Source organism: Primulina eburnea, chromosome 16 (assembly GCF_022965805.1).
Source record: "Primulina eburnea isolate SZY01 chromosome 16, ASM2296580v1, whole genome shotgun sequence".
Classification (NCBI taxonomy): Eukaryota; Viridiplantae; Streptophyta; class Magnoliopsida; order Lamiales; family Gesneriaceae; genus Primulina; species Primulina eburnea.
Genome location: NC_133116.1, coordinates 7405910 through 7477998, shown reverse-complemented (window position 1 = coordinate 7477998; position 72089 = coordinate 7405910). Strand labels below are relative to the sequence as shown.

The 72089-nt window shown below is 35.7% G+C and overlaps 3 protein-coding genes, 2 long non-coding RNA genes and 1 pseudogene across 12 annotated transcripts in view; 4 read left to right on the top strand and 2 right to left on the bottom strand.

Annotated features, from left to right (window-relative positions):
- The window catches only part of LOC140817507 (uncharacterized), a 2668-nt gene extending 2329 nt beyond the window's left edge, over positions 1-339 (top strand). The window contains exon 4 of one of the 2 annotated variants that reach the window (XM_073177227.1): positions 1-339. This exon is cut by the window's left edge and continues 360 nt beyond it. The gene's annotated coding sequence lies outside the window, so the exon portion shown is untranslated. The other variant, XM_073177226.1, reaches the window with a different exon arrangement.
- A 28489-nt stretch (positions 340-28828) lies between these two features.
- On the top strand, positions 28829-30173 carry LOC140817551 (uncharacterized). The gene is made up of 2 exons (XR_012114804.1): positions 28829-29061; positions 29155-30173. It is a non-coding gene; the product is annotated as an uncharacterized lncRNA (long non-coding RNA).
- Positions 30174-34067: 3894 nt separating this feature from the next.
- LOC140816302 (cytochrome P450 CYP749A22-like) lies at positions 34068-36863 on the top strand. The gene is made up of 5 exons (XM_073175484.1): positions 34068-34410; positions 34505-34728; positions 35253-35485; positions 35576-35954; positions 36228-36863. Exons 1-5 carry the CDS (start codon positions 34068-34070, stop codon positions 36654-36656), a joined length of 1608 nt encoding a protein of 535 aa, XP_073031585.1. The 3' UTR covers positions 36657-36863.
- On the bottom strand, positions 36427-40120 carry LOC140816303 (uncharacterized). Of its 7 annotated transcripts, none has more exons than XR_012114537.1 (7): positions 39931-40120; positions 39157-39379; positions 38158-38501; positions 37843-38059; positions 37135-37743; positions 36728-36785; positions 36427-36650 (listed from the first exon to the last, which is right to left on the bottom strand). It is a non-coding gene; the product is annotated as an uncharacterized lncRNA (long non-coding RNA). The 7 variants fall into 7 exon arrangements; XR_012114531.1 differs by having other exon boundaries at positions 38189-38501; positions 39931-40119; XR_012114530.1 differs by having other exon boundaries at positions 37843-38501.
- Positions 40121-55323: 15203 nt separating this feature from the next.
- LOC140815972 (uncharacterized) lies at positions 55324-57831 on the bottom strand. The gene is made up of 2 exons (XM_073175035.1): positions 56054-57831; positions 55324-55935 (listed from the first exon to the last, which is right to left on the bottom strand). The coding sequence occupies exons 1-2, from the start codon at positions 56654-56656 to the stop codon at positions 55324-55326; spliced, it is 1215 nt and encodes a 404-aa protein (XP_073031136.1). The 5' UTR covers positions 56657-57831.
- Positions 57832-66005: 8174 nt separating this feature from the next.
- Positions 66006-66816, top strand: LOC140815971 (cytosolic sulfotransferase 11-like; annotated as a pseudogene).
- Positions 66817-72089: the final 5273 nt, after the last annotated feature.

Here is a 72089-nt window from a genome sequence, read left to right as displayed (position 1 = left end):
AAGTCGTCTTGAATCATTATCCATTTGAGATACTTTTGCGCGATGTGAAGAGTAGCCCCTACACAAGACTTTTTTCCAGCGTAACACTTGACGACTTGTGTTTTCGATACAATTTTAGCATGCATGCTCTGGGTCTAAGGAACTAGTTTTCATTTGTTCTCGCCTTGCGAAATTTATAAGTTACCAGAAGAGCGTATTATACGAGCTAGTGAAACACTTACCCACAAACTGATGTGGAAACTGGGATGCGGTGTTATATGTTAGATTAAAGAATAATGCTAAAGGTTTAACCAAAATATCGTATAACGATATTTACAACAATTAAATCGTGAGATTTTGTTATTATATCGTGAGAAGCTGATAAATTGAATTTTTGTATAGAATTTTTTGTGTTGTAAGAATTGTTGTACAAATTTGGTTGTACATGTATCATTACTCTAGATTAATAGTCTTGAGAAAATAATTAACCGGATCGTTTATGTTGAACTATTGAGAACTCGCGCACGAGTGTCAGAACTCGGGGCTCGAGTCATCGTTCGCAGCATCTTCAGCATCATCGTCCATGGGTTACGGCGGTAGATCTGGTGGTGGGTAAAATTAACAACTAAGGGAGTAAAATAAAATAAAATAATAAAAACAAAACGAATGCTAAAAAATAATTGTGGGTTGCCTCCCACACAGCGCTTAGTTTAACGTCATCAGTCCGACTCTCACTAATCATGTTCATGGTGGGTCGTATGATTTCTTGGAAGCCTTGATTCTACGTTTTGACCATCAACCTCCATTGTCAGTTTTCCTTGTCTCAAATCAATGACGGCTCCAGTAGTAGCAAAAAATGGTCGTCCTAAAATAGCACGAACATTCTGACTGTTCCCATGTCAAGCACCACAAAATATGCTAGAACCCTTATTTTATCAATCTTAAGTTCAACATCTTCCACAATACTCAGCGGTGTCCTGACCGATTTATCTGTCATCTGCAAGCTTAGTCATGTAGGCTTTATCCTGCTCAATCCAAGTTTCTCGTAAAGAGAACTTGACATTATATTCACATTTGCTCCTGAATCACAGATAGCTTTTTCCACAAATTTACCTCCTATTTCACATGGTACTACAAATTCTCCGGGGTCTTGTAGCTTCTGAGGAAGATATCCTTGCTTCCCCTTATCATCTCCTCCAGTAAATGCCACATCTTCCTGCTCTGCAGACTGAATATTAGAGTGTAGGGTCTTGAGATCTTCAAGACCTTTTTTCTTGTGAAATTCAGCTTGTAATTGTAAAAATCTGTGGAGATAGGGAAGCAAAAAAGTATCAATACATTGATCAAAATCATAACTCATACCTTTCTTACCTTGGTTTCCTTTGCTTGGAGTCGGCTTATAGTCCCGGCTGGGTGTGCGATCAATTTTTTTCTCTTCTCCTTCTATCATCCCAATCTCCTCATGATGTATAAAGATAGCATTCACTTCCCTCATATCTGGATCTGCAGTCTTTTGTATTGCGCCTGATGGTTGAGACGTGAGTTGCTTCGTTATCTGCCCCTCTTGCGATTCAAGGATTTTCAAGGTAGCACCAATACTTGCCATGTGGGTCTCTAGATTGTCAAGCCTAGACTCAGGCCTAGCCATCCTATTACCAGATTCAGAAACGAATGTCCCAACCAAGTCCTCAAATGATGTCTTCCCTTCCCCATTTGATGTATTGAACTCCGGTGGAGGATTCGATACATTCTTATTATTTGCATATGAAAAATTCTCATGATTTCTCAATCCAGGGTGATAAGTATTAGGGGAAGGGTTACCTTGATATCCTCCATAGCCTCCAAAGTTTTTGGTGGCCCCTCAGTGTTTGATGTACTCACTTTATTCATGGTTGCTATCTGTGTAGTCAACGCTGAGACTTGCGCTGTGAGTGATGTGATAGGATCCACGGCATAAACTCCAGCTGTCCTCTTTACTCGTGACCTTTCAGACGGTCATTGGTAGCTATTAATAGTCATCTGCTCAAGCAAATCATAGGCTTGAGCAGGAGACTTAGCAAAGATTGTGCCACCTGCCGCTGCATCCACTGTTGTCTGTGTCTAACCATCAGCCCGTTATAGAATAGCTCAATCTGCACCCAGTCTTCAAAACCATAATTCGGGCACCTCCGCAACAACTCTTTATACCTTTCCCAAGCTTCATACAACTGCTCGAAGTCAGTCTATCTAAAAGTGCTGATATCAATCTTCAATAGTGCAGACTTCGCAGGGGGAAAATATTTATAAAGGAACTTCGTCGCCAGCTCCTGCCATGTCGTGATGCTCCCTAACGGTACTGGTTGGAGCCATCCTCTTGCTTGGTCCCTGAGAGAAAACGGAAACAAACGCAGTCTAATAATACCATCAGGAACATTATTAATTTTTATCGTATCTGTTATCTCCAGGAATGTCCTCAAATGAACGTGAGGATCAGAAGTGGCAGTTCCAGCAAACTGATTTTGTTGAACCATATTGATCAGTGCAGGCTTCAGCTCGAAATTGTTGGCATTCATGGTCCCCCGAGCAATGCCAGAATAATGTGCATTGATCACTGGTCTGAAGTGATCTCTAATCGGTATAGCCTCTGGCGGCATATGTCTGTCATTCTCTCTGTTCTCAGTCATGTCTAGGATTTCTTCCCTTCTAGCTTTTCTTAGCCTCCGTGCAGTTCTTTCGATTTCTGGATCAAAGATAAGCAACTCAGGGCTTTGCGATCTTCGCATGCACTGTCACAGAGAGAAAAATGAATGAATCACTAAATAAAACTAAATAAAAATAACTCTAAATTAAAATCTAGACTAATTGGTAACAATACTGATATAAATTCAAATTTGACACTCCCGGCAACGGCGCCAAAAACTTGTTGCGTGTTTTCTTGATTGCTCGCAAGCGCACAATGTCAAGTTATAGTACAATGAAGTTTTAAATACGAGTGTCGATCCCACGAGAAGTGCAAACTAAAATTATATCAATGCTTGTAATTAAAAAAGTCTCAACTATATTTTGAAAAATGAAAAGAGATTTGGTTTACTTAGACGAATTAACTGAAAACAAATAAATAATCTAATCACCGAATTGAGAATTAACAATGAGAGAAAATATCTATATAAATGATTTCACCAAGTTTCCACGACAATTATTCCCAGTTAAATTTATATTCCTGAATTCCAATTATTTAATGGCTAAGAATACTTAATTATTTTATTTCACCTTTCCCAAGTGACGAATAAACTGTACCAATCAAACTTCGATTCTAATATTCCTAATTAAAATCTAAGTTTCATTGATATATGCAAACAATGTTCTTACCTAAGCCTCGCTAAAGTTATACGCCTTCCGAACGCTATAAGCATTCAACGATGTGTTTATAATGATATATAATCCTTGTCCCTCTCCCTTGTTATAGAATTAATCAAACAACACACAATTTATGGCCAGTAAATTGCAGTGAAATAAATACAGAGAAACACAATTAAATATAAGAATGGAATTCAATCGTATAAAATAACCACGTTAAATTATCGTATCCACAAAGCTACATCATTCTCTAGACTGCAGAATTAGTTCATCTCGAAATCCAAGCGAAAACAAGACATATTCAACATTTTAGACAGCACAACACAATAAAATATAGAAAGCGAAAGAAGAGATGACAAATCAGAAGTGACGTCTCTGTCCCCAGATGACAAGGTTAATGGTCTTGTAGGCTTGTAACGTTAGGCCACGGCTACAATAAAAGGTATGAAAATCAAAATTTGAGAGAAATAATCAAATTTTCATCATTTTCACCTGCGCGCACGCATGCTACTGATTCTCTTACACGGTTCCGACTACTCGTTTGAAGTTCTTTCAACATTCGATGAAATCGTTTCGAGTTTAATTCATAACCACCAAACTTAATATTCGTTCATTAAGCTTCGTTCTTCGTTTCAAATTTTTCCAATCAAACACATTTATTTATTTGCTTAATTTTCATTCATTAAGCATCAAAATTCCAACACTTATTATGAATCTTCACTGCACGATCGAGTACCTATAATATATTGCAAATACAGTTTGATCTAATAAAATAAATTATTATTTGTTATCACCAAAACTAAGAGATATAACAATCGTATTCGTACATTTATTTTGGTCCACACATTACAATTGAAAGTACATAGATTGTGTAGGACATGAACGATGTGATTTTGTTTTGTATTTTGTAAAGGAATGTGCAGGTAGTTTATGGTTATTGTGTGTATCAAAATGGAAAGGAAATCTCTATATAAACAAAGTGTCAAATCTACTACATACCCGATACTATTTATTTATATTTATATAATAACATAGCTCGCTTCAAATTAATATCTTATGATCCAATTACATTATTATTAATTAGCATAATTCTTTGTTTAACAATTAATATAAATGAATTCGTTTATTACTTGTGTTTTGTCTGAAGTAGATAATAAGTAATCATTGGTATTTGACATTAGTTATTTGAAATAACTAACAATTTAATTATGACATTGACACGAACATGGTCCCATGGGGAACTACATATACTTTCAAGAAAATCAACATAAAAAGTAGTGCAACAAATCATCGACAAAAAAAAGTGGATGCTGTCGGCTGATCATGGTACTTCCGACACTCGATTTATATTTTTTTAAAGCAATTAATGAATTATCTTAGGGCAGTGTTTGGGATCTAAACTTGTTTCTGTTTCTATTTTTTTACCTTCGGAACTAAAATAACGAGCGTAGGAAGTCCTTCATAATTTTACTTTTGGATAAGTTCCACTTTGTTCCTTATATCTAATCTTGGTTAGATCTTATTGTTTCAAATATTTCAAAGTATTGAAATAAGTAGTGTAAATAATTAATCTTGAACTTGTGTTCGGATCGATCCACATTATTTGAGAAATGAAACTGCACTAAATAATTTGCATAGAAGAATATATGGAAGAGGAAAATTAGGGAAAGTAAATCAAGATTAAAAAACCAATAGTGAATAATTTGTGTATATTAAGTAAATGGCCCTCGATTAAAATAACTGACCAAACTCATGTAAACATTTGATCTAACCAGAGTCCATGTCATCCATTACATCCATTTGATATCAATTTTAAAAAAGAGACGTACACTAATTAATTAAAAAGGAGATTTTTCTCTCAATATTATGAATTTTTTCTCTCAAGATAATTATAAATTTAAAACACGATTTCTCACGAATATTGTGAAGACCTGAATTCAACCATGCATGGTTCAACCGTTTAATTTGAGCCTTGAAGCAGCCTATGCATTTCGAAATTGTGCAGAATGTGTAGCTAGCTAGTTAATTCTGGCCATTTCTCTCCAATTAAGCATCATTATTCTAAATAGAATACAAAGCTGTAACAACAATTAATAGCCATTGTCAGTCTTGAATTGAGTTGTAACCCTTCACCCTTTACTTCATCTCCAGATAAGTGCGAAGATCAATTGGAAGAAGGTGAACAACACATGTTTTGAGGTTGGTCATCAAGATCGAGACATGAAGTTTCAAACATTAATTTTAGTTTTATTTTCTATTATGTTATCACTTCTGTCACGCCCCGTGACCGGGGTTAGTCGACACCGGCGTTGTTTAACAATCACCAGGGGCGGATCTAGGATTTAGGGGCAGGGGGGGCCGCTAAGTTTATTTTGCGACGGTTTTCTCAAAACCCGTCGCCATATGGCGACGGTTATAAGAAACTGTCGCGAAAGTTGCGACGGTTTTTCAAAAACCGTCGCTATATGGCAACGGTTTTAAGAAACTGTCGCACATTTTGCGACGGTTTTCGTCACAACCGTCGCTAATCCAGAAAAAATAAGCGCTCCCAGGTTTCGAAATCGGGCGGATGAAACATTATAAGTGGCTTTAGCCACTGAGATACATGGACGTATCTTTCATTTTAGGGGGGCCATTTCTATATATATCCATTTATATATTTAGTTTAAAAAAATTTAATATATACTAAAATTTTTTTTAAAATTTTTTGGGGGGGCCGTGGCCCCCGTTCGCCCTACACTAAATCCGCCCCTGACAATCACACAATCGAAACAACATGCCTTTCGTAGCACAGTATAAACCGAACCAGTTTATATATCATAATTTCAATGAAATAACATTGTCTTTACAAAACCGAAATAATTTAAACGATAGAACTAAATGCGGAAACGTCTTACAATTTATTTAATCATAAATTTCGAAATATAATCTATTACTAATCTGGAAAATCACCAACCCCAAAATTGATACGTCTCTTCGTCCTCAACCTGCTCTTCGGACTTATCTGGGAGGGGAGAGTAAGGGGGGTGAGTATTTTGGGAATACTCAGTAAATGAGGGACTTTGAACACAACATAACCAATTTAATAACATTTTCAAAACATATCATAAACGTACATCATGCTTTTCATAATCGTAACGTAAATTCCATAACATAATAACACTGCGATTTTTCACCTTTAACGGTTTACTGACGTCAGTCCCTAAGTTTTAATCCTCTAAGGGGACGAGGCCATAAAACAGTTCTATCCCACTGTTAAGGGCCATATGTTGGAATTGGACCAGGATCCCCTACTGTGGGGATGCCACAGTAGGGGATGCTGTGCACAATTTTTTGTTTAAAAAAGCTTATATATCTAAGTTTTAATCCTCTAAGGGGACGAGGCCATAAAACAGTTCTATCCCACTGTTAAGGGCCATATGTTGGAATTGGACCAGGATCCCCTACTGTGGGGATGCCACAGTAGGGGATGCTGTGCACAATTTTTTGTTTAAAAAAGCTTTTATATATATATATATATATATATATATATATATATATATATATATATATATATATATATATATATTTTGCTCCTTTTAAATATATTATAATTCTTTTTTTTTTCTATTTTTGATTTTTTTACATTTAAATTTAGTTCTTTTTGCATGCTTGATTCGTCCATTTTCATCGATACTCGAACAAGATTAAAAATTTGTGATTTATTTTCGTCATCAATCAATTCTATCAAAAAACATCGAATTTTCATTAGTGTGGTAAACACTTGGTTCTACAAATAAAAATTGAGAAAAAAATTATAATATATTTAAAAAAGAGCAAAAAATATTAAAAAATAAAAATTTTGAGTGAGTAAAAAAAAGATTAAAACAAAAAATCTAAAAAAATGATAAAAAAAAATTAAAAAATATATATATATAAGTTTTTTTTTTTAAAAAATGTGCACAGTATCCCCTACTGTGGGGATGCCACAGTAGGGGATCCTCGTCCGTTAGAATTCCACCCATTTTCAGGGAATTTTCACAGTGTCAAACATAAATGTATCAAATTTCGTAAAAACGTATAGACCAAAACGACGGTACTCGACCACATTTTTAAACCAAAAACCGAAAGTTTTCGCATATGCATAAACCGAAATTATAAATTTTAAAACAGCCCACTTACAGTATATTTTATTGTTAAAAACGTGGATGATTGGCTTCGGGAGGTGGGTCGTATCCTTGCTCCTCACTCCGTGGGACTTCGGCTTAAATTCTTGGACGATTTTTTGCAGAGTTTCGGCTAGGACAAGGTTGCTGAATTTCGAAAATATGCAGCAAGGGGATTTTCGAAAATTAGTGTAGGAATGCTAGGCTTTGATGTGGTATTTATAGGTGAGGGAAAGAGGTTTAATTAAGGCACAAAATCATGCTCAAAATTGGCATAAATCTCAAAAATTTTGGCTCTTTTATCTTGCCAAATCTCGAAAATATGGTTGTCAAGTGAGGGGATTTACTTCCCAAATTTCTTGTAGCTTGTATCACACACCAAACTTGCAAATATTCTCCCCATATTTCGAAAATTGCATGCCCATACATAACATATCAATTAAATATTGTATCTCCAAGAGTATCCTCACATATCCCATATAAAATATTCTCCAACATGTAAATCTTATTTAATACAAAACAAGATCTTATACTAAATTTTCCTTACAATTAATTAATTATGTGGTGGGGAAAATCCTGGTTCTTACAACTTCCTCATTGATGTTATGCACAGAAAAAAAAGTCCTGATTTATGTAATAGACTAACTTTTGGCTATTTTATAAACTATGAGGCTTGTTGTTTCACGATTTTAAATGGTTAAACAAAGTCGATGACATGTCTCGATATCTGGACGTGACTAATATAAATTTGGTTATTAGTTTTTGTTTTTATCATAAATTTGGCCATTAGTTACATGCATGTATTCATTCAATATTAATATATATTATAATATATTAGTGACATACCACCTAAAAATGATGATGTGATACTGGATATTTCTAACATGTATAAATGTCACTTCAATCATCTGTTGAAAAACTACTACAATTGAAATTGTGAATTATCCAAAAACATGAAAAAAAATAAAAACATGCAAATTACAATACAAAAAGGAAAAAAAAATGTAATTTCAACTTATCAATGTAAAGTTAGAAAAAACTAACCGAAAATCACCCATAGGATATATATTTATGAGTGAGTCTTATGTGAAACCGTCTCACGGATCATAATCTGTGAGACGGGTCAACCCTACCCATATTCACAATAAAAAGTAATACTTTTAGCATAAAAAGTAATATTTTTTCATGGGTGACCCAAATAAGAGATCCGTCTCACAAATACGACCCGTGAGACCGTCTCACACAAGTTTTTGCCTATATTTATATATATATCCGAAGAACGAATTTGATTCCATTTGTTTTTTTTTCCTTGTAAATTCTTATTTCTTAGATTTTAATGTTATAAATTCACATGTATATATCAGACAAATTATATAATTGAAATGGGAAATTATTCAAATTTGTCTCTTAATTACTTTGCTATTTCAAATAGTCAACAAAAAAAAACGCTAAACGTGTAAATAAATTATTAATCTAAGATTCACTTCATTTTTTTCTTAAATGTCGAGATTAGAAAATAATATATTTCAATCTTGTGCGTGGCATGCATGGACAATTTGTTTGTTACAAAAAGTTAAAATCGGCCTTTTTCAACTAGTTGTCCTCTATGTTGCATGCATGCAAAGTGGGGGCCAGACATCATGATGATCCCATGGGACCAAATATATAATAATAATTATTATATATAAAAAAGCTTCTAAAATTCGAAATAGTAATTAAATTATCAAGAATCTTTAAAATTCAAACACGTGATTAGAAAAAGTAGCCCATATGGTACGTACGTACGTCAAAATGTAAAAATCCTTCGCCATTATATTGAATCATTCCAAATGTATTAACGAATCGTATAATAATAATAATAATCATCGCTAAAACATTGAACTTTCGATGGATATAATACATTGGATTTTTATAATAAATAAATCAATATAACTTGTTTAGACTATATATTAGACATGAATTAAATGGCATAGGTTGAAAAACCAAAATTAAAATCAAAGGAAAAAAATGAAAATAAAATTAACGCCAGCTGCACATTGATCGAGGACAGATTTTATGCACGCCTACTGAGAAAAAATTCTCAAGGAGGACTGTTTTTATCCCTAATGATACACATTTCGGATTGGAGATCAAAGTATTAAAGCTAGCTAGGTAGTAACATAAGAGGAAGTTTTGTGTTGGAAAAGAAAAATTGTTGGGTCAAGCAATCGTACTAAAATAAAAAAAAAAAATAAAAAAAAAAAACAAAACAGAAACAAATTTGTGGATTTGCATTGAGGTGTATGCCTTTGCGCAGGTGGTTAATTACTGGAGAGCAGAATTCTTACAAGCACCCAACAAAAAAATGAGTACTTCTTTGTTTTCTTCTCTTCTCTCTTTTCGAACTCCCAAACCAAGTATCCGCCCCCCGCATACGCCGCCATTCAAGCTGTTTGGAAAACAGTCCCTTGCAATGCCTTTGCTTTATGGCAATAAGAAAAACAAGATAACAAAAATATATGCAACTTCTGGGCGTGATAATATGGAGTTGTTTTGGGTACACGTCGTGAAAGACGACATCATGGCGGAGTTACTAGTAGCGTACCGCAGACTTGCGAGTGCATTAGCGGCAAACAAACTGAGGCACACCGCTGTAATGAAACTCGGGGAAGAGGTCGCGAAGAAGGATCCGATGTGGCCAGATCTCTGTGACGAAGCTGACAGTGCGGAGTTTATTGAACTGATGTTTGTTTCTTTGTTCGGGATCTATGTGAAGAAGAGGAAGCCATTGAACCAAAGTAAAGAACGCTTCATGGAGACTACGATGAAAACTTTCCAGGCCATGGACGACGCGAAAACTGGTCGCCTACGCAGCAAGGTGGTCATAAAATGGGCATCCAAGTACGGGAAGAACAAGGGTACGTATTTTTTCGCTTATTTATAATCTTGTTTATTGTTTTAGCTATGGACTTTTTTTTTTATTTGATTATTTTCTTACATTATCACAAATCTGGGATGGGGTGCTTTCTCGAGTCTCCACAGTATTAAGATACATATATTTTTAAACTTTTCTCTCCGAAAGAGTTTTTGTTGTGGTAGCTAGGAAAGAAGAACAAAAACAAATATTCTTTTTGTTTTGTTAGCCGGGAGGACAATGAGTACAAAACAATGTTTTTTTTTTTTTAAATTTTTTTAAATTTTAGTTTGTTTTACGATAGTGATATAGATTTTGAAACTAATTATATTCTTGAATGAAAGCAGAAAAACAGGAAGACTGGCACGAGATGATCAAGCTGTCGCTATGGAACGAGTGGTTGAGGGGTAAAATATGGGAAGATGGAGATGAAGGTATGCAAAAATAATTATTTTTGATATATCTTTGATAATATGTTATAAAAATATTTTTAACATGAGTTCAAAATCTTCATCTACAGGCCTGGAATCATCTAGTTGATCGAAATATATATTTCTGGCATTTTTCAGGAGATGGCAAGTGATTGTTGAACAAGTTTAAAATTAGCCAAAAAAAGAGTTGAAACTCTTATCTAGTGATGGTGGTTGTATTGGATCTTCCTTTTTTTTTTTTTAATTATAATCATTTTCTCTTATTCATTTGTTGTCTCCGGTCTAACCATCAAATATTTTAAATCACTAAATTTGTAATAATGTAGAAAACAGACTAGATATTTTTATTTTGTTAAAACTTTTGAATCAATTTTCAATTCAATGATAACTATTTGATTCGAAATTTTGTTAAATTCAATGAAATTTTCACTTAATTAATCAATTATAATTTTTATCTTAATTACTATTTAATTTGAATAATTTAAAATAAAAAAAACCGATAAATACACGAAACAATTTGGGTACGTATTTTTTATTTGTAAAATCAATTTTCATAAACAACGAGTTTTTGCTATAAAAAAAAAAACTTTAGATCAAATGACTTGATTACAAAAATAATTTTTACCATAATTAATATTTATTTGAATATTTTTGAAAAATACGTAATAAAATTTTTCAAAGTATGCGTAAATAAAAAGTTAACCAAATAAAATATCTAGCTTTGTGAATTTAATTTAGTTATTTATCAAAATATAACGCACACAAATGATGACACAATCTCTAGTCTTCCATTTGTCACCCTCATCAGGTCAGGCTAGAGTGCAAATATTTTTGTTACGTTGTCATCTTTTTCTGATTGTTATTCATGGGAAGTGGATTTTTTATTTTTTCATACTGAAAATCGTAGTGAAAACTCTGATCAAAAGAATTTTAAGAAGTAATTAGACTTCTTACTTTCAATTGCAAATAGTACTAAAAACTTTTAAGCACAAATGTGATCTATGAACTGATCTGATAATGTATTATCCGAGTGTGCTGATTTTCAATCGGACTTTAAAATCTTGACAAAAACTTGTGTGAGACGGTCTCACGGGTCATATTTGTGAGACAAATCTCTTATTTGGGTCATCCATGAAAAAATATAATTTTTTATGCTAAAAGTATTACTTTTTATTGTGAATATGAGTAGGATTGACCCGTCTAACAGATTAGGATCCGTGAGACGGTCTCACATGAGACCTACTCTAAAATCTTTAAAGAGAGATTTATCAGTTTTTCTTTGTAGGATTGAGAGTAGGAAGCCAATTGATTCAAGTCAACTGATCTATTTATACCTTCAATTGACAATGGTAACATGTTCCAAATGTATCAATTCACGACTTTTGATGTTCTTATTGCCAGGTCGTAGTCCTTTATGATATATGCAGGATTCTGATTGCATATCTGAATTTTAATCACAGATCAGTGAAAACAGAAAGCTTTATCAATTGATAATGATTCTTAATCACTGATCGAATTGATTTACCAGAAAGTGAAAAGAATTTATCCCGAATGATAGATTTTCGGTGGATCTAAATCAGTTGAGAATTTAGCTCATGTTATTCTTCAAACTGATTTATCAGTTAGGTTATTAACCAGTTAGACTACTGAGCTTAGTTTAACTCTACAATTCAGTTTGGTTCCAATAACCAAAACTAAAATGTTTCAATAATTTCTCCATTTTTTGGTGTTTGAAAAAATAATGCTAAAATAATGAATTCATTGATTTTCAACAATATGTACAACTGAACTAAATGACTAGCTGACTAATCTAATCAGTACTGATTATCTTCTAAACTGCTTAGTAGATTTCTTCTCTGGCTCAGTAGGTGATCTAAGCTGACTAGAACTAGTTGACTTCCTCTCTTCCCCCCTTTTTTGTCAACATCAATTGGTGGCTTCAGGTAGACGAGAATGGTGGCTAACTGAGAAAAAAAATCATCAATCTTTTAATTGAAATTAGCCTGAACGTCTTCTATCTTGGTGCAAAGCTGAAAGTTATTGGATTGAATTTGCCCACCAAAATGAGTAGCAGTGGCTGCCTGTGCTTTTTTTTGTTTTTTTACAGTAGAATAAATATATCAATCACACTTCTGGATAGTTCTGACACATCTTTGAGAATTTTGTCTTTGAACGATTCTAATGTTTATTCTGTATTTAGATTTCTTTTTTTAAGGATTGTGATCGAGGATGAGAGAGCAGTGCGGCCAGAGCTGATCTGATCCAAGGTTGGTCCATCAGTTAGATCAAGATCAGGAGAGGATGATTCTACTGGAGGCATCTCTTTGGAGGAGGACCAGCCAATTCGAGAGCTAGACTGGTAGAAGGTCCTGCTTGATCAATCAGTAAGGTTTCTTAATCAACCGGTTTTTGTACAGTCTGATCTATTTGTTCTACTAACACTGGATCAATGTGCTCAATCATTGTCACTTCAATTATCTCTAGGACAAGCTCTCGAATAAAAGCAGTTTCAGCTGATTCTAACATCAGGATATGCTCAGATGATGTGTGATGTCTCCAGTGGGGTAAACTGAAACAACTTTCTTATTTTGTGAAGGGGCAAGAAGTGTACTGGGCGGAAAATCATCCTCATCATCTTCAATTTGTTGTTGTGCAATGGATTGCACAACTTTGTCAACAGTAGATAGAGCAAAGGTCAACATAGATGGGAGGGAGGAATGACTGACTGGTCGAGCAGTTGTGTTCTTTTGGAATCATTTGAGTTGGCTTTTTTGATGCAGACTGAACTGAAGATCCACCCACTTCCTGCTTCTTGGTATCCACTGGTTCAAAGAGTTTGTGATCATTTTCCCAGAATTTGACCTTCATCTGCAGGGAGATTAGGTTCATATCTAGTTGATTGATCACTGCTACATCATCAAATGCAGTTGAGCAAGATGAGTAATAGTTAGATCTCTGTTCGGCACAAACTGTAGTCGGCTTTTTAATCTTTGGGGATTCACTGTAAAAATCGAATTATGGTAAGATTTTTTATGGTTTTAATGTCATTTTACATTTTAGTATAACTTTTGATAAATTTTAGATGGATATCGTACTTACTAATTGATTATTGGACAATTATTACTAATTAAACAACACCGCCTTCTTTAAAAGCTACATTTTTAACACGAAACCAAATTAGGAAAGGATATCAATCGAATTATGGTAAGATTTTTACCACCCCTATATAAATAAGAAAATATTTCACTCAAAATTTACACCTCAATTTTCGAGTTTTCTCTTTATATTTTCGAAATTTCTTTTCCAAAATTTTTCTGCAGTAATTAAAGTTCTGTCCAAGTTTAGAAAACTATTTCTCTCGCTCAAATGCTCAGATCTGATCTTCACCGTTTATAATATGCTTTCACATGTTTTGAATAACATATCCAAATATCAGTAAAATCCAACGGTTAGTTTTTTGTTTGTAGCATTCACAAAACAATTGCTCAGATTTTAGGTTGGAACAGCATACGTACGAATTTTGTATTCATAAGCAGGTTAAAATGACTTCCAAACTTGATCTCCACCGTTCATAATTTATTTGATGTTCTTATGAACGTATTGTAAAAGTTTAGTCCGATCCAACGGTTCAATAAGGCGCAAGGAATTTATAAGGCGACTGATTTTTGGTAGACGTACTGCTGCGTTTTCGAAGTGTCGGTTGCATGATTATTCAATGGTTTCCGAGTTCTTCACGTTTTCTTCCAGTCTAAGGTAAGTGAGCTTGTTTTAAAATATGTTGCGTATAAATTATTTCGTTTTTGAAAGTTTCGGCCGATCACCGTTATTCTGTTTCTACCATTTTTTGATATGATTATCGTATGTTTTATGTTTCGGCACTATGAGCATTCAACTGGATATTGGTGAGAATCCCAAGATGCATGATATGTTTATAGCCCTTACACGCTGGGATTGTAACCATTATATGGCATCGCCCTCTTAGAGGAGTTAAAATTAGGGACTGATATCAGTAAACAATGGAAAGTAGAGGAATCTCAGTACCTTAGGCAAAATGATGATTATGGTTATGATAATGACATGTCATGGGAATCATGTTATGCATGATATGATGTGTGCTTTTCGAAAATAATGTGTATTTGTAAGGTCCTGTAATTAATTATCCGATAATTTGGCATAATTATAATAATTATTGAGTTGTAAATTAAAATAATTATTTATGCCAAATAGATTCAAGAAGTGTGTTAAAAATATGTATTTTAGAATATCGGAGAATTTAACGATCTAAAATATATATAAAGTTTAAATAACACACGAGAGCAAAATAAATACAAACCGGGATTATTGGGCATGTGTTACTATATTTTAGTAACTAAATATACATATACATACACACAACTTATCTTATGAGAGAGAGAAGAGGAAGAAGCCAATTTCCCAAACCCATTCCCGTAACCCATCTCCATTTTCGTCACTTTCAGCATCTTCATATTGGAGAAGCCATAACTTTCCCTTCCGACGTCGAAATCTCGAATGGTTTGAGGGTTTTGCTTCCTTACTTCAGTAGCTTCATTTTGAACCATGAATCGTTAATTTTTGTTAGGATGGGGTTAAGGGAAAATCGATGAGCTACAATAGCTCGGTTTTTGAAATATTGAACACCGATGAATTAAATCAAGTTTGATATGAAATCAAGCGGAAAACATTCGAAATAATCCTTCGTAGAAACTGAATAAATATTTTGTAAACCATTTAAAATATATGCAAGTTGAATGAGTAAAAATATTTTAGTTGAAGCATTTTATCAAACACTTGGTATGCAATATTTTGGTATTTGAAGAACACATAAAATGCTTCAACAATGCATCCTTTAAAAAGTACGAAAATGATAAGTAAATTCAATAAACAAATAGACACGAATTTGTTTATGGATGCTCAGAGACTTCAAATGCTCCTACGTCACCCCTTCTTCCCCTTGGGAAGGATTCACTAGAAGACTTTGATTTATACAACACCTTGTACAAACCCATTCAGTTAGGACTTACACTAATGCCTAAACTGAACTCCTAGCACTCAAGATTGTAGGCAACACCTCACAATCAGCATATTGTTTAATGTCTCATATGCAAAGACTACATACACAAGTTTTACGTCTTTGTGCAAGACTCACTAAACTAATCTTTGAACTTCAACTCTCTTGTATATGTGTGAGTGATCGTGTGTGAGGAATCTATCAATTAAAGTGTACATCTCAAATGTATCCTCGCACAAGGGCTTGTGCTCTCAACTAGCTGATTTCTTCATGCTAACTGCTCATGCTTTGAATCCACTTCCAAAGCTGCTGTTTGATCTTCAATATGTTGTATTTATAAGCCCCAACAATGATATATACGTTAGACACAAGAATATGACCGTTTGAAAAGTTTCTGTACTGTTTCCGATATTGTAACGGTCAAATTCAGCTTGCTGGGCATTTTCTCGACTGGTCAACTCTGGTCAACTCAACTGGTTCTTCAGTTCAACTGGTCAGCAACTGGTTCAGTTCAGTTGGTCAACTGCTGGTTCAATTCAGTTGGTTGGTCAGCAGGTCAGCAGCTGGTTCAGCTGGTTCAGTTTCAGCTGGTGTGCTGAAATCAGCCTAGCTGATTTCAGTTTGTGCAGAACTTGTAGCTTCATCGTCATTTATCAGAATCGTAAGCTTCGATTCAGACTTTGACTTCTGAAGATGATTTGTAGATCTTCGTCTTATCTTTCCAACGCATACTGAATCGCTTCGTTTCGATAACCGAGCTGAGAGATATGACCAATATACCGCAGCTGCTCAAACCCAACTGATTGCTGTTTTCGTGTGATCAGTTTGGTAGTTGAGCTATCAGTTAGACCATGATAACGTCCGATTTTGCCCAACTTACGTGAAATAAGACTTGTTCCTAATTGAGTTTTCTGATCAGTTCAACTGGCGGAATGTCATTTGAATCATCAAGTTAAGAGATATCATCAAAAAGCCGAAGCTTGCCAGAAATTCAGTTTGTGCAGAATTCAGTTTCAGCTTGCTTCTTGTGTTTGCAACTTCACACTTGAGCAAATATGTTAGAAACACAATAACAAGTTTTGTTAACATCAAAATCAAGATTGCGAACATGATATTCCAACACTTTTGATGCTCGTTTCAGCCCCAATCTAACCCTGTTTCGTGGCTGCTCCTGTTCGAGTTTCTTGTTCGATTTTAGGTGAGCTATTGCTTGGTTTTTTCTTGGTTCTTTGGAGTATATTGAGCAAGGATTTAAAGATTAACTCTTACCTTGTTGTTCCTGCGTTTTCCAGCTGGTTTTTAGTTCGGTTTTTGGTCATGAATAGTCTTTTCCGGCGTCATCTCCAGCGAGCATCACCTTGAAAACCGATAGCGAGTAGTTAAACTCCGATCTTGGTAAATTTTTGCTAATTCCAGCCTTTATTCGTTATATATAGGCTGCCCGGGGTTGGGTTTTTAGTCATTTTTGTCACGCCCCGGGACGGGGGTTGGTTGACACCGGCGTTGCTCTCAAATTTACATTCGAAAACAACAAGCCTCAGAAGTACAGAATGTCAGAAAAACCAGTCTTTTATTCATAATACTGAATGTTCATTGTCTGATACAACTCAATAATAATGTTTTACAGCGGAAATGTAAAACCAATTACAACATCGTCTTAACAAAGGCAGCGAAATAAACATAAATAAGAACTGATAACAACGATCTTCATCACCAGCCCCAAACTGACGTTGCTCCTCTTCTTCTATCAACTCTTCCTCGTTTTTATCTGAGATGGGTTTGGTGGGTGAGTGATATGATTGTCACTCAGTAAGAGGGGGCGGGAATAACTCCCAGTTTCGAAATCGTTTTCAACAGAAACAGTAATATGATAATATACAGAGAACTCTTGTTTTCAGAACAGTAATCAGAATTCAGAAATTACAGAACAGAATTCAGAATTAGTAAGCACCGAGCACGTTAGTGAATTTCATGGCTAAACCGATATCAGTCCCCTATATGTTCTCTCCTCTAAGGGGTGAGGCCAGAATCAGAATCAGAATCAGAATTCAGAAATGTTCAGAATATATATTCCTACCATTAGTTCACTAGGGAGTTTCAGTGCTTCAAAATCAGAAATCAAACATACAGAAACTGAACTTTAAAACAGAATTATCAAACGGATTTCAAGATATTTACATATAAGCCCACTTACTGTAATTTGCTTAAAGTTTCGGTTGAAGTCTACTGGAATTTGGCTGTTCTCGCTACTGGATTTTGCTGCTTGACAAAGGCACTCTTTCTTAACTCGAAATTTAAGTGATAATCTCAAAGCTTGTGTAACCCATTTCAGAGACTTGAGGGTGTTATTTATAGGCCATAATCTGACTGTTACGCTTCCAATTAATGGCCATAATCTGACATTAACAGCCTTTATTCCATGTTAATGCTTCAGTTACAAGTCTGAGCTGAATCAGTAACTGACTGCTGCTTCTTTCTCGCTCTTCTGCTGCTGCTGATTTTTCGTTCTTCTACTGCTGCTGCTGGAAAATACATGTCTGCTGGAAAAATACCAGCTTCTGAATATTATCTTCTGCTGGAAATTTTGCATTGCTTACTGAAATGATTTTGCTGGAAATTCGGGTTCTCACATCCCTCCCTCCTTATGAAAAGTTTCGTCCTCGAAACTTGGCTATACTTGATCTTCAAAGAGATAGGGATATTATGTTCGCATCTTTTCTTCCAACTCCCAAGTAGCTTCTCTTTCGGTGTGGTTGGACCATTGTACCTTGACATATGGAATAGTTCGTCTCCTCAGTACTTGGTCCTTGTGATCCACAATTCGAATCGGAATCTCTTCATATTTCAGCTCTTCATTTAGATTACTCTCGACCAGAAGTGGTCCAGCTTCCAGAATGTGACTTGGGTGAGAAATATATCTCCTCAGCTGCGAGACGTGGAATACATTGTGAATTCTTGACATGTCGGGTGGAAGTGCTAATCTATAAGCAAGTGTTCCCACTTTCTCAAGAATTTCAAATGGTCCGACGTATCTGGGATTCAGTTTCCCAGCCTTATCGAATCGGATTACCCCCTTCATGGGTGACACTTTCACATATGCCTTTTCTCCGACTTCGAATTCCACGGGTCTTCTTTTAAGGTCAGCCCAGCTTTTCTGTCGATCTTGTGCAGCTTTTAACCTCTCCTTGATCACGGCAACTTTATCCACTGTTTCTTGGATCATTTCAGGTCCAACAATGGCTTTTTCCCCTACCTCATTCCAATACAGTGGTGATCGACACTTTCGTCCATACAGAGCTTCGTATGGTGCCATTCCAATGCTGCTGTGGTAACTATTATTGTACGCGAACTCGATTAAGGGCAGATGTTCGCTCCAATTACCACTGAAGTCTAGAGTACATGCTCTCAGCATATCTTCTAGAGTTTGAATTGTCCGCTCTGTTTGGCCATCGGTCTGAGGATGATAGGCCGTACTAAGAGTAACCTTAGTCCCCATAGCTTGTTGAAAGCTCTTCCAAAATCGAGATGTAAATCTAGGATCTCTGTCTGACAGTATGCTAGCAGGAACTCCATACAATCGTACGATCTCATTCATGTACAATGTGGCTAGCTTATCCAAACTATAGTTCATGCGGACAGGCAAGAAATGCGCAGATTTCGTGAGTCTATCTACGATTACCCATATTCCGTCATGACCTTGTCTTGTCTTTGGTGAACACACAACGAAATCCATAGAAATATACTCCCATTTCCATTCTGGAATTTCTAGAGGTTGCAGAAGTCCACCAGGTCTTTGGTGCTCTGCCTTGACTTGCTGACACACGTGACACTTGGAAACAAATATTGCCACGTCCTTCTTCATTCCACTCCACCAGAAATTTTTCTTCAAATCTTTGTACATCTTGGTACCGCCCGGATGGACTGAAAATTTCGACTTATGTGCCTCAGACATTACTTCTTGTCGAAGACTATCGATGTCTGGTACGCACAATCGTCCTTTCATCCACAAGGTTCCTTTGTTGTCTATCTCGAAATCTTGTGATTTCCCTTCTTTGGCTTGCTCTTTCAGTTTCACCAAAGCGGAATCTCTATCTTGGCTTATCTTGATTGTCTCTCGAAGACATGGTTGTGCTGAAAGTGATGTCAAGATTACCTTCCTCACATTCTTTCGACTTAAAGCATCTGCCACCTTATTGGCCTTGCCTGGATGGTAGTTTATCGTCAAGTCGTAATCCTTTATGAGTTCAATCCACCGCCTTTGTCTCATATTTAGTTCCTTTTGAGTGAACAAATACTTGAGACTTTGATGATCGGTGAACACCTCACACTTGGCTCCATAAAGATAATGTCTCCAAATCTTTAGTGCGAATATCATTGCAGCTAGTTCAAGGTCATGTGTGGGGTAATTTTGTTCATACGGCTTCAACTGCCTTGATGCGTATGCAATCACCCTTCCCTCCTGCATGAGTACACATCCTAAACCTTCTTTGGATGCATCACTGTAGACGGTGTAGTCCTTACCTTCCATAGGTAATACTAGCACTGGTGTGGATGTAAGCTTCTTCTTCAAAGTCTCGAAGCTTTGCTCACATTTTTCACTCCATTGAAACTTAGAGTTCTTCTGTGTGAGCTTGGTGAGAGGTATGGCTATTGAGGAAAATCCTTCAACAAATTTTCGGTAATAGCCTGCTAGTCCCAAGAAGCTTCGTACCTCTGTCACATTCTTTGGTGTAGGCCAATCCGAGATTGCCTCCACTTTCTTAGGGTCCACAGATACTTCTGCTGCTGATATTATGTGTCCCAAGAATGCGACGCTCTCTAGCCAGAATTCGCATTTCTTGAACTTGGCGTATAGTTCCTTTTCTCTCAACTTCTGTAGGGTGAGACGAAGATGTTCTTTGTGGTCTTCTTCACTTGACGAATATACTAGAATATCGTCGATGAATACCACAACAAACTTGTCAAGAAATGGTTTAAACACTCTGTTCATGAGATCCATGAATATTGCCGGAGCGTTTGTTAATCCGAACGGCATCACTGTGAACTCATAGTGTCCGTACCTTGTCCTGAAGCCTGTCTTTGGGATATCTTCTGATTTGACCTTCAATTGGTGGTAGCCTGACCTTAAGTCGAGCTTGGAAAAGATTGAAGCTCCTTTGAGTTGGTCAAACAAGTCATCTATCCTTGGAAGCGGATACTTGTTTTTGATTGTGATCTTGTTCAGCTCTCTATAATCGATGCACATCCTCATGCTTCCGTCTTTCTTCTTTACAAATAGGACATGAGCTCCCCACGGATATGCGCTTGGTCGGATTTGCTTCTTGTCCAACAACTCTTGAAGTTGCTCTTTGAGTTCTTTCAACTCTGCTGGAGCCATTCGGTATGATGCTTTTGAGATTGGTGCAGCATTGGGCACTAGGTTAATCTCAAATTCCACTTCGCGATCGGGAAGTTCGCCAGGGAGTTCTTCAGGAAATACATCCGGGAATTCTTGTACTACCGGAATCTCTTCTAGCGTAAGTGCGGTTTCTTTCTTTACCTCACTTAACATAGCTAGCTAAACTTCTTCTCCACTTTTCATGGCCTTCCAAGTTTGAGAAGCAGAAAGAAGAGTCTTTCGTTCTTTAGTCTTACCATGAAATAAGAGTTTCTCTTGGTGTGGAGCTTGGATGGTTACCATCTTTCTATGACAGTCTACTAAGGCATGATTCTTGGCTAACCAATCCATTCCAAGAATTACGTCGAATTCTACCATGTTTAGTTGAATAAGGTTTGCCTTGAAATTCCGATATGAGAACACTAATATCCCGATATAGAGTGCGAGTTTCTAAAATTCGATTAGCAGGAGTTGCTACTCTATATGGTTCTTCTAAGTTATCAGGCTTAGCTCCTAGCTTCTTGGCAAATCTCTTAGACATGAAAGAATGTGTAGCACCACAATCAAATAACACATAAGCAGGTATATTATTGATCAGAATGGTACCGGCTACGACATCATTTGAGTTGTCCGCCTCTTCTTGAGTGATAGCATAGACTCGAGCATTTGGCTTGTTCTCCCTAGACTTGTTTGAAGTTGTTCCTCCTGTTGGTCCGTTCCTTGGATCTGGAAGAGGACATTGAGCAATGCGATGGTCCATCTTTCCACAACGGAAACAAGCTCCAGAATTCCTACGACATTCACCAGTGTGTGTGAATCCGCAAGTTTGACACTTGACTCCTTCTTTGTTTGATTGAGAAGAAGTGGTTCCTTTGGATGAAGCACTGGTAAATTGGTTGTTTGCAAACCTAGGCCTCTTGAATTGCTGGCCCGATTGGTACTGGCTTGGCTGAGGACGTTTGAGTTTTTTCTCGCCTTCACGCCTCTTAATATCATTTTCAGCCCTGATGGCGGCTCCCATCAATTCCTCAAAACTATTGGGCTCGATAACGGCAAGGGCAGATTGAATACGACTGTTCAATCCCTTCTTGAAGCGATGCATCTTCAAGGCTTCGTCTCCCATGATGGTTGGGGAATAAGTTCCCAAAGAGTGGAACTTGGATGAATACTCCACCACTGTCATGTTTGGTTCTTGAACCAAGTTTTCAAATTCTGACAGCTTCTGCACTCGAACTGCTGTCGGAAAGTACTGCCTCAGGAATGCCTCTCGGAACCTTTGCCAAGTGATAGGTCCCGCCTCTAACATAGCTGGTGAGACTCCTTCCCACCATTTGGCAGCTTTATCCACAAGGAAAGGTGTAATCACCTCTACTCTGATCCTTTGGGGAACCTCAAGTAGTCGAAGATGATTTTCCACCTCTTTCATCCAATTCGGTCCCACCTCTGGATCGGTACTTCCATCAAAGTTTGGAACCCTTGCTCTTCTGAGAGCCTCATAGTGCTGCTTCGTTCCATTCTGAGCTGGAGGTGGTGGTGGTGGCTGATTAGCATTTGGGTTGACAAACCCTTGCAGCGTAGTTGCCACAATCGTGGCTATGGCCATCAAATCGGCCTGACTGAGTCCAACCGCTGGTGGTGGTTGTTGGGGTTGTTGCTGTGCATCCTCATCATTTTGGTTATTGTTGCGGTTGCCGTAGCGAGGATTGCGATTGTTTCTAACTGGTCGTCCGTCCATTTCCTACAATTAAGAAAGTTCTAAGGATGATGGCAGAATAGAGACTAAATAATTGAAGTACAATGATAGAGTAATTGCTCAAAGTTTAAATATGAAACCAATGGATTGAAATAAATTTTATTGATTCCTCAAGAAGTGCAATTACAACGAAACATCGAAATTGAGAACATGAATGCAATGGAACACATGGTAATACAAAGGAGTACTACTGAATATCTAATCTATCCCTTCTCCTAATCCTAACTCCATAGGATCCTCTTCCATTTCTTCTTCCTCTTCTGGTTCCTCTTCAGGTTCATCTTGGTTGGCTATTACTGCTTGTAGATGTTCAATATGGCCATGCAGAACTGCATTCTGGTCTCTAAGAACTTCAACAGTACTCTGCAACTCATGAATATGTGCATCAGTCTGTTCACTATACTGATTATGTTGGTGCACGATTTGGTGATTCTGATCCTTGAGTATTTGGATTTTGTCAAGTAGTGTATCACGTAGCTCGATGAATTCTACCACAGTCTCTTGGGAGGTCTCAAAGTCTTCTTGAGCCTTCCTACTCCTCTCTTCTGCCTCATGCAGATAATGAGCATAACGTTGAACATCACCCTCTAAGTGCTCTGCTCGACGCTCTAACTCATCTTTGTCCAACTTTAGGCAGTAGTTATTCTCCTTAAGTTTCTCTAGCTTCCTCTCTAAGCTCTTAATGTAGCTAGTTTGGTCCGCCATATCCTACATCCAAAAATATAAGGGTAAAGGTTCAGAAATGAGCTCAAGAATATAGGTTGAGTTATAGACAAATACTGGAATGAACAAAATCAGTACTGTCTATACAATAATCAGCAGAAATAGCTCAAAAATTTTCGGTCTCAGAATTCTGTGAAAATTTTACTAAAAATCCTTTACATCAAGAACATGAATGGTACCAAGTTTGGTGTAAAAATACTAAGCCATTTGGAAATTAAAATTCCTCAAAGTTTCAAAAAGTTGGAAACTTTTACGGAAATGATGATATCTCTATCTAAACGGAGGATTTTGGGGTTCGTCGGTGGTGCTAGAACGATGAATCGTTCTAGGTTAGGTTCTCCTCGTCGAGAGCTTTCCAACGCCTACTTTTAATAGTAAAAATTCCTCCTGATCAAAAGTTATGGCCGTTTGAAGTTTGCGCGAAAAACACCTCAACTTCCATGTCATTTTGCGAGGTCTACTGCATTTCCTTGCTGGAATACACTGTCTACTGCAACTCTGATGCTTCTGCAATCAGTCTGCTGCTTTTCCAGCATTATCTGCTGCATTCCGAGTCTACTGACTCAGTCTTCTGCATTCAGACCTACTGGTTTCCTTCTACTGGTTCTGGGTTCGGCTACTGGTTTCCATCTACTGGTTCTGGTTTCGTCTACTGGTTTTGGCCTACTGAATTTTTTTCTTTTTAAATCGTTTCAGTAGTTTATTACAGTAGCTTATTTTCAGTAGTCTATTTCAGTCACCTTCAGAACTTATTCTCAGAAGTCTATAAGAACTTATTATTTCTAGTTCCTCCTCCCCAGATTATGAAACCCGGTTTCGCTCTGATACCACTTCAATGTCACGCCCCGGGACGGGGGTTGGTTGACACCGGCGTTGCTCTCAAATTTACATTCGAAAACAACAAGCCTCAGAAGTACAGAATGTCAGAAAAACCAGTCTTTTATTCATAATACTAAATGTTCATTGTCTGATACAACTCAATAATAATGTTTTACAGCGGAAATGTAAAACCAATTACAACATCGTCTTAACAAATGCGGCGAAATAAACATAAATAAGAACTGATAACAACGATCTTCATCACCAGCCCCAAAACTGACGTTGCTCCTCTTCTTCTATCAACTCTTCCTCGTTTTTATCTGAGATGGGTTTGGTGGGTGAGTGATATGATTGTCACTCAGTAAGAGGGGGCGGGAATAACTCCCAGTTTCGAAATCGTTTTCAACAGAAACAGTAATATGATAATATACAGAGAACTCTTGTTTTCAGAACAGTAATCAGAATTCAGAAATTACAGAACATAATTCAGAATTAGTAAGCACTGAGCACGTTAGTGAATTTCATGGCTAAACCGATATCAGTCCCCTATATGTTCTCTCCTCTAAGGGGTGAGGCCAGAATCAGAATCAGAATCAGAATTCAGAAATGTTCAGAATATATATTCCTACCATTAGTTCACTAGGGAGTTTCAGTGCTTCAAAATCAGAAATCAAACATACAGAAACTGAACTTTAAAACAGAATTATCAAACGGATTTCAAGATATTTACATATAAGCCCACTTACTGTAATTTGCTTAAAGTTTCGGTTGAAGTCTACTGGAATTTGGCTGTTCTCGCTACTGGATTTTGCTGCTTGACAAAGACACTCTTTCTTAACTCGAAATTTAAGTGATAATCTCAAAGCTTGTGTAACCCATTTCAGAGACTTGAGGGTGTTATTTATAGGCCACAATCTGACTGTTACGCTTCCAATTAATGGCCATAATCTGACATTAACAGCCTTTATTCCATGTTAATGCTTCAGTTACAAGTCTGAGCTGAATCAGTAACTGACTGCTGCTTCTTTCTCGCTCTTCTGCTGCTGCTGATTTTTCGTTCTTCTACTGCTGCTGCTGGAAAATACATGTCTGCTGGAAAAATACCAGCTTCTGAATATTATCTTCCGCTGGAAATTTTGCATTGCTTACTGAAATGCTTTTGCTGGAAATTCGGATTCTCACAATTTTGATTTAAATTTCTTCCGTCGTTCGAATAGCGTTCTATTGACGTATTTATTGGATAATTGTTGTAGGTTCGGTCAATGAAAATCTTCGAAGTATAATTCGACGAGCATTAATTATGTCGAATCGTTTTGTATGATATTGAAAGATATTATAGTATGGTTGTTATCGTTGGAATTAATCTAAGGATTATCGAGTTGATAATGGTTGGAATGTAAATAATGATGAGTTGTGGAATTATTCGGCTTATTTTGTTATTCTAGGCTGAGGGAGTTTAGTTGATCATTCTTGAAGGTCGTTTTTGTGATATAGATATGTTGCAGCTCGGTAACATACGACGATAAAACATAAATTATGTTTAATTATCATTCTGTGTTATATGAATCGTGTTTATGACTTGTTGACTGTTGTAAATTGTTAAATGCCTTTGTTGTGATCTATGTTTATTATTATGACATATTATTGACATTTAGCATCGGACATACAGTTATGACATTCATGTTGAGCCCTATCGTTCTTGTTAGCCCATTGTTGATATTCGTTGTTATCTGGCACTGTTGTTTATCTCGGGATCATTGTATGGCTGATAGGCCTATACACATGAGATCGTAGATGTGATTGAACAATTCCGTGGTGAGTTTAGCCTTTTGTGGTGAGCGCTGAGATTGTGTCATCTAGTTCGTTCTGTTGTGCCATCCTGTTATAGCGTATCAGCTGTATGGAGGCTGAGTCAGGGGTGTTATTCAGCACAGTTTGGCATACCTCGCATACTTGGCAGGGCGGTTTAGCTGCATGACGATGTAGCTCCCCTGTGTTGTTGCTCGAGCATTATTCCAGTTGTTATCGTACCGTTTGTTGGCTCATGTTATCCCGGTTATTCGTCGAGCCTTTCATGCATTGCATATCACATTTCATTATATGATTATGCATGATTTATGTTATTGTTGGACTGTTTCATACCAGAATCCTAACCTCAGTTGTTTTCTGGGGGGCTGCTGTGGTTGCTATTGGGCACCATAGTAGATCTCCCGAGTCATTTTGCAGCATCAGGCCGAGGTGCTGCCAGTTGAGCTCGGGATTGAGGTTGGATTGCTTGGTTTTTAGTTCGTTGGAGTCTCCCAGCTAGTCTTTTTGTTGTCTTGGAGTTGTGTCAGTTCCGTGTCACATTTTATTTGCTGGGGAGATGCCCCGATTATATGTATGGGTGTTTCACATGTTATTATTTAGTTTGGATCAATTTTAGTATATTCTAAAGCCTTGCCGGCTTAGTTGAATTGATGTTTGAGAATTGTTGATGTATTCCTAGCCGGTACTTGCATGTGACTGTATATTTTTATCGCAGCGTCAGTTTTGAGTCATTTTATTATTTTCTGATGCTTGAGTTTTTCGGGATGTCCTATTTACGGGGAGGTCATGCCGAAATTTTTCTAGGCCCTGAGGTCCGTTTTAAATTATTTTAAATCATTTCCGCTGCAAATCTAAATCAAACTATTATTGTTTGATAATTAATTATCATTAGAGTAAATGAGCCTCACAATATTTGTTATGTATGTGCTCGAATGACCCTCGCTTACTGAGTGACGACTATATCACTCACCCCTTACTCTACCTTCACAGATAAATCAGAAGAGAAAATCGAGGAAGATGAACAAGACTAATTTTGATGTTGATAATAAGAAGAATCAATAAATTTATTTTAGTTTTCGTTTAGTAAGTCGTAAACATTACCATATAATTTTTGTCGTTCTAATAATTTACGTTGTAAAGACAATCTTATGATTGATTATGAGTAATAAACTGGTTTTTTGTTTATATTGTACTACGAGTCTTGTTATTTTCAATCGTGTGGTTGTAAAACAACGTCGGTGTCGACTAACCTCGGTCTCAGAGCGTGACAATTAATTTTTTTTCCCTTTAAAATATATATTGTAGCAAATTTTAAGAAATTATCCTTCTTTAAGATAATTATTTCCATTTTTTATAATATTTTTATTTAATGAAAAATATTTGATTCATTTTACGAATATATATCCGAATATTTTTTTTTATCTCAAAATTATCACTTTTTACTGAAGATATATATAAATTTCTGAGACGTCTCATAAGATACTTTCTCAAAATAATTTAGATAAATAATTTTTTTTTACGTTAAGTAATTTTTCTTAAATATATCGACCAAAGATATAATTAAATTATTGATTTCAAACATTTATTTTAAAATAATATTATTATTAGTATTTTTTTCTCTTAAAATACATGTTGTAACAAATTTTAAAATAGTTATTTTTCAAATAATTATTTTAATTTTTATTGATAATTTTTATTTATTTAATGAATTAATTTTTTTTTTGTAATTACTACTATAATTATTTATTATATAGTTAGTAATTATTTATTCAATATATATATATATATATATATTTTATATATTTCATAATTATTTGTTGATAATATTTATTACTTTAAAGTGAAATATAAAATAAATTTCTATAAAAAAAAATTAATATCAGGAAAACTAAATTTCTACTTCTTAACAAACAATAAATTTTGTATTCACTCTCTAATTGAAAATTTTGCACATTTGCATTTGTCATTAAACAACCGCGATTTTTTTTTGTAAATACTAATATAATTATTTATTATATAGTTCGTAATTATTTATTTAAAAATATATATATATATATTATTTTATATATTTCATAATTATTTTTTGATGATATTTCTTACTTTAAGGGGAAACTGAAAATAAATTTCTATCAGAAAAAAAAAAATTTAATGTCAAAAAAATTAAGTTTCCACTCCTTGACAGACAATAAATCTTTGTATTCACTTTCTAATTGAATTTTTGCACATTTGCTTTTGTCATTAAACAACCCCAATTTTTTTTTGTAAATACTAATATAATTATTTATTATATAGTCCGTAATTATGTTTTCAAATATATATGTATATATATATATATATATATATATATATATATATATATATATTATTTTATATATTTTATAATTATTTGTTGATGATATTTCTTAATTTAAGTTGAAATTGAAAATAAATTTCTATAAGGGGAAAAAAATTAATGTCAGGAAAAGTTTCCATTCGTTGACAGAATAAATCTTTTTATTCACTCTTTAATTGAGATTTTTGCTCATTTGCCTTTATTAAACAACCAGCTCTTCTTCTTCTTCTTCACTCGCTCTCCTATGATGTGCGCCACCCCATCGGAAAAATCAAAGAACGCCAAAAAAATCTCCTCACCCACGACACTGTCGCATGCTCATTTTCTCCTCAATTTAACCGTGATTGCCTTCTCCATCAGAAAAAATTGTACAACCCCAAAAAAATATGTTCTTTGCGCTGGTTCTCTTCGATTTGTTGCACGAGTTTGCTGCAAGTTTTTATTTGATAACCTTCTAGTTTTTGTTAGATTTTCGAAGGGTTTTGTTCGATTTACCTCTGAGTCTTGATTTATTTTTTTGGGCTGCAGGTTTTTTGTTCGTTTTCCCGCTACTTGCTCGAATTTTGAAGGTTTTTTTTTTCAATTTACCACTGGTACGTGCTGCGTTTTTTTTTTATTATTTGTCATTGGTTTTAAGTGAATGTGTTAGTTGATTTTCATACTCTTCTGAAACTATTTGTTGATCTCCATGTTTTTGTTGTTCTCTCTTTCTTACTGACTAATTGTCGAATGGTTTTTTCCTAATATCTGGGTTTTGCTTAGTTCCTGGATTGGTGTTGATTGTTAAATTGTTGGTTGGGATTATGCAGTATTCATTTGTTCATTGTTGTGTTTTTGTCATACACAGTTTGAGGCGGAAACAAAATAATCTTATTTCAAAATAGGTATATATGAAGTTGAAATTCTTGGTGTTTGTGGTAGGATTCAAGATTAGTACTTTCTTATTTGTTGCGCATTGAAATTGGGGGGTATGGTTCAAGATTTATACTCTTATTTGTCATGCACTGAAATTGGGTACTTGCTTCTCGAGAATCACTGTGTGAGGCTGAACTTCTGTGGTATTTTGTGTTTGAATATCTGAGAGTTTTTCTGGTACGGTTTAGGACTTTAAGATTAATGGTTTCATTCTTAAGAATCATGTCAAGCTAATTAACCTTTGTTTGACTTGGAAAAGAGAAGGATGATTTGGTTTTTCTATGTTTTGGTGACATTCGAATCGTGTAAGAAATCAAAGATATTGTGGGAATCATATGTTGAATTATGCATGAGATTGGAATCATTGGATTGATAAATGTCATCCTTTGTGTAGATTATTGTGTAGTGCGGGTATCTAAAGAGCTTGAAAAAGTATGATTGATGTTAATATGATGCCCATTTAGGGGTTCTTGTTATAAATTGTTTTTTAGTGATGAATGAACTCGTGAAGTATTTGGTTGGTTCTGACATGTAAATTGGCCCGAATATTTTACTTTTTGTTGCTACTCTAAATTTCTCGAATAAAAATTGTACTTTATCATCAAGATATGAATGCAACTGCTATTACTTTTTGATCATCCTAATTCTGTTTTATGTTTATTATTTATGTTGGGTGTTTGTATAAAATAGAAACAAGATCAACAAATTGGAGGTTAATTTATATATCAAGATGAGATGTAGAATCAAATTACATATTTTTGTGCTTAAATTTCAATCATTTTTATTTCATTTGAGGCGTACAATACCTGAATCTTGACCAATTATGCCGAAATTTTTATTTGTACTGTCAGCAATCCTATTTCTTATAACATTTGTCCGGTAAACATAAATATCGGTAATAACTCATTTCCCTAGTACGGAACTCCTTAAATATATGTGAAGTTGGTTCAGAATCACCTCGATACCCCATTATTTCAATGATTTGTATCCAATGTAAATCATTTAGTATCTAAGGAGTTAAAAACTAGGAATCTCTGGTGATGGAGAAACACGCCTTTGTTTTTATATCCAACATGCATCATCAATGGAAAATAAAGCATCAAAACTTTCATCAATACACACCAATTTGCAAAATATCAATAAATAATGAATACTATATTATTCGTATTCTAATTGCGAATATTCAAATCAACACTGTATTATTCAAACTCTACAATAAAGTGCAACATGGAATGAAGATTGCACTTTGATTTTTGTCCATTGCTCCTCGTTGAGTTTTTGTTCAAGTTTTTCTTCATGATTCTGAAATAGATAGAACAACATTGTGAAATCTTATCTCTGCCTGTACGACTAGCTCATTCGCATCAATAAATTTTTTTGTCTAACCATTTCAACATATAAAATGGTATCACCATAACTAATTTAAACACAAAAAATAAAATTTTAATATTCATCGATAAAATATATTATCAAAATAAGTAATATAAGAAAATCAATACAAAATACAAAACATAAAGCACAAAAAAGATGTAATTTGATTCTACATCTCTTCTTGATATATAAATTAACATCCAATTTGTTGATCTTGTTTCTATTTTATACAAACACCCAACATAAATAATAAAAATAAAACAAAATTAGGATGATCAAAACATAATAGCAGTTGCATTCATATCTTGATGAGAAAATACAATTTTTATTTGACAATATATATATATATATATATATATATATATATATAACAAATACATAAAAAAATGTCCAATCATTTGTAATTTACTGTGCCCATGGCTATTTATTTGGTGCAGTGTGGTATACAATCGTGTGTTAATATCAAATTTTTGTTTTACTTAATTGATTGAAGTTGAACATATAATCGATTAAAGCGTTTTGGAGAAGGCCTAGATTGAATTATGGGCTGATCCATCCATCATGAAGTCCAGCTCATAATATTTTTCGGCTAATTTGTTCCAATCGCTTAAACGAAAGTCAGAGCCCAAATCTTAGGTATAACAAACAATCTCACGGATCCTTATTCATGAGACGAGTCAATTTTGTTCATATTTATAATAAAAATAATATTTTTAGTACAAGTGATTCAAATAGAAAATTTGTCTCACAAAAACGACTCATGAGACCGTCGCAAGAGTTTTGTGATCCATGATTTATCGATTGACCAATAGAATATGAGTCGATCTCATGTGAGATCGTCTCACGGATCATAATTTGTGAGACGGGTCAACCCTACTCATATTCACAATAAAAGTAATACTTTTAGCATAAAAAATAATACTTTTTCATGGATAACCCAAATAAGATATCCGTCTCACAAATATGATCTGTGAGACCATCTCACACAAGTTTTTGCCATAAAATATACGTTCCTTACTAGGGGTGCAAACGAACCGAATCGAGCCGAATAATAGTAAAAAAATCAGGCTCGAATTCTGCTCGAAATAGGTATATTCGAGTTCGAGCTCGATTCGAAGTTCGATAATTTCAAATATTTGGGCTCGAGCTCGGCTCGAAATGAAGTTCGAGTTCGAGTTCGGCTCGAAATATTCGAATATATTCGTGAACTATTCGAATTATTGCTCGGATATTAAGGTTTGAAAGCTCGAAATGCTCGAAATATATATATATATATATATATATAATTATATTATATTAATAAAATATTAAGGCTCGCGAACTATTCGCGAGCTATCGAACAAAATAATTTGGGCTCGAGTTCGGCTCGAAAAAAAGTTCGAACATGTTCGAGTTCGGCTCAAATTCGATAAGTTCGAATACGAATCGAATATTTATCGAGCCGGCTCGAAAAACTCGCGAACATGTTCGGTTCGTTTGCAGCCCTATTCGTTACTATGGTGCGTGAATTAGCATTTTATTTAGGAAGAAAAAGAATAATAAAACCATATATATAGGTCATTAAAATAATTAATTAATGTGTAATTATAATTTATAGGATACAGATAATAAAGGCATAGGTGATAGATACCGCCCATCATATTGGAGGGGTCCTCGGATTATAGGCACCGTGAAATATGGATAGTTGACTATGGATAGCAATTTCGATTCAAAGGGAATATAGACAAATTGTTAATGAGTGATTTTCATTTTTATTTTTCTTTCAAATTTCGATTTCTATCTCAATATTAGGAATTTATTTGGCTGAGCTTATTAAAAATAGCTTGTAAGCTCTAGTAATAAATTGTTAAAAGTGATTATTTTAAGTAAATTAAAGATGTTGATATGTCTGATATTATAAGATATTTTTATTGTCAAAATCATCGAATATGGATACCAAATCCCCTTCACGTTCCAAGATTTTTTAAATTATTATAATTTTTTTATCCTTATCTATATATCTTTGGACATAGAAAAATATGGAGTAAGTCTTTCATAAGACGGTCTCATGGATCTTTATTCGTGAGACCGATCAATCATGTCCATATTTACAATAAAAATTAATATATTTGACATAAAAAGTAATATTTTTTTTAGATAACCTATATAGAATATTTGTTTCACAAAATTGACCCGTGAGACCGTTTCACAGGAGTTTTTGTGAAAAATATGCATCTATTTCCACAAAATTGAAAAGAAATTTAAATATATTTTTTTCTATCGCTCTATTTTTAATAAATAAAAAATATTAGAAATACTAATTTTTGTTTTAATAATCATTCAAAATTAGAAAATAATTAATTGAATTAAAAATATATGACGTACGTGCGTCAAATGTCAATTTAGAAAAAATTTCTTGATATACATTATTTATGGATATATTTTTCCCAACAACACAAACAAATATAAGTGGGTCTCATGTGAGACAGTCTCACGGATCCTAATATGTGAGACGGTCAACCTTACCTATATTCACAATAAAAAGTAATAATCTTAGCATAATAAATAATAGTTTTTCATGGATAACCCAAATAAAAGATCAGTCTCATAAATACAACCCCGTTTCACACAAGTTTTTGTCAACAAAATATAAAAACATAATTTTCAAATTATATTCAACACTCATTTTCCCGTCGCTATCAGATTCTCACAAATGTTGAAAATTCTATAATCAAACTTTTGACTAACTATCGACATCTACTACATTAGATGTAAATTAACCGAATGGAGTTAGAATATTAGTAAAAAATATAAAGCTCATGCTATTCGAACTAATACCCAGACGCTAAGGTTTTAAAATGAATATTCAAAAGCTCGAAAAATCCGAAAAGATCGGAATGTATATATATTTAATATATAATTATATTAGTAAAATATTAAGCTTCGCGAGCTGCTCTAAAATTATCGAACAAAATAATTTTGACTCGAATTCGATAAATTTAAATGCAAATCAAATATTTATCGAGACGGATTGAAAAACTCGAAAACCTCGATTCGTTTACGGTCCTAATCTACATTTTGAATATGATGAAACTTTAAATGTCATCATCAATAGCCTTGTCATGATGAATTATTATTAATTAAAAAATAGAAAATAGTCAAGGTCATACACGTACATGTATGTATATTTATCTTCTTCAAGAACAGCAGCAAGTGACTTCCATTCTTTCAAACAATTGTCCCGGATGGAAGTCATGGCTACCCTTTTGTCTATCCTTCTATCCACGCTTTTACTAGCAATCCCTTTAGTTGTCCTATACAAGTGGTGGTGGATTCCAATTCGTATTCAACGTGAACTTCAATCCCAGGGAATCAAAGGTCCCTCGTACAAGTTCTTCCATGGAAACACGAAAGAAATCATACAAATGAAGAAGCAAGCAAGCAGCACAACCATGGATTTGTCGCACGACATATTTCCAAGGTTGCAGCCTCACTTGTATTCCTGGGCCAAGATTTATGGTAAGAATGCATACTGCAATTCGTTTCGAGTATCTTCCAATATTTCATCTGGGTTCAGTGCATATTTCGTGATTTCATAATTTTATTGAATCAGGTGAAGTTTTCCTTTACTGGATCGGAGCTAAACCTTTTGTCGTGGTTACGGAACCACAAATGATTAAAGAAATACTTGGTAACAAAGAAGGCAAGTATTCGAAATCTAAAACTATAGTGTACATGAAGAAACTAGTGGGAGACGGGATTGTGGCGGCAGAAGGTGAAAAATGGTCAAAGCTTAGGAGATTGGCTAATCACGCTTTTCATGGAGAGTGCTTAAAGGTAAACATCTCTCTTTAAATTGTTTGATCCAATTACTGTTCAAGAAATCTATCGGATTTTTTGTCCTATGCTACTTGTTAAGAATGGAACTTGGACCTAACTCAACCCCAAAAGCTAGTTCTAGGGAGAAGATTGTCCAACCCATGTATACAACTCCCAGGTTATTTATCTAACCAATGTGGGACAATTAACACACCCTTCTCACGTCCAGGAATGAACATCTGGAGCGTGGAGTTTACAAAAGATGCAATTATGGGCAGAACGGGTGGCCTAATTATAGACAGTCCAACACATAACGGTAGAATCCGGGCTCTGATACCATGTTAAGAATAGAACTTGGACCTAACTCAACCCCAAAAGCTAGCTCTAGGGGTGAAGATTGTCCAAGCCTATATATACAACTCCAAGGTTATTTATCCAACCGATGTGAGACAATTAACACTAACGTGATAAAAATCACGAGACTCGTACTATTTGTGGTGCTCGAAATCATAAAAATGGATTCTGGGTTCGCCGCGGTTTAGGATATGGTTCCGGAGATGATCTCAAGTGCCAGAACAATGGTGGATAGGTGGAGGAATTTTGAAGGAAAAGAGATGGAAGTGTGCGAGCAATTCAGGCTTCTTACCTCGGAAGTGATCTCCAGGACGGCTTTCGGAAGCAGTTACTTGGAAGGGATAATGATATTCGAAACGCTCACGAAGTTGTATGGCTTGATCTCCAGAAACGCGTATAAGATAAGATTTTACGGCTCTATGTATGTGGTTATTCTTAATTTATAGATGGATTTTTACAATACGAGACACTCGGTTCAAGGTTTCTCAATGCTTGGAGATTATTTCTGCAGAAAGTTTAATCGGACTGAAGATGACATCGAAGCTGACCGAATCGAGAAAAAGCTCCGTGATTCTATCATGGAAATTGTAAAGAAACGAGAAGCAGAAGCTAGTGAAGGGCAAGTTAATGATTTTGGAAATGATTTTTTGGGATCTCTCCTGAAAGTTCACCATGACATGGATCCGAAAAATCGAGTATCCGTCGATGAAATCATCGATGAATGCAAGATCTTCTATTTTGCTGGACAAGAAACTACTTACAGCTTACTATGTTGGAGCATTCTCCTGCTTGGGATTCACACGGATTGGCAAGAAAAAGCAAGCAAAGAAGTGATTGAAATGTTTGGCCAAGAAAATCCCAACTCAGAAGGCATCGCAAGATTGAAGACTGTAAGTAATGTTTCGTAGAGATTCAAATTTTTAGATCTTATGTAGGGCTATAATCTAGCTGAACCTAGTCAAAAATGGAGCTTGACTACGAATTTAATTCTATTTGAGATCAAGGCACTTCAAAAATCCAATCAAAATTTGAAATCAGATCTCTTTTATGTATGAACTTGATATCAACTGAAAATTTTAAACCACAAGTTTGAATTTACTAAAAAACGGATTCCATTGTTATTCGCGATGCATAAAACGCATGATTGCTTTCTTGAAATGTAGGTAACCATGATCATCTATGAAACTTTGAGGCTATACAGTCCTGTGGCTACTATTACAAGAAGAATAGAGAGAAAAACTAAACTGGGGAAATATCAGTTACCAGCAAACGTCAATATGTTGATTCCTCCTCAAGCATTGCATCGAAATCCTGAAACATGGGGACAGGATGCCCACGTGTTTAAACCAGAGAGATTTTCCGAAGGATTGGCGAAACCAACAAATGGCAATTCCGTGGCATTCCTGCCTTTTGGTTTTGGACCTCGAAGGTGTGTTGGCATGAACTTTGCATTTAACGAAGCTAAGATAGCACTATCAATGATCCTTCAACGGTACAAGTTCACCATATCACCAAACTACATTCACTCGCCAAATCTAGTTCTCACTATGCAGCCTCAACATGGAGTAAAAATCTTGCTGCAGCCGCTGTAAGAATAAGCCTGCATCATCAGTTGTCATTAACATTGAAACAAGAATGCTATTGCAATTATCTGGAGTCATACCAATAGAAAGATCCACATTGCTTAGTCTTTCAGAGTGATTATTATGATGGGTGGTTCCCTGAAATAGCCCGAGACAAGCAGTTTCAGGAGTCAAAACTAGTATTAAAAAATATAAATAAAAATTCAATTTTCTTTTTTAATTTGATTGTTGGATTTATCCCTGTTCACAAAAAATTACAATTCTAGGAAACCGAAAGACATGAAGCAAATCGTTGTCCAATATATGTTGCAACGAATTCACATCTCCCAGCATATACCTATACGGTGAATGAAAGGTAAAAACCCCAGTAACAATTGCAGCAAACATAGGCATGAAGAGTGAAACTTCAAAAAAATGTGTGGCCTCTGTAGAGGATATTGGAAATTCTTAATATTCATTTGCATGCAGATTCAGATAAAGGATTGACAACAACCTGGATTTAGTCCCATGAATAGTAAATTCTGCAGCTCTTTTCTCGTGTCCTGATATTTAATTCAAGACTCCCATAACTTTCAGTAGAAAAGTGTACTCGAAAGCTGTCTCCAAACAATGAGCAATATGGCCATCGTCACGACAATGTCCCTCATTCATACTTCTCTACAGAATTACTGTAGATGACAGCTTGAGCATGCTGTATCTCGTATCTTTGCCACCCATTTTGCTGCTTCCCTAACAACCCTTAAGGACGGAATAATGGGAAGCATATATATAAAAAACAGCAGATTAGATTTTATAATATGGTGGAATTTACCTAAATTAAGAGATGGGCTATCTGAACAAACAAACAAGTGGACACATAGCTATATATTTGTTGAAATGATAATCTCAAAAAGTTTGATAACCAGGAATTATTGAATGAGGACAAAGACGAGCATTGAAGGACACCAAACACCTTGAGGAATATTATTGTAGGGAGAGTACTTAAGAATATAGTCAAAGCAACACTCTGTTGAGGATTTCCGAAATCTTCGTAATCCAAAGTAGTAAGAGGTAGATTGGGATCCAGTAGAGTGTTACGTACATCGAGAAAGGGAACCTATCATGGAAAATGCAAAAGCAAAATTTTGAGATCCAAGATAATGGAACAGTAAATTCAAATTACATTCAAAGGTAAAAAATTTGCATCTCTGCTTACCTTCAAAATGGCAGCATGAAACAATTTGGCATGCATATTTACAGCTGCTCCCACAAGAAGACATCCAGCACTGATACCCATTGCACCAAGCTGATTTCTATGGACTAAACCCTAGTCGATCATATATTTGCCACATGCAACAAAATCATAGATGGAGTTCAACTTGTTCAATACACAGCTAGATTGATGCCAAGAAGGATCTGCACCAGCAACACCCCTGCGCCAAGGAAAATGCGAAATGCAAAAAAATTAATGTTCGGTATTCTACCAACAGCATTTGATAATCTTCAAACTCGGTGGAACGAACGACTTAACAATAATTCAAGCCGAAGGAATAGATAAATACCACATCCGGGAATACAAACATCCAACCGTGATCAAGTAAAGCTTAAACGGTCTGGACACCAGCTTTTATCCAGACCCTCACCATATGTTCCATAACCATGTAGAAGTCCAGGCGACAGCCCTTTCCGAAATGTAATGCGTTAAAACAGGATGGTTAACGGGACTTTGACACCATCATGAGAAACAACCTCTTTCTCTTCACAAGTGTATTGCTGAGAGAAACCTTTCCATCTGTGACATCCATTATTTTTAGCACCTTTTTCTCTCTTGTACGAGGTCGCTACATTCATCAAAACATTTGTCTCATCTTCCTGCTGAACAATGACAAAAGTTTTGCTCACCATGTCAAAGTCAACGATAAGATCAGGCATATGGCATATCAGTGAAGAGCAAAGCCAGGTAAGTAAAACTTATAAACAAGAACTTTAAAATCAGGGGGTTCAAGGGACGTACCATTAAGTGTCATTCAGTCAATAAGTATTTTTTTTCGACCTTTGCCAATACATATTTCATAGATTAAAGAAGGGTTTTGGCTTCAATATAAAATGTTTATTGGTTCACATGAGGAACCCTTATCAAGAACTCAGTGTTGTGGATCGGCTAAATAGCTTTCAAGCCAAAAACAGTTTATTTCCTCCAACATATTAAGAAAAGAAAAGGTATTTATATAAATTAAAACATTGCCGTCTCACTACACCAAATAAACAACCAGTGATAATCCCGAAAACCAGAAATTAACATACAAATTAAACAACCAGTGGTAATCCTGATTTGATATCGATAAGTTCCTATGAAGTCCTTGAATTAGAATTCATGTTATAAACTTGCCATTTTTGGTGTTCGTAATATTCACACAACCGGGAATCATGTCCGATCCCAGTTGGTGCACATAACCCCGAAAATTATATGTCAGGAAAAGTAAAATACGGGATACATAAATGAGCTTCACATAAAACTTGTACAATTTACCTGTAAGGTCTTTGGTTCTGGTCATGTAGTGTATATAACAATGTACAGCCATCCTGGCCCCAAGCCAAACTCATAACACTCTCAACACTGAAATGTGGGAGGATAGCATTAGTTCTGAGATCTTTAATTTGAAGTTGAAATTGTTCTTTCCTTGTTGTATCAAGTGTGTAAGCAAGAAAACTGTGACATGGAGATACTCTGCAGGTATCCATATGGACACAACCTATAAAATAGATAATACGTGCATAACTGAATATGTTTGCTCACATTTTAACCAAAACTCGTGTTCTACATAGGATAAGTACATAATTCACATTAAAGACAACAGATTACACCTGATGTATCAAGCATAATACATTTCCTTCCTCATTTATTCATTTGCAGGTCTCAAACCATTTAAGCACTACGGATGGGAAAGATTTAACTTTTAACTCATACATTTAGAGATTGTATCACAAGACATGAACTGTTATAGCCTATAAACAAACATAAGTATAAGACACTGTCTAAATGAACCAGACTTTGTCATAGGGTAAATTGAAAATGACTAGTTTCAGATAAACTAAGTAAAATATATTGTATTTAATTTAAAGAAATATGGCCAAGTACATAAGATTCCTACTTCATACTCATGCCACGAACAACTTCAATGTAGAATGCATTCTCAAATTAACAATTTAGCAAAAAGAGCTAATAATTCCACCCGATATGGGTACTGTTATTCCTCAGAAAAATGAAATGATTTAGGATAAAAGAAAATGAGCGGAGAATTACTAGCAAAAGGAACTAGCCATGCTTTCTGCGATCTCATTCCAATCAAGCAAAACTCGCTCCCTCCCAAACCCTCCTTCAGAAGAACTGATTAAATTATTCAACCAACCTTTCTTTCACCAGCTAAAATCCTACAGTTTCACCGTGGACGGTGGACTCGAAAGGCACCTTCTTGACCAAAATTCGTGTAGAACATTTCACTTTAGATAAAAATATTCGTAAGAAGTTATTTCGTTCGAGCGACGAGGGACGGAGTTTTCTGATAATTTTGCTTTAGTTAACAATTACATCTATTTAATTATTTGATAAATATTTCATGAAAAAATTATTTTAGCATAAAAAAAGTTAGAGTGAGTCTTATGTGAGACCGTCTCACGGATTTTAATATGTGAGACGGGTCAACCCTACCCATATTCACAATAAAAAGTAATACTCTTAGCATAAAAAGTAATACTTTTTCATGGATAATCCAAATAAGAGATCCGTCTCACGAATACGACCCGTGAGACCGTCTCATACAAGTTTTTGCCAAAAAGTTATGACTTATTATTATCCAATGTTAGTTTCTTTTATGCACCAATTTTTATAATAGTTTGTGTTAGTAAAACAACAGCTGGACTTATAATATTTAATGATTAGTTAGAATATTTTTCAATATTATATGTTAGTTAATATTTATTATTTTAGTTTATGTTTTAAATATAATAAAATAAAATCCCACATTTTATTGTTTATTATAAAAGGCCCATTTTTAGAATTCTTCCAACTGCGAGTGAATATACAGATAAGTACCGTTTGGTTCGTGATATGATATAAATAATATGAAGATAAGTAATTTTTTTTAATAATATATACTCGAGTATTTCAATCTTATTTTTACTCTAAAGGGTGCCAAACATGTATGAGTGCTTTTTTAAATAAAAATGATAGTTAATATAATGCTTGATTTGAATGATTAATTTGATTAAATTTGAGATAACGTGATATTATCATTTTGTATTTTTGAAAATATTAATAAAATATTTATAATATTATTTATTAATGATAATATTGTAATTTCAATTCAATTATTTGATTGATGTAAGATAAATTATTGGTAGATGGATAAATAATACGGTGCGTCAAACATGATATTATATTGGATAAAAATGTGGATAAAAATATAGATAAATAATATATATAGCGAATCAAACGGTACCAAAGTATTGGCCACCTAGCTTAATTAACTTTGTTTTATAATAATTATTAATTATATCACAATAATTAAAGTTAAAACAATATTTGCATTATATATATATTTATTACATCCTTAGTTATATCTGATTTTTAGAATTTGAGCAAATATATATGTCTAACTATAATTTCTTAATTTTTTTTTGATTAAGAGAACAATTGATCTACATCGCAAAGAGATCACCCCCTCACTTTTTTAATCTCATTGATCAGAGGTCTAAAGTTAATTATATTTTTTTCACATTCCCTCTTAATATTTGTCTTTAACCCCTAAAAAAATTTTAAATTTACTTTGCTCCCAACCTCCAATTTTTGGCTACGTCCCTGGTGACAACGTACGATAAAATAACATTAATCAATATTGTTAATTGTCCCACATCGGTAGGATAAATAACCTTTGAGTGGTATATATGGGATTGGACAATCCTCCCCCCTAGAGCTAGCTTTTGGGGTTGAGTTAGGTTCAAGTTCCAATCTTAACATGGTATCAGAGCCCGGGTTTCACCGTTATGTGTTGGACTGCCTACAATTAGGACCACCCGTTCTGCCCATAATTGGGTCATTTGTAAACTCCATGCTCCAGATGTTCATTCCTGGGCGTGAGAGGGGTGTGTTAATTGTCCCACATCGGTTGGATAAATAACCTTTGAGTGGTATATATGGGATTGGACAATCCTCCCCCTTGAGCTAGCTTTTGGGGTTGAGTTAGGTCCAAGTTTCAATCTTAACATGGTATCAGAGCCGGGATTTTACCGTTATGTGTTGGACTGCCTATAATTAGGCCACCCGTTCTGCCATAATTGGGTCATTTGTAAACTCCACGCTCCAGATGTTCATTCCTGAGTGTGAGAGGGGTGTGTTAATTGTCCCACATCGGTAGGATAAATAACCTTTGAGTGGTATATATGGGATTGGACAATCCTCCCCCCTAGAGCTAGCTTTTGGGGTTGAGTTAGGTTCAAGTTCCAATCTTAACAAATATGGTCTCACAAGTAAAAAAGTCGTATAAAAACCATAATTTTAGCAAGAAAAACGACAAAATAAGTTTGGCCATGAAAACTTGCCTCATTTACATAAGTTAGGGTTTTGTCGGCCACATTAATTATATTGTATTGTACTTAAGCTTAAAAAAGGCAGACAAATTCCAAATATCGCTCCTTAAATGATCATACAATTGTTACTTTATATTAGTAATATTCTAACAAAACAAGAAAACCCTTGTTTCATGGGACAAATGGGATTTGCTGGTTATGTATGGGGCGTCGCCTTCTCACCCAATGATAATCCATCGTAAAATATTCAGGTTCTCTCCATGTAGTACCTTTTCTTGCATGCATTTTCTGCTTTTCATGTCCGTTTATTTGTTGACCTGCCACACAATATATAAAATTACGTACTAAAGTTCATGACAAAATATGAATATTAATAGATTATCATAAAGTAAGTAAGCACGTTATATTACAATATATATATATTTATATATATATATATGTATGTATATGTATGTATCAGACAAAATATTTATCATAAAGTAATTGAGAACATAAATTTATGGTGACAATGTCTAAATATGTCACCTCCATCAAATCATGGGATTTTTGTTACTATATGTAGTTGCAATCTTTTAACATGTTCATTCTATCTTACGTCTAGAATCAGATGAACATCTTAATTCAAAACAAATAATATAATATTCATCGGTATATTTTGTTTTGAATTCAGATATTCATGAGAAACTCTTGTATAAAATGTATCGGGAGTAAGATTTCTAGTTTAGCATTGATGTAATTCTATGAACCTATTAATCCTCCATTTCTTAATTTAAATAAATACTTTTATTTTTTTTCTTGTGACAAGGAAAAACGAGTGACCTTCTTCAGTTTTTCGATCTAGTTTAATTAATTATTATTTTTACTTAAAACAACTAATGAGTTAGATATAGCAGCAAAATATAGCAATCTTATACTTTGAAATCTTTCAAATAAGTGTACCTGAACAGTCACTTGATTTTTCATGGAATCATAATAAGTTAATTACTAGATTATAAGAATTGACGTAAGTCTCACTATAAATTCCATGTCCAACTGTGTAGACCAACTCAAACATTTTAAATAATCATGAATTAATTAATATTTCATTTAACCTAAACAAATGATCCTTTTAGAAATATAATTTTTTGAAAGTACAAATTACATTTTGGTTCTTATAATATGTATTTTTTTATGTTATTGTTTAATTTAAAGTCTTATTCTATTAACTTGTAATTTTTTTCGATTCTAATCCTTTTTTAAAGATGCTACACATTATATATATAAAATTTGGCAAAAACTTGTGTGAGACGGTCTCATAAGTCGTATTTGAGACAGATATCTTATTTGAGTCATCCATGAAAAAGTATTATTTTTAATGTTAATATTATTACTTTTTATTGTGAATATCAATAGGGTTGACCCGTCTCAAAGATAAAGATTTGTGAGGGCGTCTCACAAGAGACCTACTCATAAAAATTAATGTACAAACATAAGTAAATGAGAATATAAATTTAAGGTGGCAAGTCTGAAGTCTAAATATGTCAGCTCCATAAAATCGTGAGATTTTTTTTATCTTGTCTATTAATAGCGGAAAAATTAGTTACCTTTTCGATTTTTCGAGTGTTGGTTTTACGCCACATGATCTCTTATAAAAATCTTAAACTTGTCAAAGTTCCAAATATAGAACGAACTTTCAAGTTGGAAAGCCGATTATAACAATCCTTTTCCGATCGAACTCAAAAAAAAAATTCTTACAAACTTCTTGTGCCTCGTAAATAGTCGAACATACGTACCAACTCAAATATTTTAAATATTCTTGCCTAAACAAATGAACCCCTGTGTACAATCTTCAAATTCACGACATATCAACAACAAAATTAATTAAATTTGTGGCGTATCATTTACGATCTGTTAAAATCTAAATAGAAGCTGGGAAAAAAAACTGATGCATGTGTAATTAATTTTATATGTATAATTACCTGATGAGGCTTTTATCAAGTAGTTTTTGCGTGGCACAAATCCTTCGCCAACCAAACTCTTGATCGACTGTCAGAATTAAATGAACAGCAATATACATCAGGAAAAAATGAGAATGCATCTATATATATAATTTATAACGACTTATGCATGCATGCATACATTTATGCTTGATTGATTTAATGTTAAGTAAAATCAATTATGTTCCGACAAAATCATACAGTCATTGGTTGTTCATCCAGTTTGAGTTTTCTTGGTACTGAATTCCGAAACTTGAAGTGATGATCAACTGCATAGACAAACTTTATCTGTATCAAATAAAATATATATCTAGATACATATACTATATATATATATACACATATACATACACTGAAGTATTATATCGTACGAAATGAAGTTGATTACCTTGCTGAAGATGATCAGATATTCGCCGAGGTACCACATCAGAAGCACAGTGTGCGAGAATCAACGAGAGAGTTACACAAAATGCAGCTGCAAATATGGACACATCCATAGCAAGAATATCTGTGCTAAAATGAAAGCAAGCTTAGTTTACATGTTATGTTTGGCTTTAAAACTCCGATATATAGCAATGGAGAAGGAGGAAGCCGACGCTAGTTGGAGAAGAAAAATAGGGGGGGAAAGGTAGCAAATGGTCAGCAAGAAAAAACAGACACAAAGCACAAAATCCAGAGTCCCACAAGTACACAAAACCCTTCTTTTCTTTTATGTTTATATATACTTCGACTTTTTAGGAACCTTCACAAAATTTGTAGTGATTCCTGGTCACCTTTCCATGATATTGGGACCACGCCATAAGCTCGTGGATAAGTATAAATGGCATAAAACGTCGAGCGAAATGGATTTAATTTATATCGAGTAGAGATAAAACTTGCATATTTTCGAAAAATTTCATTCGCTTAAAAAGTTGAATTTTTTTTATTCGAAGGAATAGGAGAATGTCGTTGATCCCGGGCTCTCACTAGATACGTACGCCTAGCGTGGATGTCTAGTTATTGATAAATGCACGTTTTGAGTATTGACAAAGATATAATAAGCAATCTTTTATTAGTTTATATGTCATTGGTAGTTAGCACGACTTTAAATTTCCAACAAAATAATGTTGCATTAGGTAATTGGAGTTGCTTTACAAAACCCACAAGATGGCCCGATCGAATTATTATATGGCGACAAGTGCCCGATTTATTGAAATTATTTGTACGTAAAGACAAGCGTAGGAATAATTTTGAATGTTGTAACATTGGTGATTGTCTATGCAATATATAAATGATACATTTTGTCAGAGTCCGAGGCGTACAATACTGACATTGTTTAACAATCACATAATCGTATACAATATTAAGCTTCAGACGTACACAATTTCCAAACCAATCTATTTATTTCATAAAACGGAATATTGTCTTTAAAACTTCAAAACAACATCTCAAATCATAACATAATGTTTAAAAGAACGGAATCTAAAACATAATCTAACGTAAACGAAACTAAACAACGACATCTATCTTATTTTTCTTCACCATCCCCAAAACCGGGTCAATTCATTGTCCTCTAATTGTTCCTCATTCTTATCTGAGAGGAGGAGAGTGAGTCAATGATATGATCGTCACTCAGTAAGCGAGAGAATCATTCAGCCTTTAAAATCATTTTTCAATGAAAATTTCAAATATTTAGAAATAAACATGTATCAAACTTATGCACTGAACAAATTACGAATTTCATCGCTAACTGATATTAGTCCATTATATTTTAATTATCTAAGGGATGAGACGGGAATCAAGAATTGGGTATATTCATAATATATATTCCTACAATTTATTCATAAACTTCAATACAGATTTTCAAGGATCGTATAAAAATATACGCTGCTCAGTTTTGAAACAAATATTACAAGTTAAAACAGAAACTCTACTTATTGAAAACAAGTGTTCAAAACTTTTATCAAAATATATATAAGCCCACTTACTGTAAGATGCTCCAAAAACACGAAGAACTTGCTGAATTTTTCTTTAATTGATTGCTTAAATAGAAAGACTATGGTACTTGAATTGGACAAGACCTTGCCTCGATAATCTGACAGCACTCGGACAAAATTTTGTCTTGGTAAACTTTGAAGAATTTCGTTCCCCCTTGCAGCTAGTGATGCTCGAAAATCTGAAGGTTTTAGAGTGATTTGTTGTGGTGTTTTCTTAACACATTGTCTCTATTTGTAGGTTACCAAATATGAGTTCAAAGGGTGTCATAATGACCCTCATTTAATGGTCATTATACACTTTTTTATGAGAAATAAACAATTCTTAATTTTGTTTATTCAATTCAGAAATAATGGTGCTTAAATGACTTGGATACTACTATATTTCGTTATGAACTAAATTTTCAGTCTAAAGAAACAACATAGCTTGACCTGAAACTATGTTTTTGATCCTTCGATGTATATATTTGAATTTTTCATACGGTTTAATATAGAGTTTATTTTATGGAATTATTTCTCTTTGTCTTGTCGTTGATGCAAAAAACTCAAAGTATTGGTTCGTTGCTTTTTGATCTGGAGATTGAAAAGATTACTAAAGCACTAACAAAAACACAGAGAAGAACTGAAACAAATGGCTGAAAACATAGAGAACAACAATGGAGGAAGATTAACAACATTGCTGAATATACTATTATACTACGACTGTTCCCATTCTCTCTGAGGGATAGTGGATATAGTTGGTGGCAGTTGATACCCCCGTAAGAGCCCGGGTCATGGATGACCCGGAATATCAAATGGATTCCCAAATTCGAGTAAGTCTGCAGGTGGATTCTTCTGGAGCCGGGCAGGTGGAAGCCCATGCTCTACTCTCCGGGCAGTCATAGGCTCGAGCTCTTGTATAAATCTCTTGTATAAAGCATTCTACCCGGGCACCTCGATTACAGTGTCGCATTCAAGTGGTTCAGAAGATAAGATCTTGTCTCGAGAAGCGCACCCGACATAATCCAATTGATGTGATACGATGGGAAAATAGGACAGCTTGACAGGAAGTCAACATCAAATGCTATGAGTGGTAGGTGTACACGCAAATCGAGGTCATTATTACTTCTCCTACTATAAATACCAGGTTCTCTCTTTACATATAGAGATTCATTCATTTACACCAATCACACAGCCATTACTTGGCTACATTGGTTTCTTGCTTGAGTACCCTGCTGACTTAAGCATCGGAGTGGCCACGCCGGACACCCCTCCGGCGCCCATTCACGAGTTCATTTCATTGTGTGCAGGTGACAGCCGAAGCCATATACTTTGCTCATCTTCCTGAAATAAATTATTGATAGCAGATCCTGTGGAGCTCCCGACCCGGCTCGTCCATTTCACAAGGATCGCATCATTGGCGCCGTCTGTGGGAACTTGAGCTCAAGACGTAGATATGGTTTCCATTCGAAGCAAGTCCGACCTTGCTCAGCACCACAGTAAGCCCAACTCTGCTTGGCAAACATAGAAGTCCGACCAGCTCGGCATTCAGATCTTATATGTGAATTTTATATGAGCTCGAAGCTCAGCAGTTGTTCCGGATTGACGAGGAAGAGCAAATAATCCAAATTCTCATATTACACAAGCTTGATCGTGACATTTGGTTGCAAGGTTTCATATATCTCGAAACTGGGTCTTGCTTGCTTGATTCTACATCACGATTTCTCCCATCTTTGCTATTGGGCCTTTTGGCTATCAGGCCTCTACATCTCTGTAAAAGGGGCTAAATGAAAGGAGAGTTTTATGGGTACTCTTGTCAATCGGCAGGTTGGAGCTTCTATACTTCTCAACCTTGGGAATTTATCAAGTTTATCGGAAAAGACTCATTACTACCTTCATCTATGGATGTCGTAGCAGGGAAGATTTAAAACTTTGTTCTTTATATCTTAATATTACATTTGTTTTTCGCCTTATATTTAACTTATCAATATGCTTAAGGATGTTCAATGCTTGCAAACTTGCTATATTTTTTGAGTTGTTAACATCGGGCTCGGGATGCGCTACATATCTTCCTACATGCCTTGTCTACGGTTATAACTCATGTCCTTTTATTATTGGGCACTTTAGCTCGAGATGAAACTTCGACTTCCAGCTCCGTGCAGCGCCTCAGTGCATTTTGCTATGCTCGGTGATTATTCTATTTAATTGACAGTGGCTTACTCTACTGATCATTATCGATTATTGATAATCTATTAGCAACAACTGCTTGGTTTTCTCGATTTTGAATGCATCGGACCTCTAACTTCGCGGTCCATGATGGGGTCTGGTATGTCAACTGACTTGTGGTAGATTTTAATACAATCAACGGAGGAAATTTCAGCTAGCGCTTCTTTGGGATCCATTAATTGCATCAACAGCCACTCTACATGGCTTCCATAGCTCCCCCCATTGAGTTGCGACACACACAATTGGCATCACCTGAGAAACATGGTTATATCATCTTTATTTCTTGGATATCTCGATATTAGCTCAACATCTTAGGTGCTCCTTCGTTCCCAGTTCGTTACTGTTGAGTTTGGTGCAATTTCACGAAGATAAGTTGCATCCCTTTTATCTAATTAATAAAATCGAGTGTTATGCGTATTTATCAATTATGCTCAGTCATAATTTTTAACTGAAAGTGTTTAAGATATATCATAACTAGCCTTTCTTTATGCTTGGGATTTTATCGGTATGAGAGCTGGAATGTTTGGTGATGGATTTCTTATATCGGGCCATGTGATTACATTGGATTCCTACTCCTTGGTATGTTGGCTTGGATATTTCTACAGCTCGAACATACAATCTAGCAGTAAATCACACTCTGTTTGGAAAACCTACAAGTCTGACCAGCTCGGCACTCAGATATTATATGTGGATTTTATATGGGGTCAAAGCTCAGCAGCTATTCTGGATTGGCGTGGAAGAGCATTTGCAATGCACTCAGTAGCATACAGCTGTGAGAAGCAGATTATCTTAAGTCCGGGAGATACGAGGCCCCGGCACATTCTCTTAAGTCCGGGAGATACGAGGCCCCGGCATATTCTCTTAAGTCTCGGAGGTACGAAGGCCAGGGCTCCGCACTCTGGTTATCTATTAAGCCCAGGGCACTACACCCTGGCTCGGGGCTCCGCACCTCGACCATTCCAAGTCCCGGGACCTGCTCCCCGGCCCAAGGCTCCGCACCTTGGTTATTGATAAGCCCAGGGCACTACACCCTGGCTCGGGGCTCCGCACCTCGACCATTCCAAGTCCCGGGACCTGCTCCCCGGCCCAAGGCTCCGCACCTTGGTTATTGATAAGCCCAGGGCACTACACCCTGGCTCGGGGCTCCGCACCTCGACCATTCCAAGTCCCGGGACCTGCTCCCCGGCCCAAGGCTCCGCACCTTGGTTATTGATAAGCCCAGGGCACTACACCCTGGCTCGGGGCTCCGCACCTCGACCATTCCAAGTCCCGGGACCTGCTCCCCGGCCCAAGGCTCCGCACCTTGGTTATTGATAAGCCCAGGGCACTACACCCTGGCTCGGGGCTCCGCACCTCGACCATTCCAAGTCTCGGGACCTGCTCCCCGGCCCAAGGCTCCGCACCTTGGTTATTAATAAGCCCAGGGCACTACACCCTGGCTCGGGGCTCCGCACCTCGACCATTCCAAGTCCCGGGACCTGCTCCCCGGCCCAAGGCTCCGCACCTTGGTTATTGATAAGCCCAGGACACTACACCCTGGCTCGGGGCTCCGCACCTCGACCATTCCAAGTCCCGGGACCTGCTCCCCGGCCCAAGGCTCCGCACCTTGGTTATTGATAAGCCCAGGGCACTACACCCTGGCTCGGGGCTCCGCACCTCGACCATTCCAAGTCCCGGGACCTGCTCCCCGGCCCAAGGCTCCGCACCTTGGTTATTGATAAGCCCAGGGCACTACACCCTGGCTCGGGGCTCCGCACCTCGACCATTCCAAGTCCCGGGACCTGCTCCCCGGCCCAAGGCTCCGCACCTTGGTTATTGATAAGCCCAGGGCACTACACCCTGGCTCGGGGCTCCGCACCTCGACCATTCCAAGTCCCGGGACCTGCTCCCCGGCCCAAGGCTCCGCACCTTGGTAAGCCCAGGGCACTACACCCTGGCTCGGGGCTCCGCACCTCGACCATTCCAAGTCCCGGGACCTGCTCTGTAGTAGCCCGAATTCCAAATTGGGTAATTAACGGAGTAATGGTGATTAAGAAGGTTTAAGGTGTAATTTTGACCGAGTCATGATCGGACGGACCGAAGATGGTTCGGAAGCACCGAATGGTTCGGAAGGTCCGAAGTGAGTTCGGTGGATCCGATCATTAGGTGTCAAGAGTTGATCGACACGTGGGAGTTCGGACGTTCCGAAGTGTAGGTTCGGTGGATCCGATCATGAGGTGTCAAGAGCAGCTGGACACGTGCATGTTCGGACGGTCCGAAGTGTATGATCGGAGGATCCGATCATGAGCTGTCAAGAGCCAATGGACACGTAGCGTTCGGACGTTCCGAAGTGGTGTTCGGAGGATCCGAACATGGCCTATAAATAGTGCTCGAATTCTTCATTTTGGTATTGCCATTTCTTGAGATTGAGTCTTTAGTGAGAGATTTGGAAGGTTCCAGGGTTAAGTTGTTGGTCGAGCGATAGCTAGGAGCTGCCAGGAGTGGTAGCGTAGCGACGTCTGAGTTACGAGGCAATCGACATCAAAGGGCTGTCGACGGACGAAGGTAAACCCTAAACCTTTGGTAGTACTGGTGTAGTAGCCCGAATTCCAAATTGGGTAATTAACGGATTAATGGTGATTAAGAAGGTTTAATGTGTAATTTTGACCGAGTCATGATCGGACGGACCGAAGATGGTTCGGAAGCACCGAAGAGTTCGTAAGGTCCGAAGTGAGTTCGGTGGATCCGATCATTAGGTGTCAAGAGTTGATCGACACGTGGGAGTTCGGAAGGTCCGAAGTGGGTTCGGTGGATCCGATCATTAGGTGTCAAGAGCAGCTGGACACGTGCATGTTCGGACGGTCCGAAGTGTATGATCGGAGGATCCGATCATGAGCTGTCAAGAGCCAATGGACACGTAGCGTTCGGACGTTCCGAAGTGGTGTTCGGAGGATCCGAACATGGCCTATAAATAGTGGTCGGATTTCCTCATTTTGACTCGCCAATTCAGAGAATTCCATAGCATTTCAGTCGTTTCTGACAGGTTCTAGTCTTGTTCCGAGATTTGGGCACTAGCGGGGAGCTGCTGGTCTTGTAGCAGAGCTGTGCTCTAGTTGGGAGCTAGCGGCATCAGCGGGCTAGCGACGAACGAAGGTTTGGAATTTTATCAGTATTTATCTCAGGATTATCTAGTTAAGTCTGGTAGATAAGTTTTAGTGATGGTTTTCACTTGATGAATAGGCTTGGATTAGACCTGTTGTCTGGTTGTTCCAGTGGATTAGGATTGCTGTGATAGAGGTACGAAAGTACTATCCGAGATATCCTGGTTGAGTATACATTCATATATGTGTTGCATGAGTATGTGGTGCATTGTTATATGTCATATGATGCATGCTATTATGTCACGATTATTACTGCACGTTGCATTTCATGTTGAGCCGTATTCTCCTTCGAGATAGCCTTTACTGTTGAGCTGTATCTCTTTCGAGATAAGCTATATCTTGGGACCGCTCAGCCCTGTCTTGTGGATGCATGGACACCGAGAGTACACAGTGGCCGACGGGTCGGGAGGGCTTCGGTGGTCCGGGACATTTTAGGTCCACGTCTGTCTTGTAGTGGATGCAGTGACCCAGAGGTTGGACCGCGCGGCACTATCCACTTGGCGCCTCTAGACTGAGCATTGTTGAGATCCTTTTGTGACTCCTGTTTCTTGACTACCCTGGTATCATATCATAGCATGTGCATTTCATATAGGTTTGTATACTCATACTTTTGTACTGGGCGTTCTTATCGCTCACGTCCTCGGTTTTGTTTATCTTGGACACCCCATTTCCCACGGGGCAGGTCTCAGGTTGGATGGTTCCGGAGGAGCAGGAGGAGGACGTTGAGTAGCCGGTTGGTTTAGTTTCGGTATCATTTGATTCGATATGGTTGTACCAGATATTCTTTACCTTATTTTGAGTTGTTCTAGAGTTCGTTTGGGTTGTATAACTATCATTTGTTAGTTGTTTCCGCTGTTATCTCTGATTATTAGTAATTATTAAGTTAATTGCATGCTTAGTTTTCAATTAGTAGGTGATTCTGGAACGGGTCACTACAACTGGTTTTGCTGGTATAGCATGGTAGTATTGATTGAGTATGCTTTTGATGCGTAGGCTTGTGATAGACCTGATTAGCGGTGTTGCGTAAGGCTAGGCTTGCTGTGATAGAGGTACGAAAGTACTATCCGAGATATCCTGGTTGAGTATACATTCTTATATGTGTTGCATGATTATGTGGTGCATTGATATATGTCATATGATGCATGCTATTATGTCACGTTTATTACTGCACGTTGCATTTCATGTTGAGCCGTATTCTCCTTCGAGATAGCCTTTACTGTTGAGCTGTATCTCTTTCGAGATAAGCTATATCTTGGGGCCGCTCAGCCCTGTCTTGTGGACGCATGGACACCGAGAGTACACAGTGGCCGACGGGTCGGGAGGGCTTCGGTGGTCCGGGACATTTTAGGTCCACGTCTGTCTTGTAGTGGATGCAGTGACCCAGAGGTGTACCGCGCGGCACTATCCACTTGGCGCCTCTAGACTGAGCATTGTTGAGATCCTTTTGTGACTCCTGTTTCTTGACTACCCCGGTATCATGATCATAGCATGTGCATTTCATATAGGTCTGTATACTCATACTTTTGTACTGGGCGTTCTTATCGCTCACGTCCTCGGTTTTGTTTATTCTTGGACACCCCATTCCCACGGGGCAGGCCTCAGGTTGGACAGCTCAGGAGGAGCAGGAGGAGGACGTTGAGTAGCTGGTTGGTTTAGTTTATCGGTATTGTTTTGATTCGATATGGTTGTATTGGATATTTCATTTTGAGTTAGTCTAGACTTAGATTTCGATTGGGTTGTATAACTATTTTTGTTGACTATTTCCGCTGTTATCTCTGATTATTGTTAATTAGGTTAATTGCATGCTTAGTTCTTGATTAGTAGGTGATTCTGGAACGGGTCACTACATGCTCCCCGGCCCAAGGCTCCGCACCTTGGTTATTGATAAGCCCAGGGCACTACACCCTGGCTCGGGGCTCCGCACCTCGACCATTCCAAGTCCCGGGACCTGCTCCCCGGCCCAAGGCTCCGCACCTTGGTTATTGATAAGCCCAGGGCACTACACCCTGGCTCGGGGCTCCGCACCTCGACCATTCCAAGTCCCGGGACCTGCTCCCCGGCCCAAGGCTCCGCACCTTGGTTATTGATAAGCCCAGGGCACTACACCCTGGCTCGGAGCTCCGCACCTCGACCATTCCAAGTCCCGGGACCTGCTCCCCGGCCCAAGGCTCCGCACCTTGGTTATTGATAAGCCCAGGGCACTACACCCTGGCTCGGGGCTCCGCACCTCGACCATTCCAAGTCCCGGGACCTGCTCCCCGGCCCAAGGCTCCGCACCTTGGTTATTGATAAGCCCAGGGCACTACACCCTGGCTCGGGGCTCCGCACCTCGACCATTCCAAGTCCCGGGACCTGCTCCCCGGCCCAAGGCTCCGCACCTTGGTTATTGATAAGCCCAGGGCACTACACCCTGGCTCGGGGCTCCGCACCTCGACCATTCCAAGTCCCGGGACCTGCTCCCCGGCCCAAGGCTCCGCACCTTGGTTATTCAGTAAGTCCGAGAGACAAAAGGCCTCGGCATCTTATCTCAAGTCCATGAGGCACGATACTCCGGCATTTCTTCTCATTTCTAGGAGACATGAAGCCCCCGATGCTTTTATAGAACAAGATTGATTATCTCTTTGGGAATCCAAGCATGACTGATCGGGACAGCGAGTATGACTCTAACCCGACTATTTAAGGGATGTGTGATGATACCCCCGTAAGAGCCCGGGTCATGGATGACCCGGAATATCAAATGGATTCCCAAATTCGAGTAAGTCTGCAGGTGGATTCTTCTGGAGCCGGGCAGGTGGAAGCCCATGCTCTACTCTCCGGGCAGTCATAGGCTCGAGCTCTTGTATAAATCTCTTGTATAAAGCATTCTACCCGGGCACCTCGATTACAGTGTCGCATTCAAGTGGTTCAGAAGATAAGATCTTGTCTCGAGAAGCGCACCCGACATAATCCTATTGATGTGATACGATGGAAAAATAGGACAGCTTGACAGGAAGTCAACATCAAATGCTATGAGTGGTAGGTGTACATGCAAATCGAGGTCATTATTACTTCTCCTACTATAAATACCAGGTTCTCTCTTTACATATAGAGATTCATTCATTTACACCAATCACACAGCCATTACTTGGCTACATTGGTTTCTTGCTTGAGTACCCTGCTGACTTAAGCATCGGAGTGGCCACGCCGGACACCCCTCCGGCGCCCATTCACGAGTTCATTTCATTGTGTGCAGGTGACAGCCGAAGCCATCTACTTTGCTCATCTTCCTGAAATAAATTATTGATAGCAGATCCTGTGGAGCTCCCGACCCGGCTCGTCCATTTCACAAGGATCGCATCAGCAGTCTTTACCTTTGGGGAGCATCCAACATGGGTTGATGTGGGTTCAAAGTTTCTGACCAAGTATTTTCCATCAGCAAAGTCAGCCCAACTAAAGATCAAGATCAAGTTTCTGACCAAATATTTTGCAGTGCAATTTTGCAAAAAATGCTACTACAAAATCTAAATGATCTAGAGAGTTTCATTATTCATTGTTTTATTGGTGGTTCTTCTCTTAACATGCCACTTTGTGATTTAGGAGCAAATAAATTTAATATTTTTGTCTATGTTCATAGACTTTGAGCTTGAATAAGTGAAACCTACTACGATCACCTTGAAGCTGGCTAATAGATCACTCACTTCTCCTCGAGGAGTTTTTGAGGATGTATTGGTAAAAGTAGATAATTTATTTTTCCTCCTGACTTTGTAACATTGGACATGGAAGAAGACCGAGATGTTCCATTGATCTTAGGGAGGCCTTTCTTTTCACTGGAAGAGCCTTAATCGATGTGCAGGGATGACAATTGGCTCCATGTGTTGGTGGTGAAGTTGTCACGTTCAACATCTATAATACCATAAAGGGATTCTACATTAGAAAATTGGCTCCATGTGGTGGTGGTAACACGTGGATCAGTAGTCCGTATAGAAAGATGATTAGAGTTGACGCACTTGTGATCAAGGGATTCTACATTAGAAATTTCAGTTCTCATGCTCTTGTAGCTAGGTCCTTGAACTCGGTTATGCTTGGAAGCATTACCCGGACTAACATTTTTAATGTTAAGTGCTTGTCCATGGATGTCTCCTGTGTTGTCCGTCGTGTTAGAGCACTGAACTACGCTAGTACTTCTAGTATCTGATATATCGTCTACATGATAGTTGGTATTCTCGAGAAAATTGCTTGATTCATCCAATTCCAACTTTTCTTTTATATTTTCCATACTCCCATTTGCATTTCTTGATTCCCTGGGTGCAGAGTACTTGAAATTGAAAGTAATGCTTCCATTTTCGATCTCACTATCATATGGTATGTCGACAGATTGGTTCTCTCCTTTCGGATTGGCTTCTGCTGATAAGGTTGAAGGACTCTCAGAAACTTCATCTTTGGAAAAGTCCTGCATCCCAGAAAATTGCACCAACCATTTTTAAATACTTACTAGGTTCAAAATATAGTATAATTGTAGTTTATATTGAATAGAGCATGACGCAACATGCAATGTTAGTGTCACATACTTGATGAAGTGGCTGCAAAGGTGTGTTTCCCTGATCCTCCAACGAGCTTATAAAAGAACTAAGGAAACTTCGTGTACCGAACTCTTCAACCGGAAGCTTTTTTTCTACGAAAGATTCCTCTTCTGAAGCCTCGGTTAGAGTCCTGACCTCGTAACTTTCGATCAAAATTTTCTCCTTCACATTCACCACTTCATCGACGCATATGTCCTTCACAACGTGGCCATTACTAGTCTCTATGTACCAAGCTGTCAACTGAGGCACTTCACATTCCAAAACATTTTTATCGGTGTACAAACCCTCATCTGCCTCAAACAAGTCGGAAATAGTAATTCGCACTGAGGTAGAATGGCGGGAATCTCTTTTCTTACTGCTCTGCAAACTTTGACCTTTTGTTTCACTCGAATCTTCGCTTCTCAGAGAATCCATACTTACACGTTCATTATCATCAAATAAATCTTCCAAAAACTTTAGTATGGCGATGCCGTTTTCACCATTTACCTCAAATGCTAAAGGGCCGTTGCCCCTTTCAGAATCATTCAATCGATGTATCTCTTTACCTCTAATAGATGGGATCAGCTTCCTCACCAATACTTCTAGAATCATAAAACGTATTTCACCAATTTTCCTTCGTGTTCATGTTTCCCTAAGCATGTCAAAGACACCGTCGGTTGCATTAAGTGGTTCAGAAACAAGAGTTCTGCGATAAAACACTAGTCTGTCACGATGTTCCAAAGAACACGAAAAGAGCTCTGTAACCTAAAGATGAAATCACTAGCTGAAAATAAATAAATTCATGCAGCACAAGCATCAATGTGGCATTAACTGTGGAACGTAAGTATTGCTGGTTGCAAAAAATATAAACTAAACACCATTTCCGCCAAACAAATCCACCCAGAGATGATGCAGGTTGAACAGAGCCTATCTCAAGCTATATCCATTGGAATAAAAGTTATTTTATTCATTTGAATTATAGTTATTTAACCTTCTCAACATCTTACTTCATGATTCTACCAAATGACAGAAATTTTATGATCTTGTCCACTTCTTAGCTACACCTAATGAATCAAATCATAACATAAGTTCAATATATATTAAAAGAAAGCTCATGCCTTACAAAGACCTCCAAATTCTTCATTTCACTTCCAGGAAATCAAATCATTATCACTTTAAATTCCAGATGAACAAATCGTAATAGAAGTCCAAAAAATATATCTAAAAAAGAAAGCTCATGACTAACAAAGACCTCCAATGCTTGATTTCACTTCCAGGAAATCAAAATCATTACCAGTTTAAATTCCAGATCTTATGGAGTAAAAAATTGAAGGTAATAAAGTTAAAAGAGTGTTGCACTGGTTTCTTATAAGTCCATTTATAAGCACAAGCATTTATAGCCTCGGATATCATGAAAATAAACAAATGAATTTTCAAAATAGGTCAAGCAGAAACTGCACAAATCCACAATGTAATAAAACAGGGCAATGGTTTCAAGCAAGAACATTTAGGAAAAAGAAAAGGATAGAAAAAAATACATTTTTTCCTTATTATTGTATGAACAGTGGCGCAAGCTCTGGAATCTTCCCTTCGTCGGAATATGAAGAACAAGACAAGAAAAGTAAACACCTTTCCAGACATCTCAACAAAACTTTAACACCCAAAATATCTCACATTTCACTCCCATTTTTCCTAAAGTACAAAACCCCAATCCCCACTTAATCATTTATATATTATTTTTCTAAAAGTTCACATTTTTCACATTGGTACTGCTTATTAGGAGCCCACGTTAGGGTTGATGAGATGCTAGCATAAAGGTAGTACCCAAATGATCATTTTATTCCAACTTCTACATGATCTCACTTGCATACCCAATTTGCCCCAAAAGTCTGACACATTTTACTGTACCAAATCCGCAAAAATATAAAACACTGAAGTTTTCACAAAAACAAGAAAGAAATTAAGAAAACAAAAACCCAAAAAGAACAGAACAAAATCCTAGCAATTCATTCACGATAATCAGATATGATGGTGAAAAAACAGCATAAATTTGACTTACATGAAAACCCACTAAAAAGAGACCTAAAAAAACAATAAAAACAGAAATGACAGTGAAAAAAAGTAGCTTAAAATCGATTACCTCGGCATCCTCTTTAAAGCACAATAAGGAAAATTTTCCTTTGAGAGTCAATAAAATATTGTTATAAAATTGAAAAGAAATAAAATAAAATAACTCAGGAAAAAAGGGAAAAAGAAGAAAGTAGAGTATACTTCGCAGCTGCGACACAGTTCTGTATCCACGAATCGTAATCATAACCAAATTCGTATGTAAATGGTATTGAAAGAATGTGAGATGATACAGAAATGTCGGCCGTATAAACCACACAACATTTGCCACAAATGTATACATAAAATAATACAATGTATGGAAACAGCTGAGAAAGTCATTAATGATATTCATATGATGTCTGTTTTTAGTGAAAAATAAAAAAAATGAAAAAATATTTGCTAAAAAAAATCAAATTTGATATTTTTAAATAAATATCCGACCAAAAAAATTAAAAATACAACAAAATTTATATGAGACAGTCTCACCAGTCAATTTTATTAGATATATGTTTTTACGTCAAAAATATTATTTTTTTATTATAAATATAAATATGATTGATAAATCAAATAATTATATAATAAAAAATGTGATACTTTCCTTATTTGAGGGCCCAAAAAAATGAAGGACGTGGGCATCATCATCTTTGTAGGTGGGTGGGCAGGAGCTTAAGTTTATATTTTTACTCCAATTGAACATTGGATAAAATGTTTTTTATTTGAAAGTCATGGACAAAATGTTATAATATATTATATTCGTGCAAATCAACTTATTATTATTATTATTATTATTATTATTATTATTATTATTATTATTATTATTATTATTTATTTTGTTATATTATCCTTTAGGGACTTAAAAATGAAATATGTTGGTACACATAAAACATGTACTTTTAGCATTCGGTCAAGAATACCAAAAAATATTTAAATATAATCATCAGTTTTTGTGAGAAATATTAGTTGAAAATAGGCATGTTACGGACCGAGTCGGATTGGTTCCAGACCATATTAAACCGGTTCCTGATTGTCCTGTGATGAAACTCAGTTATTCCTATATGATATCATATTGAATCGATATTGGATTAAGAGTATAACTCAATTAAGCTGGATTGAAACCAAATTGAGACCAAATTGGAATTAATATTTTTTAAAACCATGAAATATCTAAAACGGTTGATGTTTTTGAAAATTTGTCTGTTCTCGTTACTGAAATGCTTCTAGAGAATAAAGTTGCTCTTTACTTCGAAATTTTCAGTGATATGTTGCAGATTTTGTGTAATATTAATTCAAAAATTCATATTTGTGGGGTAAAATTGTAACGTAACGTACTTTTCTTACTCAAAATTTGCGGAAAAATTTAAAATTTTCTTAAACATAAAATAACATTCAAAGTTTGCCATAAATATCTCAACCAAGTCCCCCATAAGACATGGTTGTTCAAAATAACTACAATAAAATTTGCTCACAAAATGTTTGCTCAAAGTATTTCCATCAAAATATGATCAGAGTAATTTAACTTTTGCAAAAAACTTAAACATGGCGGTCCTCGGGTCTAGCCTTCCGCTCAGTCCAAGCATGCCCCTTGGTCGCCACCTCCTGTCTCCTCATCAACATACTCACCTGCATCGATCAAGTCTAGTGAGTCTAAAGACTCAACACGTATAAGCTGGAATAACAAGTACTACGTAATAAAATCACATGCACTTTAAAATAGGACATACATAACTTGAAACTTGAACTTGCATAATAAACTTGGACATACGTACGTACATAACTAGACGTGCCATCAACATAAACTTTCATAAACATACTGCATACTTGAACATACATAACTTCATCATTTTGTGTAGAGGCATGTTTCAAAGCAAGTGACTCATACATAATAAACGCCTGATCAGACAAACCACAGTACTGGGCTGACAGGGACATATCTACTGCCACATACATGAGATCCCCGTTCATAATTTAACGGGCTGGTTGGTCCCCGTTCATAATTTAACGCTTTCCAACCTCGATCTAACCCGTTCATAATTTAACGGGCGGATTGGTCCCCGTTCATAATTTAACGTTTTCCAATCCTAACATAATTTGGTCACAAGACATTTAGCATATCTCCAAAGACTTAAAATATTTTCTTTGCACGTCATCATACTTACTTGGCGTTGAGGGATTCGTTGGACTTCGACTGGGGCTGTTGTTGCACATACTACCATGAATTTAAATACTTAACTTGCATGTCTTAGACGTAGGTACTCGAGCTCACCACCAAAGTGAATAAGTAGCTTATGACATTCTAGTTCGCTCTGGACTTGACCTCGTTTAATCATCGTACTAAACCATGACATGAAAACCCAAAACAAATCCTATATTTTTACATAAATAAATTTTAACCATCGTACTAAGCCATGATATAGAACCCCGAAGAAAATCCTAAAAAAAAATTTAATTTTTTTTTTAAAAAGAGGGGGTACACGGACCCCGTGTACGGGTCCGGGTAGGCTCTGGAAATTCGTATTTTTGAAGGAAAAAGAACACGGACTCCGTGCCGGGGTCCGGGAAGGGGTCCGGGTACCCTCTGTCTTTGCAAATTCACGAAAACTCACTAACTTAATCTTTCACTCTTTCAATCCAAGCCTAAGGACCATGAACCAACACCTTGAGACTCATCCTAGGATGTTATTACATTGATTCAAACCCGTAAAAACGCCCCAAACCTCCCTAAGTATCAACAATTAATTCCAACACAACAATAACCCGTAATTAGGCATCGTTTCACTTCCTACGACTTCTATTACATCCCAAGCCAATCCCGACCCAAACGAACCACCAAATAACACCTAAATATATCTCGTAATATATCTAAATGTAGTAGCACAAGCCCGGTGATGTCCAACGAAGCCTGCAACAAATAACTTCAAGAACACAATTTACATAAACGAGGTCAAGTCTACGTAAATACATCTCGTAATATATCTAAATGTAGTAGCACAAGCCCGGTGATGTCCAACGAAGCCTGCAACAAATAACTTCAAGAACACAATTTACAGAAAACTTTCAACGTTCTACGTTTTTCACGTTGAAAGTTTTCTCAAAATCTTGACCGAAAATTCGCAGTAACTCAAAATACAGTGAAAACGGGATTTCAGATCTAAAAACTCTTTCAAACGCATCGATAAATTTCCTGCTCAAACTACTACACATCATACGTGGATTTTACGCATAAAAACAACGCAACACATACTATGACATGATCGACGCAGAAAAGAGAGATTATGCGTGCCTTTTGATGTATAAAAAATACCGATACGACGATACTGAAGCGGAGACGGTGCGAGGCTCGATCCAGGACGAACGTGGCGTTAAAATCTTGCGATGAAAACTCTCGAAATTGATGGAATGGTGAAGGGGGTGGGGCGGCTGCTGAATGCTATGGAACCCTAGGTTTCTCTCCTTTTAAAAATCTGAAAATAAGATGTGTAGGGTGTGTTGTGTGTTTTAGTGTGTGTAAAAACATGTAAGTGTGTGTGAATGTGTGTAACGTGTGTGTGGGTTTTTAATTAGGAGAATTTAGTGCTAAATTAACTAATTAAAATACTAATTAAAGGTTGACACACACTAATTTAATCAAACTCCTCTATTAAAATAATTACATACTAATTTTAAAAGTTCTAAACTCTTAAATTACTAAATACATAAATAAGGCTTTTAAAATACTAAAAACTTAATAAATTATTTAAAATGCCCCATTCTTAACTTAAAATAAAATACCACACTTTAAATTGCTAAAAATCGTCACCGGTCTTTTCCTCGATCCCGCCTCGAATAATCGCCTGAAACATGAAACTCAAAAAGTATTTTAACGTCCATCAATTAAACATAAATATTAAAATAATGCAAATTCTTAAATTGTGAATTAAAACCCAAATCAATGAATTAAACATGCATTAAAACCATTTAATAAAATACATAAGGAATTTAATAACTTGAACGCACGTAGTTCATGTGGATCTCAAATTTCGGGACGTCACAAAAATATTACTGCTAGCTTCACCATTATTGTCATTTTCTATCATTATCTATCATTATTTTTGAGTTAATGTATCAGTTACAAGTTCGAATAAGCAACTGACTATTCGTATGGTATGCTGAAATGGTCCGCGGAACTTCGCCGTGCTGAATTTAATTCGACTGCTGAATTTCGTGCCGCTGAACTTGGCTGCTGAAATTTTCTGCTGAATTTTGAAATTGCTGCTCTGCATGGTTGCTGAGAATGCTAGCTCTACTGAAATTGGGTGTTTTCACAACAGATTCGACCCGAGACTTATATATTGAAATTTTGTGGTGGCTTACGTTCATAAATAAGTCCTACCCGATCTCATAACTGGCATAGACGGCCAACTAGGGTCGGAGGTATGAAAGCACCCGACTCCATACCAAACGACCTGCTTAAGGACCTACCCAGGCACGTACAGTTTCCTGACCATGAACGATCGAATCTTCAATATCTTCATAAGAAAGTGAATGTTCAAATATCTCATGATTGGAAGGAAATCCCGAAGATCTGGGAATAAGCACGAATTTATCAATCTGGCGCAGATAAATATAAATCCAGTAAGGCAATAAGGCAACTGCTTTTTTAACACATACAAATATGAGGCATGTGCATAGTTTAATTAATTTACTCATCTTTACACTTAGCACCGTTATATTTCACACTTACTTTTGTCATCTTTGTTCAAGCTCTGATTTGAGCATTAGTGGAGCTATGCTGGAAACATTTCTGACGGCTTTAACTGATTTTCATCTGTGCATATTTCCCAATAGTTTTACTTCCTACCAGACCTCGGAGTAATCGAAGATTTCACTCAACCCAAGAAGTTTTGGTTACATCATATATATATATATATATATATATATAGACACACACACACTGACGAAAATTAGGGGGTAGAATTGAAGAAATACATAAAAAGGGGTAAATTATATAATAATAATGATGATATCTGAGTACTTATTTTTCAAAAGTGACCAAAAGACCAAGATGCTGATCTTTTAAAGGTTGTCGGCACTTGGTAGAGTACTTATTTTCGATGGTGGTAGTTGGTACAATAATTTATTTTCAAAAGTCTAAATATGACGAGTTGGTATGTTTGTCTTTAAAAGTACAAGAAATTGACCATCGAAGTTGAATATATTCATTAATTTTTGTATGAGAAGATATAATTTGAATAAATGCAAAAGACATGAATATAAAATGTAGTAATTAATATATGATGGAATTTCATGGGCGATCAATGTTTGTAAATAAGGGAAAACTGTAATTTTATCTTTGTTTTGTTTTTTTGTGTAATTTTGAGTATCAGTGTTCTTAAAATCGAGCCTATTATATCTTTTAATATTTGAAAATTTTAGTCGAGTGCTAGTAAAACAATGCACATATAAAATCGACATCGATACCATACATAAAAATGTGAGATCGAACGGTTGGTCAATATCTCGTTATTTTGATATCTATAGTGAAAACTTAAGAACATATATTTGAAATATGGAATGTATCAGTAATTAATAGGCATGACAATTTTCCTCACGAGTTCAGAATCTGGGGAGAAAAACCCGAAATGGTGACGGGGATCCTTGATTTTTTCGAGTTCAGATTCGGGGATTTTTGAAAATTTCCTAAATAGTTCGGGGTTGGTATGGAGATACTATCATCATCTCCAAATCCGTCCCGCAAATAATATTTATAATAATAATAATAATAATAATAATATTAGCATTAATAATATAACAACGTTATTTTTTAAAATACTAATAATAACAATATTATTAATATTAATATTATTACTAATAATAATATATAATAATAAGCTTTGGTACAGGGAATCTCTGAACCCACCCCCGTCATGCTCCATTAATATTTTGAGACATGGATGGGTCGGGGATGAGAATTCGATCCCCTCGGTTTCTGGTTTAGGGATTCCTCGAAACGAAAAAACGGAGATTAAGAGGGGTATGAGATTGGGGATGAAATTCGAGGACGGGGATGTGGATGCATGACAAATCCACACCCCCGTCCTCACCTCATTTGCCACCCCTACTCAAACAAGAGTCAACTTAATCATGATAACAGTTATAATCAATCAAAATAGAAGTGAATAATTCATATATAACAATTATCAGAATCGGTTTAAACATGTTTCAAATTGAATAGAAATGATTCTAAATCGAACCGATCGACATTAACCTTCCCTGTGATATTTGGTGGTTAGAATGGTGATTTGCATAAGTGGCGAAATAAGTAAACATATGTTGATTTTTAACCACCAAAGCTTTTCTATGCCGAGTTGAATATACTTATTAGAAAAGCATATAAAGATCAAAATTGAATAAAGCAGAAGATGATTTTAAATAAACTTCAAATTTAATGACAGCTTCTTCGCTTACACAAAAAATTCTTGTGAAACAATCTCATGGTCAATTTTGTGAGACAAATTTTTTATTTGAGTCATCCATGAAAAAAATATTACATTTTACCAAAAGTATTATATTTTAATGTAAATATGAGCATAATTAATATGTCTCACGATTAAAAATATGTGATACAATCTCATAAAATTATGAATCTGTATAAGAAAACAGTCTACATTCAACCATCCAGTCCAAAATCTAAATTCGAAATGTAAATATACTTGGTGGGCATGTTTTTTAATTTATGGCATGATATTATGTATGGAAGAAGCATATCGAATTATGAAATAATTATCTTAAAATTATGGAAGAAGCATCTCGAAATTTTGGAAGGATTATCAACGAATTTTGGTAAGATTTTCACCTCACCCTTATAAATATCACACCTAGGTCACTCAAAATTTACACCATTCAAACACTCCATACTTTCGAAAAAGTTGCTCTCCAAGTGCTAGTTGCTGAATTTTCGAATTTTTGTACTTCATATTCTGTCGAGAAGCAAAGGTCTGCTACAGTTCAGATCCAAGGAGGATCGAAAATCCTAGCCAAAAAGAGTGCCCTTCATGTTTTTTTAGCATTTATGATCTAAGGTAAATGTGTTTATTTATGTTTTGTATGAATTATTTCGTTTTTGAAAGTTTCGATCGAGCACCATTATCCTATTTCTACGATTATCGTATGTTTTATACATGTTTTGGCACTGTGAGGATTCAATTGGATACGAGTGGTAATGTAATCCCAACATGAGATATGTTTATGGCCCTTACACGGTGAGATTGTAAGCGCTATATGGACTTGCCCTCTTAGAGAAGTAAAAATTAGAGTATGATATCAGTAAACAATGGAAAGTAGAGGAATCTCGATGCCTAGACCAAAAATATGTTTATGATATGAATTACGTTATGCATGATATGTTTTTATTCGAAATTCATGTATATTTGTTAAGTATTTGCTCGAACAAATAGAGGAAGAAGAACAATACCAGTTTTCAGGTTGATGATGGTCGAATTTAATTTAGATTTATGTTTATTTGGGTTATATTTGTTTTTCTATTTTAAACACTTCCGCATAATTTTTATCGTTGGGGGAATTTTCGTTGTAAAAACAATTTGCATTTGATTATGAGTTATAAACTGATTTTGGTTTATACGTACTACGAGTCTTGTTGTTTTGATTGTGTTATTGTAAAACAACGTCGGTGTCAACTAACCTAGTCTCAGTGCGTGACTAATAATCTTTGAAGAATCATATAATTATTTGTTTATTCGAATGAATCAACTCAATATATATTTCCAAGAAAATGGAGGAAGGTTCCATCTACCTCTCGTATATAACATATAATATTTGATTTTATTCACATGAAAGAGTTCTGATACAGTACCATATGGATGTATATGCACTGGATCGCAGGGAGGAAAAAAGCCAACTAAACATATCTGTTGAAACCTCTACTCCCCTTCCAAAATATTTTCTACAAGAGAAAATATACCAATACCGAGGTTTCTGGTATTCATCCAAATTTCTTCAATCAGCAATCTTTTGTCAAAAACTTATTCAAACTTAAAATTCTGGTGTTTTTCTTGTTTCCACTCCTAAATCGGGCACTACGTATGGTTGAAGGGAATCATATTTAGCTTAGTAAATCGAAAGAAATATTCCCCAAAAGTTCCAAAAATCACACTTTGATCAGCACCGTTAATCCTCGTGATCTTGTCCCGTTCCTAGAAATCAAGCTCTATGTCGATAATCAAATCCCGGATATCGAATTGTTCCCTACTCCAGGCCTGTTTTCCACAAACATACATTACTTTCCGGAATCAGTACGCGATACCCACGCATGCAAGATTTTGTATCTGTGCAGGAACCCCAAGGATGTTTTCGTGTCACTTTGGCATTTACTATCAGATTGAGGTTGAAAGAAATGGGAACTAATTCTCTTGCATCAGCACATGTATTTGAACAGTTTTGAAAGAAATGGGAACTAATTCTCTTGTCTTCGCTGTTTGGCTGAGTTTCTTGAATGCCCATTTTCCGCACAGGAAGATGGATTAGGAATGGCAGAAGAAATCTTGAAACTAGGCGGTTTCGAGAATTTGAGCGGTCTTGAAATTAATCAAAATGGGAAACGTTTCTCTTCTTGTGTGGAAAACAAAGCATTTTTTCTTCGAGTTGAGGTGGGGATTGTGATAATATGATTTGTTGAGAATTCAACCGAAGTTGTGTCAGAAATTCAATATATAATTTCAGCATTTAATGTTTACTTTGAATAATCTCATTTTCAATTATTCAACCATTTCATTTTACCAAGTTCAATTTTAGCCAAATTCGCCAAACATTTATATGTTTCGATGCAACAACAAAACGTTATTTGTAACAAATAGTTTTGTTGGTTGGTTAATTATTCACATTTTATTCATGAAATGGCTTGGATTGATATTAGCCTAGATACGACAAAATAATTCTATTAGATCGAATGTAGTTATTCGATCTAATAGAATACCTTGTATCAGAATTGAAAAAATTCTATGGCCCATACATTGAAAATATACAAGAAAGATCGAAGGTCAAAAATTTTGAAATATATATGAGAAATTTTGGGTAAAGTTAAAAAACAAATCCATGAAGGTTTATGCTCAAAGTGGACAATATCATATTATCGTAGACACATGTATGTTCCATTATACAATATTATTTAACTAATAGTCTGGTGGATAAGCTCAATGAAACTAGTGGAAAGTAGTTTTCTGAATCAGGGTTAGTCTTATTTGTGAGAAAAAATATCAAATTTTCGGTATACCAAGATTATCATACTGAAAAAGTACCAAATTTTAGGTATACCGAAGATTTCGGTACGGTACAGATTCCTAAATTTTTGGTACGGTAACGGTATGAAATTTTAAAATTTCGGTATATATAAAACAATATATAAAAATTTAAAAATACATAATATTTTTAAACAATAAATGTATAAAATTTTAAGAATACAAGGTTTTTTCGATATAAAACGATATATATCGATATCTTACCATACAATTTCAGTATAATTAGTATTACAAAAATTTTGGTACAGTATAAGTAAAAAAAAAATTTGTATCATAATTTTCGATACGATATATGGTATACAATTTTCGATACGGTATACTACACTAGGTAGTCTTCTAAAACTATTTATGTAAGTCTAGCGATTAAATTTTGTATTATGATATTAGGAATTTAAAAATATTATTTTGATTTGTGTTTTCAAATAAATTGTTTTGAGCACTGGGTTTAGAAAATCTTTTTCATGAATTGGCTAATAATAGGTTATAATGGACTCATATAATAACTTAAATTAATAATATTCATAAAACAAGGATGATTATGAATTAGTTTTTACAGAATCTCATTTTGTAATTGCACTAGCAGGCGCATGAGCCCGAGAGTGCATTTTGATGTATCAAATTGTGGCCAATGTGAATTAAAATTTTGATTTACCCAAAAAAATTATTATCATACGATTTACCTTAGTACAGGGTGATATGATCCGGGTGAATAGGAAGAGTTGAGTCGGGCAATCCACTGAATTTGATAAGAAGTTGATGAGGGAAAAGTGAGTCGCAAGATATATCTCTAATCAAGAGTATGTATCTGGATTAAGAAGTTGATGAGGGAAAAGTGAGTCGCAAGATATATCTCTAATCAAGAGTATGTATCTGGATTAGGGTTGCAATGATGTCCTGGAAATAGGAAGACACACGTGAATGGGTGTTAGAGGGGTGTACGGTGTAGTCAGTCCAATGCTTAAGTCAGCAGGTGAAAAATGAAAAAAAAAAATCTAATTTAGCTTTTAGAAAAATAATGCCACATGTGTATATATGTGTCTTTTTAATGCAAAACAAATCTGCTATTTATAAGAAGGAAAATAATGATGACCTTTTTTACAATACCTACTTTCCACTTATTGCCATCTAATATCAAGTTCATGTCACGCCGATCTGTCTTTTCCATCACAGTATGATTCTGTCAGCACGTTTATCGAGATAAGATATCACCTGCTCGCACACTCGAGTGCGGTACTATTACCGAAGCATCTCGGGTTAAGAGCCATCACCCGGGAATTCATCCGAGAGCTCGGGTCTCTGGTTGTCCAGGTAAATGACGTCTCAGACACTCACTTGTCTGACTACTTATGAGCTCATTCTGCAAATTTACCATGATCTGGGCTATCTATTTATTGTCTCGGGTCATGGTCCGGGAGTATCATCACATGATAAATAATTTAACTTTCCATTGCCAACTTGAAGTTTGTGGAACACCAATAGGTGAGATTACTGTATTGGTCGTAATCCCTTTGTTTTTGAAATTAAAATAAAAAGACAGAAAACATATATTTGTACCATGAAAGCCATAATGTAATTAATAGTTGTGATGATGATCTCACAATTTATTATAATAATAAGAGTAAGTCTTTTATGATGGTCTCAAAAGTTATATTTGTGACATATTGAGTCAGCTTATATATATTTAAAAAGAAAAATAATATTTTTGATATAAAAAATAATATTTTTTCATGAGATGAGTCGGGTTGAATATTTATTTCATAAAATTAAATCGTGAAACAATTTTTATGAAACAAGTCGGGTTGAATATTTATTTCATAAAATTAAACCGTTAAACAATTTTTATGTTATTTTAATAATATATATTAAAATTAATAATTTTTGAGCCAATGTTGTGATGCGACCAAAGCCGGACCTCTTATGAACCCAATCAAGTGGTTGCCTCAGGGCCCAGCCCAATAAGAGGCCCAAATTTATATATATATATATATATATATATATATAAAAGATATGTTATTTGTTATCTAACTCAATCTAAATCTCAACCCTAATTTTTGTTATTATTCAACAAATAAAGTTTATGGCCCCCTACTTCTCGTAAGCCCGAAGATAAGTAATTTTATTAATGAATTATGCTTTATTTCCATTTCAAATATTTTTTTATAAATACACATTTATATTTATATTTGTAAATTAATCTATCAAATGATCCCCACTGAAAATGAAATTTACTTGTGATATGGGCGTTGTAATGTGTTTAGAGATCAGGTTAATTAAATATATAATTAAAGCAAGCATCGCATGATTTAAATTCTTTAATGAGTTATAACTGAATTATGAGTTTATATAAATATTATGCGCGACTTGTGTAATTAATAAATAGATAGTCTAAGGAAATAAAATAAATTTTGAATAAACCTTGAATATGTGAACCGTTGAAAGATGATATTTATTGTTTTCGGAATTTTTTTGTCCTTTGATTTTGTAGTTCGTTATTTCGACTCAAAGAATTTTTTGATTTTGTAGTTTCTACAATTATAGAGACTAAAAGTATAGTTTCTACAAAATTATCTTTAATCAACAATCTCGCAAAATAGATTAAATGGGCTAACTATGTCGATTGAGAAAAAAATGGTCTGACAATTGGATTACACAGATTTGATAAATATTTTTGCCTCTAAAAAGCTAGACAAATAATATCTTTATAGTTATTTTAAATATTTATTGAGATGTTATTTATGTATATATTTGTTTTGATATATTTATGTATTTATTATTATATTTGTTATTTGCAAATTGAATTTTATATTTATTAATGCAACAAGATGTCCATTTTTCAAATTTTGTCTCAGACCACACTCAACACAGGTACGGCTCTGGATGCGACCACATGGGACCAGTATCAAATAGACAGTGAGAATTGAGCAATTATGAATAGGTGTATTTTGGAGTAAAGCATCTAAAAATGACTCGAGTTTTCGAAAAAAAATCGTGAGGGCTGACATGCATATTGAATTAGTCTATATATTGTTATATTAAAATAGAACTCAATTAAGTGACGTAATTATTTTATATTTATCAGAGTCAGAGCATTAAATTTAAATATGGAATGTTATTTTGTGTGGAGACCTATCTTGGGCTATTATTCAATGGTCTTTATCATGTAATTAAATGAGAATTTAATGGTCCGAAAATTTTGATTTTGGGTAGAATAATGTTAATAATACAACAAATATATCATATATCGATATTTACAATAATTATATCGTGAGATTTTGTTAAATGAAATTTTTGTATTGGATTTTTTTGTAGTATAAGAATTATTGTGGTTATACGTGTAACATTACTTTTTTGGTTATAATCCATCAATAAATTAGGACTTTTGAACCCAAGGAATAAAGAAAAAAAAAATGGGTCAAATTTATGTAGACATATACATATCACCTAGACCGTATAAATGTAGTTTTTAGTTACGACCTCTATATGACCATATGCGTTTAGTTGTTACATGAAAAAAAAATCGTCAAATCATCGTCAAATTCCTCGGTTTTCCCTAACGCAAACACGTGATTTACGATTATATGTTGATATGATAATATTTATTTCGAATTTTCTTTTCTTTGAAAAATTAGTATTACTTGGAAGGTTGTGCCATTTTAAGAGATTATAGTTATATCATATATGGCTATCGTTAAAATTTAGCAAAAAGGGTAAATGTTTCTTTCTAGAATAATTAATAATTATGATATTGGTTACATTGTTTTAATGAGATTCTATGTTGGAGTGCTGCTCCTAATTTTGGTCCAATTATGATGGTTGACTTTGACTCGATGATAATTATTACATCTATATATGTATAAAATAACAATAACTCAATCTGTTGAAGTCCTTAAAGTGAGGGTTAAGTCGATGTTATATATGGAGGCACTGCTCTCATATGGTTTGAATGGACAAGATTCCACACATATGTGATTTTAAAAAAATTAGTAGACTCTATGTATGTGTGGTTAAATTTGGATCATTGATTCTATCATAGTGATAGTGTCCTTACATGAAAGATGTAATCAAAAGTGAGTGGATGCTCGAAGTCGAACAGTTACATTGGAAATCCCGAGTAAAACAACGGTTTTGTACATGGAGCAAAATCCAAGAAACGATGTGTATTAAAAAAAGTAACAGTTTAATGTGTGTGACTTATATTTTAGTATACATAACTTTCTTAGTTTTACAATGTCATCTAGGCTTGGAACTATACGTTAATATGACCTCAATTTTTAAACAAGATGGTATCCATAAGCAGCCTCAGTGAAAATGAATACAATGACGAAAAATCTGAAGACACAATACTAAAACTGAAATTTGATAATATAAAGAATCAAAATCGCAAAACGGTAAAATTACAGGGCTAAAAATATCGTTTTCTCAATATATATTTATTACGAATTACATTATTAATTTAAAATATCAAAGATGGAAACAAATAAAAATAATAATTAATAAAATTCATATGACTAATGAAACATTTAAAAAATCGTGAATTGTATACATAAAGGAAGATAACATTTCATGTGAGACGGTCTTACAGATCTATATATATGAGATTAGTCGACATAGTCCAATTTTAGAGTAAAAAATAATGTTTTCAACAT

What these genes read in the sequence shown, in the direction of transcription:
- LOC140816302 (XM_073175484.1), top strand. Translation starts at nt 34,068, where the DNA reads ATGTATGTATATTTATCTTCTTCAAGAACAGCAGCAAGTGACTTCCAT. An exon ending in ATAAGATTTTACGGCTCTAT is followed by an intron (nt 35,486 to 35,575) that starts GTATGTGGTTAT and finishes TTATTTCTGCAG; the next exon opens with AAAGTTTAATCGGACTGAAG. An exon ending in GCATCGCAAGATTGAAGACT is followed by an intron (nt 35,955 to 36,227) that starts GTAAGTAATGTT and finishes CTTGAAATGTAG; the next exon opens with GTAACCATGATCATCTATGA.
- LOC140815972 (XM_073175035.1), bottom strand. Translation starts at nt 56,656, where the DNA reads ATGATTCTAGAAGTATTGGTGAGGAAGCTGATCCCATCTATTAGAGGT. An exon ending in CTTTGCAGCCACTTCATCAA is followed by an intron (nt 55,936 to 56,053) that starts GTATGTGACACT and finishes TCTGGGATGCAG; the next exon opens with GACTTTTCCAAAGATGAAGT.